Source organism: Triticum aestivum, chromosome 2D (assembly GCF_018294505.1).
Source record: "Triticum aestivum cultivar Chinese Spring chromosome 2D, IWGSC CS RefSeq v2.1, whole genome shotgun sequence".
NCBI lineage: Eukaryota > Viridiplantae > Streptophyta > Magnoliopsida > Poales > Poaceae > Triticum > Triticum aestivum.
Genome location: NC_057799.1, coordinates 307966743 through 308038831, shown reverse-complemented (window position 1 = coordinate 308038831; position 72089 = coordinate 307966743).

Here is a 72089-nt window from a genome sequence, read left to right as displayed (position 1 = left end):
TTGGTTGAACCTAGTGAATTCCTTTAATGCTAGGGTTTAGGCAATCCCCATTTCAAGTTGCTTTCAAAGTTTAAACATGATGCACACATGAAGTTAGCCTAGTGCAATGTCAGAAGCTAGGGATGTGACAACTCACCCCCACTAAACAAGAATCTCGTCCCGAGATTCAAGTCGTGAGGTAAGAAGACAGAGGGGATGCAAAGCTAACACGATCTTCACGATCCAGGTTGCACTTCATAAGAACGTTGATTCGATCATCATCTTTGTCTCGACGTCTTGCCTTGAGAACTCCATCCAACATGACAACGAGAAGAAAGGGAAAATCTAGAAGAATCGATCTTCTCAAAGATCGAGCAACTGACAAACAACTCATGGAATGAGACATAAACCACCTCTTGAGCTGAGACACAAAACACACATCAGGGTGATGGGAAGAGACAGATGGTGAAAGTTCAAGTTGGTAGGCAACAATTCCACGCTTGGGTAAGATGGGACAAGAGTTCAAAGTAGCGAGGAAATAATTGCTACGATTCCATAACGGGGCACCTTAGGGAAGGTGGCTCGTAGAATTATTCCCTTAAGTGGCAAAAAGAATTTCTTTTGATACAAAGATCGTTGAAACCCTTTATACCAGCCTAAGGCAATCACAAACGATCGTGTGAACGAATTCTAAAGAATGGCATACTCGGACCAGAATGGATGATGTGGACTACCTTGTTGAAGACAACACAAGGGGTGATTTGCTTATCACCGGAAATGGTCGGAACCCCTGGTGGGACCACTTTTGAAGATGGTCCTTATCAGTAATTACTGGGAAGGGTAATCCAGGGTAGGATGGCACAATGACGGTGCAAGCTGGGAACAAAAATGCAAATGCTAGGAATGATTCTAGTAACTGGGGAGAAGCTCAACAGTAGAGAGTGAATCTACTGTTTGAAAGGTTTAGCATAACCGAAGGAAACTGGGAGCAATCCCAGTTAGTGCCGATGATAACACCTAGTGCTTGTGCGTGCTCTCAAGAACTTGAGCATTTCCATATTCATCAAGGTTGTACCAATATCCGTGTCAAGGATCCTGGCAGCACAACTTACTACCATGATGAATAGTGATGGATGATGCAGCTGCAAAGGAAGATAACACCTTCTCGGATTTCACCTTAGCGAGGCCAAGGGGACGAAATCTGAATGATCGACCGAGAGACATTTAGCACTCCGCTTCTAATGTTCTCCTTGATGTGCTAGTGCAACCCATTTATTAAAATGGTTTGGTACGTAGAACATCAAGTAAAAGGTCGGACTTCGGGAGCACAAGAATCCATAAGGAATAACTACGGAAGTAGAATCCTACGAAATCCTTATGGGAAGGTGGCCAACTTTATCAATCAGGAGACTACAATAATAGGTCTTCCGGCTGGGTGTGTTGGCCACGACATCCACTTACCGAGTTACAGAGACCAATATTATAGTTCTTGGGAGGCGTTCCAACCATCATATCTGCCTGAGATTCAGATCTGGCTGGTAACAGGATATTTCAGACTGCATGTCCGGAAAAAGGAAGTTTGCAACACAAATCGACGAGAAGACGTTGCAAGATTCTCGGGAGATGGACTATGGTAGTAAGCTCCAAAACATGAGCTGGTTCTGCTACAAACATGTGAACACGTTGTCCCAGACAAGCATGCCCACATGGTAGTCTTACAATGAAACACTACCGAGTTCTGGTTGGGAACCATCATCGCGGATAACGAAGTTCTCAATTAAGCCCGGGTTAGCTCTTAAAAGGAACTCCTTCTCCTGGAACAAATCAGTCAGTGGCTTGGTGTGCTAGGGATACATATAGAATGAAGGTTGCAAGTCTCCAAACCACGGTATACTTCGCACATATGCATGACTGACTTGGGATGATTCCAGAGGAAGCAAAACGAACTTTCTCGAATTCACGGCGGCAACTTGCATCTAATGCACATGAATTAGAGTAAGTCACTTCTTTCATCCAACATATGCTTCATGAACGGAACACGAAGATAATGCTTATAAGGTTTCCAATACTAGCTGGATGTTCAATGCGAGTCATGAAGAAGGTAGCAGTGTTGCTGATGGGCTCAACAACAATTCATCCAGGTTTCCATGGAGATGGAATTCCATAATTATGTGAACAAGTGATAGCATTGGTCAGACCCAAAAGATATAATGGTGTATGCTCGAGGGATCAACCACGAGTAAGACAACATTACGAACATCATTGGTTCTGCTTTGATTTGATGATAGCCCATACTCAAATCAAAGTATTGATACGACAATAGGTCCAACAACTGATCACAGGGACCAATCGATGAAGATTTCATCTATCTTCAACACACGCAAATATATCCCTTGAAATGAACTAAGCTGGCAAGCTTTTATCTTCCAACTCTCCAAGTTGTTGTTTAGCTTGACCAACTAGCTCAGGGGTATGCAACACGGATTCTTGGAGAAGGGGTGGTTTACAGGAAACCAACTTGATCACGAATTCAACATAGCGGTCAGGTGACAACCTGGTGATACTTCCGAGAAGATATTCGGGAAATCACGTACCACCGATATGTTGCTAAGCTCGAGAACAATCTTGCTTTTCAGGGCAAGATGATATGACCGAATAAGCAAGGACTGACACTATCCTAACTCATTGATCGAAAAGTGCACCGGGAATAAGGACTGGGTAGCACGATCAACCTTAGGATGTGATTCAGTAACCAACACGCTAAGGATGAAATTATTGTCCTTTAACTACCAAGCAACGGAGTTGCTAGGAGTATTGATTTCACGCATCATGATTCACTTGTCGGTGTTCCGGTTACAATAACACGGGACCGAGAATGAATGATGATGGCGAGGAGTATCACTGCGTCAAGAATTCACAAAAGGTGGTGCAATTCCTACGATATTCTCGACATAAAGGGGGTAATACTCGAAGGTAGAACAGAACAAAAGCTGGTTAGGCATTTGATCTGCGGAATACAACTACTTTGACCCAATCCCAGAGATGGACGAGGTACTGGAGTTTGTTTCTCCTAGTCATTCTGGATTAGAATGGCTTAACAGACCACAAGAATAATAGGCATCGATAACACAAATGCACAATTACTCCTGACTATCAATTGATAGACGAGGGCCAGAAAATAACTAAGAGGGACAACCCAAAGGAACATATGTTTTTCTGAGTTGTGGATGCATGGATTAGTATGTCGAACAAATTCAACATATTTCTTCCGGATAACCCATGCAGAGGAGGAAGGACTGGCAGAGTCACAATATGAATGGAGTACTCCTCAAGAGCGCCCTGGTTGTGATCTTTTGGTTAAAAGAACTTCTGCCATGATGGTTCATGGTATTGGAAGAATGAAATACCACGGACCTCGAGGACTAATGCAAAGGTTACCAATATCCTAAAGGAACGAGCAAACACTATCAACGGGAGGTAAGTGGAGTGAATCTTGAGTTCAGAAACCCGGGAATAGAATGCCTACTAACTAAATGGCATCACGGGATGCTTTTGAGAATAATGGCCAGAATCATCACACTGGGGATGCAAGCATTGCTAGATTACTAAGTGGTCCTCTAAGACACCTAGGGTCATAATAATAACTCCAACATATATGTCAAGGCAACAGAGTACCTCAACTCAACGATTAGTGTGGTTAATCTGGCCCAAAGGAACATCGAGAACGGAAAGAAGGGATTTGCAAATGCATCAGATTATTTAGAAGCCTGGGATGACTCGGACAGCATAACGGCTGTAAGAGACATCCTACAAAATGGTGGCGTAACCACTCGATCATCACAATATCAAGAATTTGAGGCCAGCTATGGATACACGGAAGTAGTAGGAACTGAAATGAAGCTTAAATCCATCAATCCTATGAGTCTACGGATTAGTAACACGTGATCCTGATAGAAAGATGAGAAGCCTAATTCTTAATCCCCGTAGAAGAGAAGAGGGTGACTCAGATCAGAAGGGCATAAGGTAAAGGAGTAAAAAGAGCCTTACGTTCCCTCCCACAATCAATTCCCTTATATAACTAAAGCATTTCTAGACACAACTTTGACCAGTTTGGCTTGGTAATCCTACAGGCAGTCAGGCTCTGATACCAACGCTGTCAGGACCCCGATTCTAAGTCACACCGATCTAGCCTGTAACACCTCATATCACTTTGCGGCCTCACGCACGGTATTCCCACGGGTGTCGCCTTACCATGGCCCGGGACCGTTTGCGCCTTTTGGCTCACGTATATGATAATGTCGCTAGCATCCATATGACAGAGAACACGGGACGACATGACTAGTCGTGAACCCAAAGTGGCACTAACTTACGGGGACATGCATACATGAATCAAAATCGAGCATGTCGGTCAGCAGCGTGCGAATCCGGGCTGTAGCACTGGGCTAACAGGACTCCGGGAACCCGGGCTGTAGAAGGCTAGGCAGGACTCCGGATGTCACCGCGTGACATTTCCCCGAAGGGACATACACAGGAACGAAGTGAAACACATGCCGGCCAGTCAAGTGTTCCGGAGCAGTAGTGCTGGGCTAGCAGGACTCCGGTGAACCGGGCTGTAGTGGACTACTATGGCTCATGGAAGCACAAGACTACATTTCCCCATAAGAGAGGCTACCAAGGATAAACAACTAGGTTGTCGGATCCGACACATACCAAGCATTTCAATCATACACACAATATGCTCGATATGTGTAAATACAACATGGCATCACAACATAACTCTACGACTCAAGTATTTATTCGTTAGGCTCCGAGGAGCGAGATATTACAAACATGGGTCTTATGACCCAACATTCAGAGCATACAAGTCAAACACATGCGGAAGCTTAACATGTCTGAGTACAGACATCTACAAATGAAAAAGGCTGAGAAGCCTGACTATTTACTAGATCCTACCGAGGGCACAAAATCGTAGCTGAGGTATCAAGCTAAACGTCGAAGTCCACACAGCACTACTAGCGAGACTGACGTCTCTCTGCAAAACATAAAATAGGCAAACGTGAGTACAAATGTACCCAGCAAGACTTACATCAGAACTATCTACATATGCATCGGTATCAACAAAGGGGGTGGTGGAGTTTAACTGCAGCAAGCCAGCTTTGACTCAGTGGCTATCCTGAACTACGACTGCAAGTAACTCTTTTGAGGTGGCGCACACGAGTCCACATATTCACCATATCAATACACCACTATGGATCCGCTCCCGTCTCCCTACGAGAACGCCATCCTTAGCACTCACGCTTATCTTGCGCATTTTAGAGTATCCACTTTCACTTGTCTATGAACTGTTATAGGCAACCCAGAAGTCCTTTACCGCGGACACGACTATTCGAATAGATGATGTTAACCCTGCAGGGGTGTACTTCGTCACACACGCTCTCACCACTTACCACTGTTTACACGACATGTACTCGGCAACCTTCAAGCGGAAGCCCAGCGAGGGTGTCGGCCACAGCCTACCTAAACACTCAAGTCTCTAGTCCAGGTTTATCGCCTATTCAGGTTCCATCCGCAGGGAGTCCGGCCGAGGTTTCCACATACGGCCCCGAACGATGTGTGCAGGGTTCCCGAGACACCAAACGGGCGCCCGGTACACCGTGCCACGTGCCTACCGCATCACAGCCCACCCCTCCGGTCAGCGCTACCCTCGGCCTCCAGCATACTACAAACACCAGAAACTACTTGCAACTCCTGGACAGAGGACAAGGGTGATTAAGAAGCCGAGAGGGTCCATTGGTTTCAGGCCCAATGCGTGGTAGTAACTGTATCATGGATCACAAACATAGAACTCAGTTCCTGAGGACGGCTTCAATGAGACAACCCACCATGTACTCCTACATGGCCTCTCACCGCTACCTTTACCAAATCGTGTTCACGCACTTAGCTCACACACAGTAGGACATGTTCATCACCATTCCAATTCATCCCCGACGAATCAGACCTGACACAACTCTAAGCATAGCAGGCATGACAAACAATCATGAATGAGTAGGCACATCAGGTCTCAAACAACTCCTACTCATGCTAGTGGGTTTCATCTATTTACTGTGGCAATGACAGGTCATGCAGAGGATAAGGGGTTCAACTACCGCAGCATGAAACAGTTGCATCGTTGTTGTCCTAATGCAGTAAGATAGAGCAGAGCGAGAGAGTGGGATTGTATCGGAATGAACAAGGGGGTTTGTTGTCCTAATGCAGTAAGATATTATGCTCCCTTTGTGATTTGATGATGTGGTGTAGTACAGCGTGCCCGTATGCATCTTTGTTGTAGCGGGATGTTCCACTGCGCCAGCGTGGCAACTGCTTGATCCCATGCGTTTTTCATGATCTATAGTATCTTTCACATGGCGAAGATCGTCTTGTGCTATAGAAGGAGCAACATAGAGTCCAAAAACAAGATTAGTACCCCATCTATGAAGAAATATAAGATTGTTTAGATCATTACTTTACAGATACTATTGGGGAACGTTGCATGGGAAACAAAAAATGTCATACGCTCACCAAGATCCAATCTAGGAGATGAACATCTACGAGAGGAGAGATGGGGTCTACATACGCTCATTGTGATACTGTATTACCGAGTGGGCCCTGAGATACCTCTCCGTCATACGGAGTGACGAATCCCAGTCTTGATCCATGCCAACTCAATAGACACCCTCAGAGATACGTGTAGAGCACCTTTATAGTCATCCAGTTACATTGCGACGTTTGGTACACACAAGTTACTCCTCCGGTGTCAGTGAGTTTCATGATCTCATGGTCATTGGAACATATACTTGACATGCAGAAAACGATAGCAATAAACTTGCCACGATCATATGCTGCGTTCATAGTTTGGGTCTTGTCCATCACATCATTCTCCTAATGATGTGATCCCATCATCAAATGACAACTCATGTCTATGACTAGGAAACCATAGCCGTCTTTGATCAATGAGCTAGTCCGGTAGAGGCTCACTAGGGACATGTTGTTGCCTATGTACCCACACATGTATTTGAGTTTCCAATCAATACAATTATAGCATGGATAATAAACGATTATCATGAACAAGGAAATATAATAGTAACCACTTTATTATTGCCTCTAGGGCATATTTCCAACAGTCTCCCACTTGCACTAGAGTCAATAATCTAGCATTACATGGTAATGAATCTAACACCCATAGAGTTCTGGTGTTGATCATGCTTTGCCCGTGGAAGAGGCTTAGTTAATGGATTTTCAACATTCAGATCCGTATGTATCTTGCAAATCTTTATGTCTTCCTCCTTGACATAATCGCGGATGGAATTGAAGCGTCGCTTTATGTGTCTGGTCTTCTTGTGAAACCTTGGTTCCTTGGCTAGAGCAATGGCACCAGTGTTGTCACAGAACAGAGTCATTGGGTCCAGTGCACTGGGCACAACTCCAAGATCTGTCATGAACTGCTTCATCCAGACACCTTCCTTCGCTGCCTACGAGGCAGCTATGTACTCTGCTTTACATGTAGAATCAGCAACCACGCTCTGCTTGGAACTGCACCAGCTTACCGCTCCACCGTTCAGAACATATACGTATCCGGTTTGAGACTTAGAGTCATCCGGATCAGTGTCAAAGCTTGCATCGACGTAACCCTTTACGAAGAGCTCTTGATCACCTCCATAAACGAGAAACATTTCCTTAGTCCTTTTCAGGTACTTAAGGATATTCTTCACCGTTGTCCAGTGATCCACTCCTGGATTACTTTGAAACCTTCCGGTCATACTTATGGCAAGGAAGACATCCGGTCTTGTGCACATCATCGCATACATGATAGAGCCTATGGCAGAAGCATAGGGGATGGCACTCATCTTTTCTCTATCCTCTGTAGTCGCTGGGCATTGAGTCTGACTCAACTTCACACCTTGCAAAACAGGCAAGAACCCTTCTTGGACTGATCCATTTTGAACTTCTTCAAAATCTTATCAAGGTATGTGCTTTGTGAAAGTCCTATTAAGCATCTCGATCTATCTCTATAGATCTTGATGCCTAATATGAAAGCAGCTTCTCCTAGGTCCTTCATTGAAAAACTCTTGTTCAAATATCCCTTCACGTTTTCCAAAAGGTCTATATGGTTTCCAATCAGCAATATGTCAACCACATATAATATTAGAAACGCTATAGAGCTCCCACTCACTTTCTTGTAAATACAATATTCTCCAAAAACTTGTATAAACCCAAACGCTTTGATCACCTCATCAAAGCGAAGATTCCAACTCCGAGATGCTTGCACCAGTCCATAAATGGATCGCTGGAGTTTGCACACTTTGTCAGCATTCTCTGGATCGACAAAACCTTCTGGTTGCATCATATACAACTCTTCCTTAAGGAAACCGTTAAGGAACGCTTTTTTGTCATCCATCTGCAAGATTTCATAATTGAAAAATGCAGCTATTGTTAACATGATTCTGACGGACTTAAGCATCGCTACGGGTGAGAAAGTCCCATCATAGTCGAATCCTTGAACTTTTGAAAACCCCTTTGCCACAAGTTGAGCTTTATAGAAGGTGACATTACCGTCCGCGTCCGTCTTCTTCTTGAAGATCCATTTATTCTGAATGGCCTTTCGCCCTTCAAGTAATACTTCAAAGTCCATACTTTGTTTTCAGACATGGATCCCATCTCGGATTTCATGGCCTCTAACCATTTGTTGGAATCCGGGCCCACCACAGCTTCTCCATAGCTCGTAGGTTCATCATTGTCCAACAACATGACATCTAAGACAGGGTTGCCGTACCACTCGGGAGCTGTACGTACCCTTGTCGACCTACGAGGTTCGATAGTAACTTGATCCGAAACTTCATGATCACTATCATTGGTTTCCTCTTCAACTAACGTAGGTGTCACAGAAACATCTTTCTGTGCTGCACTACTCACTGGTTGAAGTAGAGGTTCAACAACCTCATCAAGTTCTATCTTCCTCCCACTCAATTCTTTCGAGAGAAACTCTTTCTCGAGAAAGGATCCATTTTTAGCGACAAACACTTTGTCTTCAGATCTGAGATAGAAGGTATACCCAACAGTCTCTTTTGGGTATCCTAGGAAGATGCATTTGTCCGCTTTGGGTTCGAGCTTTTCCGGCTGAAGCCTTTTGACATAAGCATCGCAACCCCAAACCGTAAGAAACGACAACTTAGGCTTCTTGCCAAACCACAGTTCATACGACGTCGTCTCCATAGACTTAGATGGTGCCCTATTTAAAGCGAATGCAGCTGCCTCTAACGCATAACCCCAAAACGATAGTGGCAGATCGGCAAGAGACATCATAGAACGCACCATATCCAATAAGGCATGATTACGATGTTCAGACACATCATTACACCGTGGTGTTCCAGGCGGCATCAATTGTGAAACAATTTCACATTGTCTTAAGTGATTGCCAAACTCATAACTCAGATATATCTCCCCTTCGATCGAATCATAGGAATTTAATCTTCTTGTTACGATGATTCTCAACTTCACTCTGAAATTGCTTGAACTTTTCAAACGTTTCAGACTTGTACTTCATCAAGTAAATATACCCATATCTACTCAAGTCATCGGTGAAGGTGAGAAAGTAACGATATCCACCGCGCGTGTCAACGCTCATCAGACCACACACATCAGTATGTATGATTTCCAACAAGTCATTTGCCCGTTCCATTGTTCCAGAAAACGGGGTCTTAGTCATCTTGCCCATGAGGCATGGTTCACATGTGTCAAGTGATTCAAAATCAAGTGACTCCAAAAGTCCATCAGCAAGGAGTTTATTCATGCGCTTTACACCAATATGACCTAAGCGGCAGTGCCACAAGAATGTGGTACTATCATTATCAACTCTACATCTTTTGGCATCAATGTTATGAACATGTGTATCATCACTATCGAGATTTAATAAGTATAAACCCCTCACAATGGGTGCATGACCATAAAAGATATTACCCATATAAATAGAACAACCATTATTCTTCGATTTAAATGAGTAAGCGTCTCGCATTATACAAGATCCAGATATAATGTTCATGCTCAACGCAGGCACTAAATAATAATTATTCAGGTTCATCACTAATCCCGATGGTAATCGATGAGCGAGCGTGCCGACAGCGATCACATCAACCTTGTAACAATTTCCCATGCGCATCGTCACTTTTTCCTTTGTCAGCCTCCTTCTATTCCGTAGTTCCTGCTTTGAGTTGCAAATGTGAGCAACCGAACCGGTATCAAATACCCAGGCACTACAACGAGAGTTGGTAAGGTACACATCAATAACATGTATATCATATATACTTTTGTTGACGTTGTCCCCCTTCTTGTCGGCCATATACTTGGGGCAGTTCCGCTTCCAGTGGCCAGTTCCCTTGCAATAGAAGCACCCAGTTTCCAGCTTGGGTCCAGCCTTGGGTTTCTTCATAGGAGGAGCAACTGCTTTTCCACCCTTCTTGAAGTTTCCCTTCTTTCCCTTGCTCTTCTTGAAACTAGTGGTTTTATTCACCATCAACACTTGATGCTCCTTCTGGATGTCTGACTCAGCGACTTTCAGCATTGCGAATAGCTCGGAGACCGACTTGTCCATCCCTTGCGTGTTATAGTTCAAAACAAAGCTCTTGTAGCTAGGTGGTAGGGATTGAAGAACTCTATTAGTGACAGCCTTTGGCGGGAGCTCAATTCCCAACTCAGCCAGACGATTGTAGTACCCAGACATTCTGAGTATGTGCTCACTGATAGACCCGTTCTCCTCCATCTTGCAGGCATAGAACTTATCGGAGGTCTCATACCTCTCGATCCGGGCATTCTTCTCAAAGATAAACTTCAACTCCTGGAACATCTTATATGCTCCATGACGTTCAAAACGCCTTTGAAGTCCCGGCTCTAAGCCATACAGCATGGCACACTGAACTATCGAGTAGTCATCAACACGCGACTGCCAGGAGTTCACAACGTCCACAGTCGCTGGAGGGGGTGGCGCACCAAGTGGTGCATCAAGGACATAAGACTTATGGGAAGCCATGAGGATAATCCTCAGATTACGGGACCAGTCCACAAAGTTACTTCCATCATTTTTCAGCTTAGCTTTCTCTAGGAACGCATTGAAATTCAGGGGAGCTACTGCGCGAGACATTGATCTACAACATAAGTTTGCCAAGATAACTTAATTAGACTACTGTTCATGATTAATGAGTTCAATTAATCATATTACCTAAGAACTCCCGCTCAAATCAACATCTCTCCGGTTGTCCGAGTGTAACACCTTCCAAATTCACCAACCCAAGTCCGATCATCACGTGAGATGAGGTGGTTTCAATGGTGAACATCTCCATGTTGATCATATCTACTATATGACTCGTGTTCGACCTTTCGGTCTCTTGTGTTACGAGGCCATGTCTGTAGCTAGGCTCGTCAAGTTTAACCCAAGTGTTCCGCATGTGCAAAACTGGCTTGCGCCCATTGTATGCGAACGTAGAGTCTGTCACACCCGATCATCACGTGGTGCTTCGAAACGACGAACTTTCGCAACGGTGCACACTTTGGGAGAACACAATTTTATCTTGAAATTTTAGTGAGGGATCACCTTATAATGCTACCGTCGTCCTAAGAAAACAAGATGCATAAAAGGATTAACATCACATGCAAATCATAAGTGACATGATATGGCCATCAACTTGTGCTTTTGATCTCCATCTCCAAAGCACCGGCATGATCTCCATGGTCACCGGATGACACCATGATCTCCATCATCATGTTGCCATCAGGGTTGTCACGCCAACCATGCTTCTACTACTATTGCTAGCACTTAGCGATAAAGTAAAGCATTACATAACGCTTAATGATTGACACGTAGGTCATACAATAATTAAAGACAACCCTATGGCTCCTGCCGGTTGCCGTATGCATCGACATGCAAGTCGATATAAACTATTCAAAACATGATCATCTCATACATCAAATATATTTCATCATGTCTTTGGCCGTATCATATCACAACATACCCTGCAAAAACAAGTTAGACGTCCTCTAATTGTCGTTGCATGTTTTACGTGGCTACTATGGGTATCTAGCAAGAACAATTCTTACCTACGCAAAGCCACAACGGTGATATGTAAGTTGCTATTTAACCTTCTACAATGACCGCCTTTGTCAAATCCGATTCAACTAAGGTGGGAGAGGCAGACACCCACCAGCCATATTTATGCAACAAAGTCACATGTCTGTCGGTGGAACGGGTCTGATGTACGTGGACATGTTAAGTTGGTCCGGGCCGCTTCATCCCACAATACCGCCGAATCAAGAAAAGACCAAGGAAGGAAGCAATCTGAATATCAACGCCCACAAACTCCTTTGTGTTCTACTCGTGATGTCATCTACGCATAGACTTAGCTCATGATGCCACTGTTGGGGAACGTTGCATGGGAAACAAAAAATTTCCTACGCTCACCAAGATCCAATCTAGGAGATGACCATCTACGAGAGGAGAGATTGGATCTACATACCCTTGTAGATCGCTAAGGGGAAGTGTTTAAGAAACGCGGTTGATCTAGTCGAACGTCTTCGCGATCCAATCACGATCCGTCCCGCAAACTCGCGATCCAAGTGCCGAACGGACGTCACCTCCGCGTTCAACACACATACGACTTGATGACGCCTTCACCTCCTCGATCTAGTGAGAAATGGTGAAGTAGTATCTCGAGTCCTCCGCCAGCACGGCGGCGTGGTGGCGGCGGCGGTGGCGACGGAATCTCATCAGAGCTTCGCTAAGCACTACGGAGAGGAAGAGGGATGCGAGGGAGAGGAGAGGCAGCGCCGTGGCATGGAGATGTGCTCTTGGGGTGGGGCTGCCGTCTCTCTACCTCCCTATATATAAGGGAAGGGAGGAGGGGGTGGCACCCCTAGGGTTTCCCCTAGGGGGGGCGGCGGCCAGGGCAGATTGGATCTCCCCTAGGGTGACTTGGCCCCCAAGCCGGGAGGTGGGAAGCCCTAGGGGCTGCCCCAACCCTCCTGGTTATGTGAGATGGGGTGAGGGGGGTGCTCAACCCCTTAGTGGGCTGGTTTGCCCCTCCCCTTGGCGCATGCCCCCCAACACTTGCCCCCCCCGAAACCCCTTTTGGTGACGCTGGTCATCACCCGGTACCCCTGGAAAAATTCTGGACTCCAATACCCTTCATCCAATATATCGATCTTCACCTCCGGACCATTTAGGAGTTCCTCTCCATGTCTGGGATCTCATCCGGGACTCCGAACAACCTTCGGTAACCACCATAATGACTCAACTGTACTTATATCGTCACCAAACGTTAAGTGTGTGGACCCTGCGGGTTCGAGAACTATGCAGACATGACCGAGACACCTCTACGTTCAATAACCAATAGCGGGACATGGATGCCCATATTGGTTCCCACATATTCTGCGAAGATCTTATCGGTCGAACCTTGATGTCAAGGATTCAGCTAATCCCGTATGTAGTTCCCTTTGTCTATCGGTATGTTACTTGCCCGAGATTCGATCGTCGGTATCCCCATACCTAGTTTAATCTCGTTATCGGCAAGTCTCTTTACTCGTTCCGTAATACAAGATCTTGTGGCTAACTCGTTAGTCACATTGCTTGCAAGCTCATTGTGATACTGTATTACCGAGTGGGCCCTGAGATACCTCTTCGTCATACGGAGTGACGAATCCCAGTCTTGATCCATGCCAACTCAACAGACACCCTCGGAGATACCTATAGAGCACCTTTATAGTCACCCAGTTACGTTGTGATGTTTGGTACACACAAGGTACTCCTCCGGTGTCAGTGAGTTGCATGATCTCATGGTCTTAGGAACATTTACTTGACATGCAGAAAACAATAGCAATAAACTTGACTCGATCATATGTGACGTTCATAGTTTGGTCTTGTCCATCACATCATTCTCCCAATGATGCGATCCCGTCATCAAATGACAACTCATGTCTATGACTAGGAAACCATAGCCATCTTTGATCAACGAGCTAGTCCGGTAGAGGCTCAGTAGGGACATGTTGTTGTCTATGCACCCACACATGTATTTGAGTTTCCAATCAATACAATTATAGCATGGATAATAAACGATTATCATGAACAAGGAAATATAATAATAACTACTTTATTATTGCCTCTAGGGCATATTTCCAACAGATACGCACCCTCTCTCGTGGCTCGAGGGAGAAACAAGCGGTTCTCTTCTTCCATGTACACCATGTAAACCCTAGACCTCCCCGTCTATATAAGGGGAGGTAACGGAGCCCCCTAGGGCATAGAATCCCATATAAGCGAACTCTCAATAGTAATCTCATACTTCATTGTAATCCTCTACACGAGGTATTCCTCCACCATGAATAACAAGGAGCAAGATGTAGGGTATTACTCTTCGGAGGCCCGAACCTAGTAATCTGTGGGTGCAGACTCCGTCTTGATACTTCTGACTTCGTCATGAACCCTATCGAGGGATTTGAACACATTTTGCGCTGTCAGTTGGCGCGCCAGGCACAAGGGACGTTGTCGAAGACCTAACCCGGTGCAGAGAATAAAAAGAAGCTAAAAAATTCTTGCCGGGCCAGACCCTCACGTTCGGCTCTTTCGAGCTGGCCTTCGACAATTCGGGGCGACTCTTCGACGTCTCCCCATGTGCTTCATCGACTACATGCGCTTAAGGATGATCAATTTCGTCTACAATGGATAGAGAAGGGTTGTTGGTACCTACCTCGGCTCAAACCAAATCGCATGGGAATATGAGCAGACCACCACATCGGAAGAAGGCTAGGGCTCCATCGACCCACCAGCCTTTCCACGAGACCTCCATAAATATGATATTCACTACGGTGGATACGCACCACAATCAGAAGCTTGCACATCACGCGATCTACATAGTAGAAAAAGCGACCAACGAGCCACTCGCATGGTCCAAAGAAATGGCGGCGTTCGACGTCAGCGACCATCTGGAGGACGTCATTCAACCGGGCAAACATGCCCTGGTTCTAGATCCAATCATAGGGGTTTGCCGCTTCTCACGCGTCCTGGTGGACATAGGCAGCGGCCTCAACATTATCTTCACCAGCACACTGGAAAAAGATGAAGATCTCACTCTTCGGCTTACAGCGGTCAGGTGCACTACAAAAAAAAAGACACATCCGTGACATTTTGGGCCGAACGAATTTTTTCTGTCATGCTTATGACACTTCTACGACGATAATTGTGACAAAACCCGGTATCATCATAGATGTGGTGGGCTCCTACTTCTATGAAAAAATCATGAAAAATGGGCTTTTCCTCCTAGACCGGCCGAAGGCGCAACTGCATGACATTCTTTGGGCCGTCCATGACGGAAAAAACCGTGGTAGAAGCGAGGGCGAGGAACAGATCGGGGAGTTCCCAGTTACAATAGGTGGTCGGGGCCGAGCGATGCGTGTTTCTCACATACACGTACGCGTGTGAGTGCGAGGCATTGGGCTCTAACTGAACCCGAGCGAGGTGTTTGCCTACTGAACCCAAGCGATTGCACTGCAGGCTACGCGTTACTGAACCCAAGCAATCGATCGGTCTGGCTGTTAACCGAACCCGATCGAGCGATTCCTTCGCTACTGCTGCTAACTGAAGCTGACCAAACCTGCTGCCTCTTGATGAACAGTGATCGTTGTTGGGGGCTTGGATGAACAGTTCCTGGTGGGGGTTGGATGAACAGGACCCCGTGGTAGTAGAGGTCATTGCCGCTAGATGAACAGGACCCCGATCGATCGAGCCGGTTCGGGTGGATGTACAGCACCACGTGGAGGGCTGGATGAACAAGACCCCATGGAGGGCTGGTTGAATAGTAGCCGGTGGAGGGCTGGATGAACAGTAGCCCGTGGAGGGGTGGTTGAACAGGACCCCGTGGAGAGGGCTGGTTGAACAGTAGCCAGTGGAGGATGGATGAACAAGAGCCCGCAGATGAACAGTAGCTGGTGGAGGCAGGAGGGAGACGCCGTGGATGAACAGTCACAGGTGGAGGCTGGAGGAGGTTAATGGTGGAGATGAACAGTAGCCCGTGGAGTCCGGTTTTGCGGTACGCCACACCCCTCCCGATGAACAGGACCCCCATTTCGACCGTAGCGCTCCAACACAAGTCCGTTTCCTTCATTTTGCAGTAAGCCACACCCCTCCCGATCAACAGGACCCTGTTTCGACTGTAGGAGGTCGAAGAGAAGTCTGTTTCCTCTGTTTTGCGGTACGCCACACCCCTCCTGGTAAATAGGATCCCATTTCGATCGTAGGCGGTCGAACACAAGGCCGTTTCCTCCGTTCTACGGTATGCCAGGCCTCGTTTTGATCGGCTGTTCCGTCCAAGCCGGTTGGCTCCTGATGAACACGACGCATTCCGTTGCCTCCCGATGAACACGACGACGCAGTTTCTTCGTTCTGACCCATCCGGTTGGCTGCCGATGAACAGGACGCCATCGCTGCCTCTCCATGTACACGAGCCCTGGCCGTACATATGCGCGAGTAGGCATTCGAGACCCCGCCCGTATGTACGTACGTGTACACGATATAGATGGGACTGCCTGAACAGCTACCGCTCCTTACTAGGCCACAGTTCATCGTGGCAAAAAGACCAATGGACCAGTATGTACGTACACGTTTGCGACTAGAATGACAACGCTATGTAGCTTCGAGCGGGTGGGTCCCGGCTGTCAGGGAGGATAAGGAGGCACTTCCTCGCGTGCGAAGATGTAGCTAGTGGGTCTGAGCTGACAGGGGGAGGATTCTCTTTTTTTGCACGTAATATGGAGGCACTTCCTTGCGTGCGAAGATGCAGCTGGTGGGTCCATCTGTCAGCCTCACCGCGTACAGTCCTCTTTCGATGGCCGTTGTTCATTGACCACGTTGACCACACCGTGTGGATAGCACTAGGCGGTGGATGACGGTGAGGCAGGGAACGACGCGGAGCCTGGGAACATGCGGAGGGTAGTACGAGGGTTGACTGGTTCGGCTGCGGTGTGACGCTGCCGTCGCCGCAGAATAACAGGGGGTGTGGGTGAGTAGAGGGATGGCCTGGCCAGCGGTGGGAGTAGTAGGGGGCGGTGAGGCCTCCGCGGCAGCACAACCGGCCATGGGAGGCAGGAGCACGCGGTGGTTTGGACGGCTGGAGCAAGAAAATCAGAGGTTGAAGAAGCAGGACGACTGTTGGATGTTAACAATCCAACGGTCACTGGTGATAGAATCGTTTGTTGACTAAGTTGACAAATCCTTCGTACGCGTCAACTTAGTAGGGCCACAAGTCAGCCTCCAAATCTGGTGGGCCCCAGCTGTCATGGGGAGCACTCATTATTTTTCGCTTAATAAGGAGGCACTTTCTTCCGTGCCAAGATATAGCTGGTGGGTCCCAGCTGTCATTGGGAGTATTCATTATTTTTGGTGTAATAAGGAGGTACTTGCTTGCGTGTGGACATGGACCATGTGGGTCCCAACTGTCAGCCTCTCCATGTACATCCCTCTTCGATGTTGTTGTTTGTTGACAACGTTGACCTCGCCGTGCCGAGAACACCAGCGCGATGGACGACGGAGAGACCCAGGAGGGGAATGACCTGGAGGTGGTGAAGCCACACCAGTGGAGGGATGTGGGTGAGTAGAGGGATGGCTTGGCCAGAGGTGAGAGCAGTAGGGGGCGGTGAGGCCTGCGCAGCAGCACATCCGGCCACGGGAGGCGGGAGCAGGCGGTCCCGCCGGTGCTGGAATTGGCGGCTGGAGCAAGAAGATCAGAGATTGAAGAAGCACGACGGCCGTTGGATTGACATCCAATGGTTACGTCTGCTAGAATCGTTTGTTGACATATATAATAAGTAAAAAAAATCTTGCATACGTGTCAACTTAATAGGCCCACAAGTCAGACCATTCCCTATTTTTTTTAATAATTTACAGCTCATTGCAACTTCTTATGCAATTTATTGCAGTCCTTTTTTTGTTGGCCAGTGCCAGGGTTAAAAATTTAAATGAAATTTCACATATTTCTGTGGGGTCCAAACTATTTTTAGTACCGAAATGTCGAGCCAGATTTAAAGTACTTTGAAGATATATTTAAATTAGGTTAAAGCCCGATGAAATTGGAATATGAAAATGTGAAAAAATTCAGAAATTATAAAGTAATTGCCAATTTGTCGTCTGTTTTTTATATTTACAGCCCATTTCATATTACTTTCAAGATTTGCAGCCGTCTTGAAAGAGTTGCAGCCCATCAGGGCGTAGAAAAATAAGTAGGCCTGGATTGGGTATTCTTCAGAAAAAATAAACTGGGCTCATTTTCACAAAGAAAAAATAGCTGGGCTGGTCATGTGGTGAACGTAAAATATAAGCCTGGGCTAGATGGGCCACAGCCCATTTGAAACCCTGCTCCGTCTCAACAATAACAAGAAAAATACTGCTCGAGCAGCTACGTCCCAGGTGTCAGCCGATCTTGTGCTATTCTCTTGTCTATTGACTATATACGCTGACAATGTCGTGGGTCCCAGATGTCAGGAAACCACTAGGAGGAAGCATTTTCTTTTTCTATACGCTGACAATGGAGTATATATAACAAAAAAATGAGGAACTTCCTTGCGTACGGCCATGGACATGGTGGGCCCCTACTGTCATGCTCTCCATGTACAGTCCTCTCCCGATTCCTCTTGTTTGTTGACCATGTTGACATCGCAAGAGGGCGGCGCCGCAGCGAGCGCACCAAAGCGCGCGGAGGATGACGACAAGGCCTCAGACATCGGCGTTAACGATTTAGGAGATGATGGGGCGGCGATGCGTGCGCTGAGGCGCAGCCAGCCATGGGAGGCGAAAGAAGGCGGCCCCGCCGGCGCTAGTTTGGTTTTGGCGGCTGGAGGAAGACATGACTGAAGAAACACGACAGACTGTAAAAGCACCAGGAGTACTTAACAACCTTAACTGAAACCAGCAGGGGCACTTAACAACCATAGCTGAAAGAAGTATGAGTACTTATACAGGTTCAACCGTACAAAGCACGCCTTGAACAATGCTACTTTTCCTACAGTTAACAAGGGTGAGGCCATCAAGCCCCAGGACAAGGCCCAGGTGCCACCCCGCGCATCCACAACCTTCTGAAAGCAGCTTCATCTCGCCATGTGGTCAATAAATAGGATACTCACTTTAGAGCCATGGAAAAGCATGAACATAACCTTCTGTCCTATTCTTCAAGATGGACGGGCCTTCATTATTTGAGACCACCCATGAATAAGTATCTTTTCACCTCCAAGGGGAATGGAGTAGGTCAACATAAACATCATGTGGTGACCAAGCGCAAGTCTGGCCCGACCATGGTCAGGCATCTGTATAGGAACAATAGAACTGGGCAGTTTCTGTTTCAAGAAGATCACAGCTGTAAAACTGTGTATAAGCAAGAGTTTATGAACAACATATATAACAGAAAACAGCTCATACCATAAGTTTCTCGACACAGTTGGACCTGTTCAACGTGTGCAGCAGTGGCACACATATCCCACGTGGCCTTCCACCATTGAAACGCCCCACAAGGACTTCAAGACGATCAATAAAGTGTAGGAACTTGTGGATGTCGTCCCATTCAACTTCAGTGCCATCAGTAACAGTCGAGTTCTTATAGAATAACAAACAAGTAGGCTGCTTAACTTTGAAATAACCTACACGTGCCACCAATTATAAGAAATATTAGTTAGAAGTAGCATCTTCGTGAGAGATTCATTGCTACTTCTAAAGTTAAATTCTGATTAGTTAGACAAAATAGGTGGATTATGAAGTAATCGAGGCAACAAGCAAGAACCAGATACAAAACTAACATGGATGAACAATTGGAACGACGTCGGGGTGGAAGATCATAGTGAAGATGAGACCAGGTTCTGCTATTTCCATCAACATTCGTGCACCAACTTTCAGCCCGTAACACTTGAGAAAGTTTATCCAAGTTCGGCCGTAAAAAAGCAGCGATCTTCTTGGTTCATGAACCCAAATCGGAACTTATATCCATGGCTTGTCTTCAAGGTGACCATTAAACTGGTGTATTCAGTTATGGCAAGGCCGACCATCTTGAGTACATGTGTTCTGGCAGAGCAAGGAATGCACTGCAGGAAAAATAATATGAGAACACAATGTATTCCCTATCCAAATCTAGAAATAATTCCCCCCTTCACGTTAGTGTTGACCATGGTACTAGTACCTTTTATCCAAATATAGCAATCCAAATTTCCAAATTAGTTGACAACATGTTCAAAAAACCCCACCCTCCTGGATAGAAAAGAGGATTCTAGGAACATACTGTGCGGGTTTTAAAATCCTGTGTTAGGATGAGAAGGAACAAGTATGGCATCTCGCCGAGGGCACAGAAACCTGTAGGGTCCTCGCACTTTGGGAACTGCAAATGAAACACACTAGATTCAGTAGGAAGAAAATGCATCAACGGCGGTGGCTGCCATCCTAGGATTACCCGCGACCAAGGGAGTTGGATTTATCGGGGATGGATGAAGAATTTGTACCTGGTTCTCCATGAGAAAACCCTATGCAATCGCCGAGAGGGGGTTTTGTCTAAACAAGCAGACGAGGGAGAAGGGGATTCAGGCCCAGTGAAATATTGCTGCTTCGTCCGTCCAGCTTACTGCTAAAGCTGGAAAGGTGGGGTTTTTTGTGATTTGAGGGCTCATTGGGCATTACTAAGGCGCTACGACCGGGGTTATTCTACCGTGCAATTGTGCACTCTAATTTGGTGCATGACACGTGGACCTTGTTGCTGGATGCCCCACATATCAGCGGAAGGAAGTTGAAAGGAAGGAGTAACTAGTTACACATAAATATATTTTTGATAGACAGATACTCCCTCTGTAAAGAAATATAAAAATCTTTTATATCACAACTATATACATAGAAAAATCAAGGGGAATATACATAACATAATATGGGGGTTCAGCTGAGAATATAATACTCAAACAGGCTCACGGTTCAGGACTTTGGGCCACAGGCCGGTGGGCCTGCATGTTTGGGGGCCCATGTGTTCTACCTCAACGCTTTTCATATTGCAAGGGATCGGTACGGCGCTGGTTTTAGATGCTGTCGCAAGGCGAATACAGAAAATTGAATAAAGCACGGCAACTATTAGAATGAAATTGAACGACAGTTCCTAACCGACAATCAGAGTTGCAATTCTATCAACGATATCCTACGTGATAAATAATACTGTCGTACTACATATACACACATGACACTTGTTTCACCATGCCAGATTATTAAATCAAAATCTCTCGGAGGATAGATCAGTTCGACAGTTGCGTGCTGCTACTGAAGAATTTCAAAGTTGATTTGGACCAGATCTCCTTGCCGAGAAAGTTCGATTTTGACATCATGCCCTACCACAAGATTTGATTTAGATTTGAACCTTGAACATCCTTTAGCATCAATCATCATGCGAGCATCCTTTGTACTTACGGTATATTGAGCAGGTTCATTCACACCAAGGTTGCGCATGGTAAGAGAAACTTGGCCATGGTCGTTCGGATTATTGAACGACTCCCTCGTTGCTCTAGGAAGTCTCTGTTTGCAAACAAGAAGACATACACAAACAGTTAGATCAACACAGTGAATCATGTGAAACAACATGGAAATAAAAAAGAACAAAGTACTTGGGCGGCCAATGCTTACCAAGAAGGTGGAGATGTCGGTTTTTGTAAGGACTTTGGTATAGTGCGAACTGTAGCCCAGTCTGTTGCCGGTGCAACTGCTGGTGCCGTTGCCGCTGCACGGGCCAGAGCAAACGCAAGTGCAAGTGTTGGAGCATGTGCCGGAGCCGTTGCTGGTGCATGTGCCGGTGCAACTGGTAGTGCCGCTGCTGCTGCCGGAGATGGTGCTCCTTGTGGTGCCGGTGTCGGAGCAGGTGTCGGTGTCGATGCCCGATCCACCGGTAGATCAGCCTGATCCGCTAACGCGGTCGGTGCCCAATCCTCAGGTGGATCAGACTGAGCTGCTGCCGCTATCAGTGCTAGAGCAAGTGCCGTCGGAGAAGGTGCCGGTGCTTGATCAGTTGCTGAAGGTGGTACCGATGTGCGAGATAGCAGCAATCGTGTCTGGTCTGCTATGATCAACTTTCTAACTTGAATAGGCTCGGTGATTGTGATCCAGTCTTTTTCTTCATTTCTTTTAAACACGAGAAGGACTAATTGTGGCGTCTTTGTTAAACCAAACTGCAGTTCATCATAGGGCTTCAAATTGTACTGAGACAATAGACTTATCCAATTGTGTCCAGTAATGTAAGTGATGGACATTGCCTTCATTACTGACACGACATAAGAAGTGAAACCGGCCAAAATAACCATCGTAGAGCAAACCAAACGGTTTATTCTGTGATGAATGTCACATGGCAAAACCTGCATCATAAAATTGCAAAAAAAGTAAGAAAACATGACATTAAATCAATAATATTTAGACAGTAAATCAATAAGATTTACTTGATGTGACACGAGTGAATCCTTACTAGGAAATCACTATGTTCAAGTTCTAAACAGAAGATTGATCGTGCAACTACACGTGGCATGCAGGGTGTCGGTGTCAAAGCCGGCAGATCTCCAGTAGGGGGTTCCAAACTGTGCGTCTGAGGATCAATGGTGACAAGAGATGATGGGGACACAATGTTTACCCAGGTTTGGGCCCTCTTAAAGGAGCTAAAACCCTACGTCCTGCTTGATTGTATTCAATGAGTATAGGGGTTACAAGAGTTGATCTAGCTCAAGATCGTAATGGCTAAACCCTAGCTGTCTAGCCTATGAGAATTTTGATAGCCTCTATGGACTAAACCCTCCGGTTTATATACACACCGGAGGGGCCTAGGGTTGTACAAAGTATGTTTGCAGAGGAAGGAAATAATACATCCGGACACCAAAACTTGCCGTTCATGCATATAGGAGTCCTACCCGGACATAGGGGATAATCTTCGGCTCTTATCTTCACGGCCCATCAGTCCGGCCCATATTGAATAATCCGGGCTCCCGAGGTCCCCCTAATCCAGCACTCCCTCAGTAGCCCCCGAACTTTTCTTCAATGTCGATGTAGTATCCGTCTTATGTCTTCGGCTTTGCAAGGCAGGTTCTTCATCATACCTCGGACGGATAACAGACCGGCCCTGACCTTTGCGTTCTGCCTTTATGATTCCTCCCTGGCATCACCTCGATTTCCACACGTCGGGTGAATGCGAACGGTCCATAATGATTTTTTTACAAATAAGCCCCTGACCACGCAGGGGTGGCGTCTATATAAAGAGGTTAGATCCCCAAATGCCATCCACATCGCGTAGAGATCATCAGAACCAGCCACCGAAAACTTCAAAACATGGACAACGCTCCTAGCTCTTCTTCGGACCCTTATGGCCCTCAAGAGGGTGATTGGCGAAGCTGCTCAGTGTCTCACCTTCAGTTGAGTCAACTTCAGACGCAGGGATATCTCCCTCTCGTAGATCTAGTCTCTGTGCGAGCGGGATTGGCTCTATTGGCAATGATGCGCTAGTAGAGAATTTCCCCAACCCCAACAAGGAGGAGAGGGTGTGCTTCGTTTTGTTCCTTTTGCGGGGCTTAGGATTTCCGGTCCATCCCTTTCTCAGGGGTCTGTTGGAGTTCTACGGGATCCAGCAGCACAACCTCACCACAAGTTCTATTATGCACATCTCGGGCTTTGTCGCTCTCTGCGAACTGTTTCTGGGCTGCGAGGCTCATTTTGAGCTATGGAGAAAGTTCTTTTGCCTCGTCCCTCGTCATCGAGGGGGTTCCATATTTGAAGTCGGCGGCGCCGAAGTATGGCGCATAGCCGGATCAGGTTACCCTATCGGAACTCCCAAGGAGGTATCCTAGGAATGGTCTTCGGAATGGTTTTACATTGAGGAAATTCCCCTTCTGGACCTAGTTCTGCGCAGCCTCCCCGAATTCTCCAGTGCTGCTTTGAAGAAACACCTCAATTGGCGCCCCCGGAGTCCCAAGGAAGAAGACAGTGCGGAAGTGAAGAGGTTGTTCAGCAAGGCCAGATTACTTGCTCATTCCGAGCTCTCGATAATCGAAGTCATGGCCATCATGATAAAGTGATGTATTCAGCCCCTCCAGTCTAGAGTGACCCCTCTATTGTGTTACAACGGAGAGGACGACACATCTCGTTACAGATGCAAGGGCCCGGATACCCCAACCAAACTGGCCATAATCCTGGCTGGTCTTTATAAGGGGGAGAAAGAAGATTTCCTCCGTTTAAATTGCCGGGAAGGTTTTTCCATGTACAACCCCATAGAATGGGCAAGTTTCTGATTATCAGCACTGTTTTACCACGTTATCGAGGCATGCTAATCACATTGTTCTTGTTATCTTAAAACATTCATGGCGGAAGGTGGTCGAGAAGATTCATTGCCCCACCCCACAGCCAGAGGATTACACTCACAATGAAGACCCCGGTTTCTGCGAGGATCCGGATATATACATAGAGTTTGATGATGGAGTATTTTATCAAGTGAGCCTTGACGGCTCAGAAGTGGCTATTACGGTCCACTATCCCCGCCTTCACCCTTTCTCCATTGTAAGTTTTCAGAAAGCTTCCTCAAAAAGGACCCCTGTTTGCACCTTATCCATCACACTAAACTGTGCTTCATAGGATCAGCGCTCAGCAAGCCGCACTCCATCGAGAGCGGCCTCTAAGAAGGCAGCCTCTATGCAGGCCGATCATTCAAAATGAAAGGAAACCGGGAGCACTGTCGAGCCCCCTCCTTCTTCAAAGAGGTATGTCCTTTGATATGTGCCTTAGCATGAGATCAGATTGTTAACTTTCCCCTCCACCTTTATTTTAGGAGGAGCACACGGAAAACCGTGGGTAAACGCCCTGCTAGCTGAGTATCAGCTAATCCGACTCCGGGCTCGTCAACCAGGATGAGAGCTGATATAGTGCCAGACTCGCCCCCTCATGAGGATTCGGATGACGTATGCATCATGAATTCTGAAGTGGAGAGCGTGATGAATCATCGTCGACTAAAAGAGGACATGCGTGCTCCAGTTTTCACTGAACAGGAATTTACCGCGCTCAGCTCCGTGGATGCGTATATCCAAGCCGCCCGGGACGGACTTGCCGGAGTTACTCAACTGTTTTCAAAGGATATGCATGTAATAGTTTGTGCAAATTTAATAGATATATGCCAGTAGCCCCCGAGACTTGAAGCAGTTAGGCCAACCGATTTAAGGATCGTTATGACCTACAGGTTCTCAGGGAGAAGAACAACACACTGTCCCAGGAGCTGGAAACAAACCAGACAAAGCTGAATGACGCCACCACAGAGCTTGCAGAGATGAAAAAAAGCCACAATGACCATTGATCATAAGAACAAACTCGAGGAGGAAAAGGATAAACAAGCAGAAGAGATAAAGAGCTTAAAGGCTCAGTTATCGATCACGCAAAAAGAGAATAAGAAGTTGAAAGGCGGCATATTCGGTATGACCTTTTGAACCATCCAAGGGACTCATAGTGTCGGTGCAACAAACCCTGGGTCTGTTGCCCAACGATGCACAGGCACATGATGAAGAGTAAAGCACTAGGACAAGCCAGAGGTTGAAGGACCAAGAGATTTGAAGAACCAACATACAGCTCAGAGAGACCAAGTCCGAGCCAGAGAAGCAAGGCATCGGCAAGAGAAAGGCCTCCCTTGCCGGACAGCCGAGCCCGGCAAGGGGCGAGGCCACCACAAGAAGCAAGTGACCAAGGCTCCCCGGCAGAGCCTCCCGGGGCTCGCGGGGGTAGAACCACCCCGCCAGCCACTCAACCATGACTCACGTCGTCAATCAGTGCGGTGTCAAGCCGCGAGATTACTAAGTGGCAACCATTCCATTTGGACTCCGTTTGGTATTCATTTTCTGCGAAACACTAAAATAGGCAAAAAAACAGAAACTGCCACTGGGCCTCCGGTTAATAGGTTAGTCCCAAAAATAATATAAAAGATCATTTTAAAGCCCATTGAACATCCAAAATAGATAATATAATAGCATGGAACAATAAAAAATTATAGATACGTTGGAGACGTATCAAGCATCCCCAAGCTTAATTCCTGCTCGTCCTCGAGTAGGTAAATGATAAAAACATAATTTTTGATGTGGAATGCTACCTATCATAATTATCAATGTAATTTTCTTTATTATGGCATGAATGTTCAGATCCGAAAGATTCAAAACAAAAGTTTAATATTGACATAAAAATAATAGTACTTCAAGCATACTAATAAAGCAATCATGTCTTCTCAAAATAACATGGCCAAAGAAAGCTATCCCTACAAAATCATATAGTCTGGCTATGCTCTATCTTCATCACACAAAGTATTTAAATCATGCACAACCCCGATGACAAGCCAAGAAATTGTTTCATACTTTTGATGTTCTCAAACTTTTTCAATCTTCACGCAATACATGAGTGTGAGCCATGGACATAGCACTATAGGTGGAATAGATTGGTGGTTGTGGAGAAGACAAAAAGGAGAAGATAGTCTCACATCAACTAGGCGTATCAACAGGCTATGGAGATGCCCATCAATAGATATGAATGTGAGTGAGTAGGGATTGCCATGCAACAGATGCACTAGAGCTATAAGTGTATGAAAGACCAAAAAGAAACTAAGTGGGTGTGCATCCAACTCGCTTGCTCACGAAGACCTAGGGCATTTTGAGGAAGCCCATCATTGGAATATACAAGCCAAGTTCTATAATTAAAGATTCCCACTATTATATGAAAGTGACAACATAGGAGACTCTCTATCATGAAGATCATGGTGCTACTTTGAAGCCCAAGTGTGGAAAAAAGGATAGTAGCATTGCCCCTTCTCTATTTTTATCTCATTTTTTTATTTGGGCCTTTCTCTCTTTTTTTATGGCCTCTTTTTTTCTTTATTTTTCGTCCGGAGTCTCATCCCGACTTGTGGGGGAATCATAGTCTCCATCATCCTTTCCTCACGGGGACAATGCTCTAATAATGAAGATCATCACACTTTTATTTACTTACAACTCAAGAATTACAACTCAATACTTAGAAACAAAAAAGAATCTATGTGAATGCCTCCGGCGGTGTACCGGGATGTGCAATGAATCAAGAGTGACATGTATGAAAAATTTATGAAGGTGGCCTTGCCACAAATACTATGTCAACTACATGATCATGCAAAGCAATATGACAATGATGAAGCATGTCATAATAAACAGAACGATGGAAAGTTGCATGGAAATATATCTTGGAATGGCTATGGAAATGCCATAATAGGTAGGTATGGTGGCTGTTTTGAGGAAGGTAAATGGTGGGTTTATGGTACCGGCGAAAGTTGTGGGGTACTAGAGAGGCTAGCAACGGTGGAAGTGTGAGAGCGCGTATAATCCATGGACTCAACATTAGTCATAAAGAACTGACATACTTATTGCGAAAATCTATTAGTTATCGAAATCAAGTACTATGTGCATGCTCCTAGGGGGATAGATTGGTAGGAAAAGAGCATCGCTCGTCACCGACCGCCACTCATAAGGAAGACAATCAAAAAATAAATCATGCTCCGATTTCATCACATAACGGTTCACCATACGTGCATGTTACGGGAATCACAAACTTTAACACAAGTATCTCTCAAATTTACAACTACTCAACTAGCATGACTCTAATATCACCATCTTCACATCTCAAAAAAATCATAAGGAATCAAACTTCTCATAGTATTCAATGCACTTTATATGAAAGTTTTTATTATACCCATCTTGGATGCCCATCATATGAGGACTAATTTTATAGCCAAAGCAAATTACCATGCTGTTCTAAAATACTCTCAAAATAATATAAGTGAATCATGAGAGATCAATAATTTCTATAAAATAAAACTACCACCGTGCTCTAAAAAATATAAGTGAAGCACTAGAGCAAAATTATCTAGCTCAAAAGATATAAGTGAAGCACATAGAGTATTCTAATAAATTCCGATTCATGCGTGTCTCTCCCAAAAGGTGTGTACAGCAAGGATGATTGTGGTAAACTAAAAAGCAAATACTCAAATCATACAAGGTTCTCCAAGCAAAACACATATCATGTGGTGAATAAAAATATAGCCTCAAGTAAAGTTACCGATAGACGAAGACGAAAGAGGGAATGCCTTCCGGGGCATCCCCAAGCTTAGGCTTTTAGTTGTCCTTGAATTTTACCTTGGGGTGCCTTGGGAATCCCCAATCTTAGGCTCTTGCCACTCCTTATTCCAAAATCCATCAAATCTTTACCCAAAAACTTCAAAACTTCACAACACAAAACTTCAACAGAAAATCTCATGAGCTCCGTTAGTATAAGAAAATAAAACACCACTTTAAGGTACTGTAATGAACTCATTATTTATTTATATTGGTGTTAAACCTACTTTATTACAACTTCTCTATGGTTCATACGCCCCGATACTACTCATAGATTCATCGAAATAAGCAAACAACACACGAAAAACAGAATCTGTCAAAAACAGAACAGTCTGTAGTAATCTGACTTGTTCGAATACTTATGGAACTCCAAAAATTCTGAAATAAATTGTTGGACGTGAGTAATTTGTCTATTAATAATCTGCAAAAAGAATCAACCTAAAATCACTCTCCAGTAAAAAAGTGCAGCTAATCACGTGAGCGCAAAAGTTTCTGTTTTTTACAGCAAGATCGCAAAGACTTCACCCATGTCTTCCAGAAGGTTCTACTTGGCACAAACACTAATTAAAACATAAAAACACATCTAAACAGAGGCTATATTAATTATTTATTACTAAACAGGAAAAAAAAGCAAAGAACAAAAATAAAATTGGGTTGCCTCCCAACAAGCGCTATCGTTTAACGCTCCTAGCTAGGCATTGATAATTTCGATGATGCTCACATGAAAGACAAGAATTGAAGCACAAAGAGAGCATCATATAGCATATGAAAAACACATCTAAGTCTAACATACTTCCTATGCATAGGCATCTTATAGTCAAATAAATTATCAAGACAAGCAAAAACTAGCATATGCAAGAAAGAAGTGAGAAACAATAACAATCTCAACATAACGAGAGGTAATTTAGTAACATGAAAATTTCTACAACCATATTTTCCTCTTTCATAATAATTACATGTGGGATCATATTAAAATTCAACAATATAGCTCTAACATAAAATTTTCTCTACATGATCCACATGCATGCAAAGTTGACACTCTTCCAAAATAGTGGGAATATCATTAACTAAAGTCATGACCTCTCCAAACCCACTTTTATCAAAAACTTCATAAGATTGAAAATTATCCAAATATGTGGGATCTAAAGTTGACACTCTTCCAAACCCACTTTCAGTATTATTGCAAACATTATTATCAATCTCATATTCATCATGGGGCTTAAATAAAATTTCAAGATTGTAAGAAGAATCACCCCAATCATGATCATTGCAACAAGTAGTGGACATAGCAAAACTAGCATCCCCAAGTTTAGGGTTTTGCATATTATTAGCACAGTTGACATTAACACAATTTATAATAATATCATTGCAATCATGCTTTTTCATTCAAGGAGCTATCGTGAATCACTTCATAAATTTCTTCTTTCAACACTTCATCACAAATTTCAGATTCATGAATTTCAAGCAAAACCTCATGAAGATAATCTAGTGCACTCAACTCAATAGCAATTGGTTCTTCATAATTGGATCTTTTAAAAAGATTAGCAAAGGGATGAGGATCCATAACAATTAATTTTTAGCAAGCAAAGATGCAAGCAAATAGCAGGCACATGGCAACACAAGCAAACATAAGATCAAACGGAAGAAGGGCGAAGAAAAGGGCAAATCTTTGTGAAGTGGGGAAGAGGAAAACAAGAGGCGAATGGAGAATAATGTAATGCGAGGGAGAAGAGTTTATGATGGGTAATTGGTATGTCTTGACTTGGCGTAGATCTCCCCGGCAACGGCGCCAGAAATCCTTCTTGCTACCTCTTGAGCATGCGTTGGTTTTCCCTTGGAGAGGAAAGGGTGATGCAACAAAGTAGTGTAAGTATTTCCCTCAATTTTGAGAACCAAGGTATCAATCCAGTAGGAGACAATGCACAAGTCACCTAGTACCTGCACAAACAATCAAGAACCTTGCAACCAACGCGATAAAGGGGTTGTCAATCCCTTCACGGTCACTCGCAAAAGTGAGATCTAATAAAGATAGTAAAGTAAATATTTTTGGTATTTTCGTTGTATAGATTGGAAAGTAAAGATTGCAAAATGGTAAACGAGATGCGATGTAAATAAAAGAGATGCAATATAATAAGAAAGAGACCCGGGGGCCATAGGTTTCACTAGTGGCTTCTCTCAAGATAGCATGTATTACGATGGGTGAACAAATTACTGCCGAGCAATTGACAGAAAAGCGCATAGTTATGAAGATATCTAAGGCAATGATCATGAATATAGGCATCACGTCCGTGTCAAGTAGAGCGAAACAATTCTGCATCTACTACTATTACTCCACACATCGACCGCTATCCAGCATGCATCTAGAGTATTAAGTTCATAAGAACAGAGTAACGCATTAAGCAAGATGACATGATGTAGAGGGATAAACTCAAGCAAAAATGATATAAAACCCATCTTTTTATCCTCGATTGCTGCCCCTACTGTCACTGGGAAAGGACACCGCAAGATTGGACCCAAAGCTAAGCACTTCTCCCATTGCAAGAAAGATCAATCTAGTAGGCCAAACTAAACCAATAATTCGAAGAGACTTGCAAAGATATCAAATCATGCATATAAGAATTCAGAGAAGAACCAATTAATATTCATAGATAATCTTGTTCATAAATCCACAATTCATCGGATCTCGGCAAACACACCGCAAAAGAGTATTACATAGAATAGATCTCCAAGAACATCGAGGAGAACTTTGTATTGAGAATCAAAGGGAGAGAAGAAGCCATGTAGCTAATAACTATGGACCCGAAGGTCTGTGGTAAACTACTCACGCTTCATCGGAGAGGCAATGGTGTTGATGTAGAAGCCCTCTGTGTTCGATTCCCCCTCCGGTAGATCACCGGAAAAGGCTCCAAGATGGGATCTCACGGGTACAGAAGGTTGCGGCGGTGGAAAAGTGGTTTCGTGGCTCTCCCCGATCGATCTAGGGTATAAGAGTATATATAGGCGAAAGAAGTACGTCGGTGGAGCTACAAGGGGCCCACGAGGGTGGGGGGGTGCCCTCCTGCCTCGTGGCCGCCTCGTGGCGTTCCAGACTTCAACTCCAAGTCTTCTGGATTGCTTTCGGTCCAAGAAAGATCATCGCAAAGGTTTCATTCCGTTTGGACTCTGTTTGTTATTCATTTTCTGCGAAACACTAAAATAGGCAAAAAAACACAAACTGGCACTGGGCCTCCGATTAATAGGTTAGTCCCAAAAATAATATAAAATAGCATATTAAATCCCATTAAACATCCAAAACAGATAATATAATAGCATGGAACAATAAAAAATTATAGATACATTGGAGACGTATCACCCACAGACGACACCCGTCCTGCGACGTGTCAAGAGAACAGGTGCGGAGCTGGCAAGATAGCCCGGCAGGCCTTGCCGGGCAACCAGTGATGTGACACTAAGTGGCGCATTTAATGCCCCCTGTCAGCCCGCAGAGTTTGGTATGAGAGAACTGTTTGCTATCATATCAGTGGATAATGACCACTTTGCCACTATGGTGACCCCTTAATCTATAAAAGCCCATGGCACTCGTAGGAGGGGTTAGAGGGTTGGAAAGTTGACAAACCCAAGCCACCACACACGCGTAGTCGCTGCGGCCCTGTGCCAAACCTTGCCTGGCAATTGTACTACGCACCACCACACTCATTCCATCATCAATCCACCAACGCAGGAGTAGGGTCTTACGCCTCGCGGTGGCCTGAACCTGGGTAAATCGCTCGTGTGCTCTCTGCCGTGCTGCCGTGCGCTGATCTGCTCTTTGTGCAACGTGACGTCCCCTCACCGAACTAGCAACGGGCCACTCGGTCCCACAGGTGGCCGCGGATATCCCGCTACATCTTTGGCACGCCAGGTAGGGGGCTCGCTTGCGCGAACCTGAAAGCGTATGTAGCGCGTCATCTTCATCGCCATCTTCATCTTCGACGACGCCAGCAACCATGGCACCTAAGAAGAAGAAGTCAGGCCCTTCAGCCCATCCGTCCACCTCGAAGGCTCCACCGCCCGCGGCCTCGGGTGCCTCGGAGGCCATGGAGGCGAGCGAGGATGTGAACGCCGCTGGGGGCATGACTGGGGCAGGTGGCACCATCGCCGCTCCCCACGGCCGACACGGGGGCTGGAGACGCCAGAAGAGAACAGCATCAACAACGCCCTGGCGGTCACGCTCCACAAGGTGCGGACGAGGGGGTCACTCCATCTACACCCTCTCCTCCCACTGACGGGCACAGCCGCAGCCATGGCGCTCGGTCCGGGGCGAACCATCGCCCTGCCGCCGCCCTTGCCGCGGGGGCGACCACGACCCATGTGTCTCCACCCGGACGAGCCGACCAAGCTACTGCGCTTGACGGAGCCGCTGGTCCCCGAGCACCACCATCGCGCGACCCCGCAGCCCAGGTGGTCATTCCACAGCTGTGTGGACGCGGCACTACCGCCGACGCAGCCGCTGGCACCATTAGGAGCCAGGCGACGGTGCGGTCGACATCATCCACTGCTATGCCAAGCACAACCACAGAGGCTATGGTGCGAGCTCAGCTCCTACTGAGGTTTCCGCCCGCGGCCAAGCAGATGGACGAATGGCGTGCCACCATCCAGAGCCTGCTCGGCTTCGCTGAGGCTGGGGGCTCGTGACGAGTTGGCCCGCCACGACCTCCCCAAGCGACGGCAACTGCCTACACTGCTGGCCGAACGGAGGGAGCTGTCCCTACAGTGCAGTCCCCACCACGGCAGCTGGCGCGGACGCAACAGAATGAAGACCCCGATGACGTCTCGATGGCCTCTTCTAACCCTCGAGCATGCCCAGGCCAACGTCGAACCCCCGAGGATAGGCGGCGGGGAGACGCGCGTGTCGCCTTAGATCGGCGCCACGACGACCTCCGCCAGACCGACGGGTGCGGCGGCCTCAACGTCGACGAGCCTGCGCTTGGTGTTGGCAGGTGCCTACCTTTTGAGGTTGCTTACCCTGCCTTTACACGAGAGATGCGGCAAGTCTGTTGGCCGTCCGTTCGCTAGTTCAAGCCAGAGATACCTGAGAAGTACGATGGGAGGCTGAACCCGGCAGAGTTCCTGAGCATCTACACCATCGCTGTTCAGGCTGTCGGGGGAAGAGACGAGAAGGTGTTCGCCAACTACTTCCCTTTAGCCCTCAAGTCCAATGTGAGGTCTTGGCTGATGCACCTGCCAGAGAACTCCATTTCGTCATGGGCAGATCCGTGCCACAAGTTCATCGGTGCCTTCACCGATGGCCACCAAGAACCCGGCAGGCCCAGTGACCTGCAGCTTCTCCAGCAGAAGGAAGGAGAAACCCTCCGTAAGTATTTACAGAGATTCAGTAAAGTTCATAGGAATATTCCAAATATCCATCCAGCAACCGTTATAGCAGCCTTCCAGTCTAATGTGCGCAACCGTCGCATTCATTCTAAGATGAATGTGTGGCTGCCCAAGACTATGAAGGAGCACCACACTCTAGTGGATAAGTGTGCTCGGATGGAGGAAGGAAGGAAGTTGCCCGGAGAGGAGGATTGCATCAATGTTGATTCTGAGGATGATGATGAATCAACCAGTCAGACAAAGGGCAAGAAGTGCAGCAAGAAGCCAAGGGATATGGCGGGTATGACTGTCGAAGGTTCGGGCACACCTAGTACCAGCAAGGAAGCCAAGGCTGATGCCCCCGGCAAGGAAGCTGCCGCGTGCCCTGCCTGCCGAGAAGCTGCTGCAAGATCCACCGGACCAAAGGCCACGACCTTCAGGAGTGTTATCAGGTGGAACAACTCGTCAAGAAACAGAGGGCAGAGTATGATAAGCGTGGTAAGGAGAAAGGTCAGAACGCTCCTGGCAGTAAGGGCCAAGGTGGTGAAGCAAACCGCCTCGGCAAACACTTTTGGAACCAAGGAAAGCCCACCAGGGGCCAAGGGAAGGGAACATGTGATGATATGAGTGATGGAGGGAATGAAGAGGAAACCAGTGAGCAGGAATTTCAGAAGGCCACTGACTCCCTATGCATTGATGGAGGTGCATCTTTGCACACCTCTCATCGCCAACTCAAGCAATGGTAACGGGAGGTCAATGCCGTGGAACCAGCGCCAGAGGCCCGGAAGCCACTCAAGTGGTCCCGCACGCCCATCATCTTTGATGAGGAGGATCATCCTGGCCGCACCTCAGCGGTGGGGTGTTTGCCATTGTTGGTCTCCCCAACAATCCGCAACCTCAAGGTCACAAAGATCTTAGTGGATGGCAGGGCCGGGTTGAATCTAATTTCCCCGACAGTCATCAACAAGCTTCAGATAGGAGAAGAAGAGCTAGAGGTTACCGGCACGTTTCAAGGAGTCAATCCCGGCAGGAGCGATCCTAAGGGGAAGATTATGTTGCCGGTGACATTTGGGGGAGAACTGAACTATCGGACTGAGAAGATTGTGTTTGATGTGGTTGATCTCCCCCTGCTGTACAATGGGATTCTGGGGTGCCCGGCCCTGGCTAAGTTCATGGCAGCATCTCATTATGCTTATAACACTTTGAAGATGCCTGGGCCACTCGGAGTCATCACTATCCCATCAGATGAGAAGGATGCAACTATCTGTGTAGACAAGATGTACCGGGACACAGTCGCGGCAGAGGCTGCGGCAGCGACAGCTCCCGTCAAGGAAAGCAAAGGAAAGTTGTAGGGCCTCCGGCAAGGAGTCCGGGAAGCGTGCCCCCTTCGAGCGCACAACACCCATTGACGACGTGCTGGAATGTTCCAACATCAAGAGATCCAAGGTTGCTGCACCCCAAGTGAAGAAGGTCCTGACAGGGCTGGCTGGTGTTGATGGAACTTTCACCATCATCGCCACCCTTGATGAAAAATAGGAAAGCACACTCATTGCCTTCCTGCGGGCGAATATCGATGTGTTTGCTTGGCAACCATCTGATATCCTCGGTGTTCCCAAGGAGGTAATCAAGCACCACCTTGTTGTCTGCCCACCGCCCGACCCGTCAAGCAGAAAGTCCGGAAGTAGGCCTTGGAGTGGCAGCAGTTCATTGCAGAAGAGATCAAGAAGTTAGAGGCATCTGGTTTGGTCAGAGGAGTACTACACCCTACGTGGTTGGCAAATCCAGTGGTGGTCCGGAAGGCGAATGGGAAATGGAGGCTCTGCATTGATTTCACCAGATCTCAACAAGGCTTGCCCGAAGGACCCATTCCCCTTGCCGCGCATCGACCAGATCATGGATTCCACTTCAGGTTGTGATCTGCTCTCCTTCTTGGACGCATACTTCGGATATCACCAGATCTTCATGTCTAAGGAAGATGAGGAGAAGACATCGTTCATCACTCCTTGTGGTACGTACTGTTTTGTCTGCATGCCTTTCGGATTAAAGAGTACCGGGTCCACTTTTGCAAGAGCAGTCCAGATTGGTTTTGAGCCACAGTTGCATAGAAATATAGAAGCCTATATGGATGATATCGTGGTCAAAACCAAGGATAAGGCCACCCTTATCAGGATTTGGAAGAGACATTTGCTAATCTGCGCAAGATCAACTTGAAGCTCAATCTGGAGAAGTGTGTATTCGGTGTCTGTCAGTGTCAAAACCGGCGGATCTCGGGTAGGGGGTCCCGAACTGTGCGTCTAGGATCGATGGTAATAGGAGACAGGGGACATGATGTTTACCCCAGGTTTGGGCCCTCTCTATGGAGGTAATACCCTACTTTCTGCTTGATTGATCTTGATGAATATGTGTGTTACAAGAGTTGATCTACCACGAGATCGTAATGGCTAAACCCTAGAAGTCTAGCCTATATGACTATGGTAATGTGTATATATATCCGGACTACGCTCTCCGGTTTATATAGACACCGGAGAGATCTAGGGTTACATGGAGTCGGTTACATAAGAAAGAATCTTCATAGTTGGTCGCCTAGCTTGTCTTCCACGCCAAGGAGAGTCCAATCCGGACACGGGTATAGTCTTCGGCCTTCATGCCTTCACAGCCCATCAGTCCGGCCCAATAGATAATAGACCGGACGCCCGAGGACCCCTTAGTCCAGGACTCCCTCAGTAGCCCCTGAACCTGGCTTCAATGACGAGGAGTCCGGCGCATAGATTGTCTTCGGCATTGCAAGGCGGGTTCCCCTTTTTCCGAGCTCCAAGATAGTCTTCGAATGCGTAGATAGTATCTTGGCCTGTCACACACCATACACAACCGCAGAGAGAATATATATTTTTACACGAGTTCCATCCGCTGACAGCTTTTTACAACGTAACATCATGTCCGTCCGGTCATAATTTTCGAACCGTTTTCTGTCTGCCGCTCCATGTTTCGAGGCGTGGTTGCCATTGGCACGTCCCGTCGAAGCAGAGATCGTGTCCCCTTATTGCGGGATTCTCATCAATGCGGGTGCGGGTATTCCAACCGTGCTGTTTACACGTCCTTTAGGAATAGGCGAATTCTAAGGCGAGTGGGGAGGCATTCAACATTTACTGCCTTTATAAGGGGATAAGGACTCGCCCCTCTTCTCCCACACCTTCTCTCCATCTTCACTGTTTCGATCTCAAGCTCCAGCGCCCAAGTTCTCATCTCCCTTCCACTCAAGCTAGCTCCCAACCATGTCAGGATCCGGAGGTCAGGGCAAGTGGATGGTCTCCTCCGTCAAGGAGGAGGACATTACTGAGCTCCGGGCGGCCGGATATTTGGCGAAGGGAATCGCCCACCGCTTGCCGGCCGAGGGACAAATCGTCCCCACGCCGGAGCCCAATGAGAGGGTAGTATTCCTCCCTCATTTCTTCTGCGAATTAGGGTTACCACTCAGCCTTTTGTTCGCGGGCTGATATGTTATTACGGGATTGATTTCTATGATCTATCCCCGAACTCCTTCCTCAACATCTCGGCGTTTATCGTCGTGTGCGAGGCCTTCCTCCGAATCCACCCCCACTTCGGGCTATGGCTCAAAGTCTTCAATGTGAAGCCAAAGGTGGTGGATGGCCAGCACGCGGAGTGCGGGGGAGCCATGGTGAGTGAGCTGTCAAACGTCTCCTGGCCGAAGGGCACTTTCGTGGAGACAGTAAAGGAGTGGCAGAAACAGTGTTCTACATCACAGAACCCCGCGGCGCCACCTGGGCCGCAGCTGCCGAATTCTGCTTCGGTGCTCCCATGCGACTGACCTCCTGGGTCGAGAAGAGTCCGAACTGGTGTTCGCCCGATGAGCTGATAGCGCTGCAGACACGCGTTCAAAGTATGATAGCCAAGAGCGTCAAGCTTGTCGATGTAATCCAAGTGATGCTAGTCCACTGGATCCTTCCGTGCCAGCGCAGAAGTCGCCCTCTGTGGGAGTTTAATCCGAAGAAACACCAAACCCTGGAGAGGCTCTCCGAAACTACTCACGAAGGTGCCTGGAGGTTGCTCTTTAAGGGCAACGAGAAACCGCCGGCCACGGATTCCGACCGTGGTCACGATTGCAAACACCCCACCAGCGAGGTATGTTATTTTTGATGTATCCCCAACTTGATTGTTCCGAGGATGACGTCTGAGTTTTATCATTGCTTTTTTAGGAGTGGATGGAGAGGGCGAAGCGGATCCAGTGTCCAGCCCCGCTGCCTGAAGAACCAGTCATCCCGCGCCTGGCGAAGATGCTGGTGCCGACGCCGTATAAGGCACCGGAGAAGAAGGCCAAGAAGAAGACCAAGGGGCCAAAAGTGGCCCCCGTCGCAAGGGCACTTCGGGCGCGACGTCCGAAGACGACGAAGCTCATTCCTCTGTCCCTGAGGACAATGACAAGGAAGAGGAGCAGGAGGAGGAGAACAACCCTCCCCCTGAGGAGATGAATAAGAAGAGGGCGGCTTCGGCACATCTGGAGGCAGAAACGCCCAAGAAGGGGAAGGGCGTCCCAGCGGTCAACACCGCGTGGGACATTGACAGTAGTCCAGAACGAAGCCCCCGCATTAAGCCCCAGGCCGCATCGTAAGTGACATAGCTCGCCCGTGCGCACATCCGGCCCTTTCTCTCCATTATCTTGACACAGCTAACTGTACTATTGCAGTCCGGCCCGCGACCTTGTCCAGCGATCTTCATCTGAAGGTTCGTTGGCTCCATCGGAGATGGCGAGCATGTCGCCACCGCCTGCTTATTCCCCTGGGGCCAGGGATGACATCGAAGTGTTGTCCCCGGGGGCCACTTCGAACCGGGGAGGAGCCCAGGACGTTGTCCGGGAGGCGCCACAAGGCGAGACCTCCACTGCCGGACACATGGGGGAGCCGATCCCCATGGAGGCTGGCGAAGGGGGCCGCATCCAGTGCGGCCCTCAGCCGAATAAGGTTCCGGAGACCCATATGGCTCCGGAGTCGGGCGAGCAGCCCCCTTTGAAGGAGGGGGGTGCGCCGCTTCCGCCGGTGGCCCCTGTCCATCCAGGGGCGCCGAATAACCTGATGGAGGCGCTACGAGGCACCTCTGTCGTGGACGAGCACCGTGTTCTTATGGGTGCGGTGATCGAGAAGGTTCAGTCCACCAAGAGTGGACTGAATGAAGCCTGCAGCAACCTGTTGATAGGTTTCAAGGTAAGAAAGAGAAAAACCCCGTGTAGACAGTAGCCCCTGAGACACTGTCTGGTATTCGGCGAGAAGAACCGGACAGAGGATCGATTCTTTGTTATAGGACACTAACTTAATATATACCAATAAGCAGGCGTCACTGTTGGCCGCAACCTCACATGCGGCCAAAGTCTCTGAACTGAAGCAGAGGCTGGAGCGGACCGAGAACGAGCTCGGCGAGGTTAAGATTCAGCTCCAGGGGAAGCAAGGTGAATGACGACTTGCTGTGTGTTCCGAAAGAACAAACGTTGTATACTGACTATAGTGTCGTAATATATGCAGGAGCCGCGGCCGAGGTCGAGGCCCTAAAAAAGGCCCTGGGTGAAGCCGAGGAGAAGGCTGTCCAGTAGCAAGCCGCCTGAAAAAAGCTCGAGGCCCGGGTTAAGGAGGTCCAGCAGGAGCTCCAGTATGCGGTGAAGAAATGCGAGACCTTGGAGCAGGATGCGTCGGTTCAAGAGGCCGAACTCGCCAAGGCTCGTCAGAGCGCGGAGACCGCACAGAACAAGGCCCAGGTCGCCCTCCAGGAGATCTAGGAGGCCGAGAAGATCACGGCGGGTAAGGCATTTAAGCTGCAAAGCAAGTATGCGAAGAAGCAGTACCTTTTACTAACCCGGGTTCGGAGTTCCCCAGGGGCTTTTGCGGATTTACCACGCAGTGTATCAGATGCCGCAGAGTTCTACCGGGCCGAAGGAGGGGGTTCTATGGAGAAGCTATTCTGGTCGCAGTATGCGATGCCAGAGCATCTCGTGTCCTTCACCGATCAGCTAAAACAGCTGGTGGAGCTGCACAGGGTGGCCGAACTAGCCATGAAGGATTTGATGATCCGGCTATGGCCAGCCGAAGCTATGCCCGACAGCTACTTCGGACTCGTGAGGCGGCTAGTGGAAGGATGTCCGCGGCTCGACACCGTCAAGCGATTAGCCTGCATCGAAGGTGCTCGCATGGCCTTTGCCCGTTGCAAGATGTGGTGGGCGAAGATGAACGCCGTCGACGTGGCTAGAGGGCCGCCTGAGGGCAAGGAGCACCGCACACCCGAGCGATATTCTGCGGATGTCTTAGAAGGGTCTCGACTTGCAGCAGCACAGTGCGGGCACGACATTATTTTCGAATGAATACATTCGTGTTGTCCGTTTGCCTTGTATTATAAAAACAAAGCCTGTTTTGTAATGTAATTCCGTTATGCTTTAATTGTTTCCTCCTGTGCGGCCGTGTTGTATGCAATCTGAGGGTTGGCCAGTCGCCGGCTTCTGCCCTCGCGTAGGTAGTACGGAGGTGTTCGGGATGGGATCTAAACAATATTGATCCAATTATATGGTCCTTGAAGGAGTAGTTTAGCGCAACGAACAAGGCAATCAGACTATTCGGCTTAAACGCCCTCACTTAGCCATAGGAGTTTTATAATAAAGCATGGGCGCAGCCCCTGGTCCAAGCCAGGGTGCTGTCAGCATCTAATCAGGAAGTGCCGATCCTTCGCGTAACGCGGAAAAATCTCCAACAATTTTGTAACCCTCGAAAAGCTGACCGGCTCTCGCCGTATCATGATAGTCAGTTTTTGGCTTTCTCTACTGAAGTGCTCATCCGATCAAGGCCACAGCACAATCGCAGTAGTTCTCCCTTTACTACCCTAGCCGATAGAGCGGAACGTAGGGTAGCAAGCACAGGAGCCGGGCAACCCAACCATTGACCAAAGACATGATTCAGAGCCAATGCATATAATGCTAAATTCGGGGTGCCGAACTTATCTATAAGAAGTGTTCGGACTTTGCTGCCGTATTATGGGGCGATGGGGAGCCCCTGGCGAATATGAAACGTACCAAAGTGTACGGATGCAGTCGATAAGCAGATCGGAATAAAATGGAGTAAGAAGCAAAAAAGCACAGAAACTGGGTCGCAAACCCTTTTTATTATAACTGGATGGATATGTCAAAGCGTATCTTATACAAATAGTGCGATAAGCATCCGGGCTATTTACATGTCGGAATCAATAAGGCGCAGCGTGCGGGTCCTGAGAAATAAGTAAAAATACCGTCAAGAAGAACGTATAGAGGTTACCCTACACACCTATGCTGCTTGCCTCCTTGGTATGCTGATCCTTCGAAAGGACTGGTGATCAGGCTCGAGGGAAAAGGGACCTGAAACAAAAAGGAAAAAGGTGGAAGTATGTGTGTGTCCGGGGTCGGTCTAGCCGAACTGTAGATCCCGGGTTAGCTTGTGCCTCCGTCGATGTCCATGGAATTTTGAGTGCATAATTATGTACGCGTGGTACGAATGCCACTACTTCGTCGGGACTGGGACGGGGGCCGAATTGCTAATCGAGCTCTTGATGAGCTACGCTGTCCTATTGCAGTGCGGTCCGGAACCTCTTAATGATGTCTAGGGGCTCGACAGCCGTACTATGGTGCTGCTTGAGAAGGCGCTCTGTACCTCTGCTACTAGGGCGGCGGTGTGCTCCTCTGCTCGGAGGGAGCGTTCCGTATTGCCATTGACTGTGATGACGCCGCGTGGACCCGGCATCTTGAGCTTGAGATAAGCATAGTGTGGCACTACGTTGAATCTAGCAAACACAGTTCGTCCGAGCAGTGCGTGATAGCCACTGCGAAAGGGGACGATATCAAAGATTAACTCTTCGCTTCGGAAGTTGTCCGGAGAATCGAAGACCACTTCCAGCGTGATTGAGCCCGTACAACGGGCCTCTACGCCTGGTATGACTCCTTTGAAGGTAGTCTTTGTTGGTTTGATTCGTGAGGGGTTAATGTCCATCTTCCGCACTGTTTCCTGATAAAGTAGGTTGAGGCTGCTACCACCGTCCATCAGGACTCGTGTTAGGTGAAACCCGTCAATAATTGGGTCGAGGACTAGTGCGTCTGAACCGCCATGGCGGATGCTAGTCGAGTGATCTTGACGATCGAAGGTGATCGGGAACGACGACCACGGATTGAATTTTGGGGCGACTGGCTCTACCGCATAGACGTCCCTAAGTGCTCACTTGCGCTCCTTTTTGGGGATGTGTGTAGCATATATCATGTTCACCATTTTGACCTGAGGGGGAAACTTCTTCTGTCCCTCTGTATTCGGTTGCCGGGGCTCTTCGTCATCGTCCTCACTTTGTGATCCCTTTTCCTTGTTTCCGGCATTTAACTTGCCAGCCTGTTTGAAAACCCAACAGTCTCTATTGGTGTGGTTGGCTTGTTTGTCTGGGGTGCCGTGTATCTGGCACGGACGGTCGAGTATGCGGTCCAGGCTGGAAGGTCCTTCATTGTTTCTTTTGTAGGGCTTCTTCCGTTGGCCGGACTTGGAGCCACTGAATCCGGCGTTAACTGTAGTGTCATCGGTGTTGTCGCCATTTCTTCGACGTTTGTGTCTATTGCGCCGGAGCTTGCCGGTGCTATTCTTGGCCTCGGAGGGGCCTGCCTCACTGGCTGTGTTCTTGCTACGAGCGAGCCAGCTGTCCTCACCCGCGCAAAAGCGGGTCATGAGTGCCGTAAGGGCTGCCATAGACTTCGACTTTTCTTGGCCGAGGTGGCGTGCTAGCCATTCATCACAGATGCTATGTTTGAAGGCTGCTAAGGCCTCGGCATCCAGATAGTCAACGATCTAGTTCTTTTTAGTTAGGAACCTAGTCCAGAATTTTCTGGCTGATTCTCTAGGTTGTTGAACTATGTGGCTTAAGTCATCGGCGTCTGGTGGCCGGACATAAGTTCCTTGGAAGTTGTCTAGGAAGGCTTCTTCCAAGTCCTCCCAGCTGCAAATAGAATTTTCAGGCAGGCCGTTAAGCCAGTGTCGAGCTGGCCCTTTAAGGTTTACTGGGAGGTATTTAATGGCGTGGAGGTCATCTTCTCGAGCCATATGGATATGGAGAATAAAATCCTCGATCCATACTGCGGGATCGGTTGTGCCGTCGTATGATTCGATATTGATGGGCTTGAACCCCTCGGGGAATTCATGATCCAGTACTCCGTCTGTGAAGCAGAGAGGGTGTGCGACGCCTCTATATCGGGCCGCATCGCGGCGTAGCTCTGATGGAGTCCGTCTGCGGCATTCGGCCCGGGCGTGATTAGGTTTGTCACGTCCGAATAGGTAACTGTCATCGTGCCTCGAGGCACGTCCTCGCGATCCGTAGATCGATCTTGTATGTCCTGCTCTACTGTCCAGGGTCTGCCGGAGGTCGTACGTGTGACCCCGAACTCTTCCGTCTTTATTTTTTGGGGCGGTGGGGCAGGCTGCTGTTCGGCTTGAGTTGCCGCTTTATCCTGACCGCGAGGTGCCGGTCGGCCGCCCTGTATCGACCACGTGGTGGTCGTTCCGCATTACGCGTGGGAGATATGTGTTCTGGCGCCTCCTCATCGAATTGAGGTAGCAGTCTGCATTTCGGGTAGCTCTTGGCTGGGTGCTTGAGGTTGCATTCTTTGGCTATCAGGACATCAGTCCATCTGTCGACGAGCAGATCTTGTTCAGCTTGAAGCTGCTGCTGTTTCTTTTTCAGGCTCCTCGAAGTGGCTATGAGCTGAAGCTTAAAGCGCTCCTGCTCCAGAGGATCCTCAGGCACGATGAAGTCTTCGTTGCCGAGGCTCGTCTCCTCCTTGGAGGGTGGACGGTAACTATCGTCTTCCAAGTCATCGGGTGTGGCCTGTTTATCAGGGTTATCTTGCTCGTTGTCATGTTCCTCCTGTTCGGATGCAGCACCGACAGGGTCTTCATTGTTTTCGGCGTCGCCCGGAGTGCTATTTTCTCCGGTGCCAGTGTTGCCATCTTTTGAGCGGCGAGGCTTAGAACGGCGTTTGGGGCGCCGGCGCTTGGGCTGCGTCTCGAAGGGTTTATTCGCATCTGGCACTTCTTTGTCGTCGCCAGATCCTTTAGGTGTATCAACCATGTACACGTTGTACGAAGAGGTGGTCGTCCAATGTCCAGTGAATGGCGGGTCTTGGCCTTGCTCCTTGTCGGCATCGTCGTCCATACCGTCGATGTCTTCGGAGCCATAGTCAAGCACGTCGCTTAAGTCATCGACAGTGGCTATGAAGGGGTGGCGGGTGGGAAGCAAAATTCCTCGTCGTCTGCCTCTAGCTCGAACCGAACATAGTTCGGCTGTGAGTCCTTCTCCAACGACAAATTCTTAAAAGAGTTTAGCACGTCACCCGAAGGTGAATGCTGGAAGACGTCTGCGGTGCTGAATTTGAAAATCGATAACTGATCCAGCTCGGTGTCCGCTGGCGTACATGGTCTGGAACTTATAGACGGAGACGAGTCCGGAGTTCCATTGACGCAAGTATTGCGGGATGTCGAGTCCATGTGTGGCTCCAACACCGCGGACTCTGTGGCCTTGGATGGCACGATCTGCTTCGGTTCTAAGGCCATTGCAGCAACAGGAACCATCTCCTGGATGTGAACCGATGACAAATTTAAGTCATGTTCATCGGGGCGAGGGGGAGCGATCGCTGCGGTCTCAAACCCATTGAAGATCAAGTCTCCACGGGTATCCGCGATGTAGTTCAAGCTTCCAAATCTGACCTGATGGCCAGGGGCATAGCTGTCGATCTGCTCCAGATGGCCAAGCGAGTTGGCCCGCGGTACGAAGCCACCGAACACAAAAATCTGTCCGGGGAGGAAGGTTTCTCCCTGGACAATGTCATTATAGACGATCAGAGGGGCCATCGAGCCCTTTGCCGACGGCACAGTGGAACTCTCAATGAAAGCACCAATGTCGGTGTCAAAACCGGCGGATCTCGGGTAGGGGGTCCCGAACTGTGCGTCTAGGATCGATGGTAACAGGAGACGGGGGACACGATGTTTACCCAGGTTCGGGCCCTCTCTATGGAGGTAATACCCTACTTCCTGCTTGATTGATCTTGATGAATATGTGTGTTACAAGAGTTGATCTACTACGAGATGGTAATGGCTAAACCCTAGAAGTCTAGCCTATATGACTATAGTAATGTGTATATATATCCGGACTACGCTCTCTGGTTTATATAGACACCGGAGAGATCTAGGGTTACATGGAGTCGGTTACATAAGAAAGAATCTTCATAGTTGGTCGCCTAGCTTGTCTTCCACGCCAAGGAGAGTCCAATCCGGACACGGGTATAGTCTTCGGCCTTCATGCCTTCACTGCCCATCAGTCCGGCCCAATAGATAATAGACCGGACGCCTGAGGACCCCTTAGTCCAGGACTCCCTCAGTGTCCCCTCTGGCAAGCTACTTGGATTCTTCGTGTATCATGGGGGGATCGAAGCCAACCCCGACAAGGTCAAGGCCATTGAGAAGATCCAAGCGCCAAGGATAGTTAAGGATGTAAGGTGCTTGACGGGATGCGTTTCCGTGCTAAGCAGATTCATTTCCAAGTCTGCTGAGCGTGCCCTGCCGTTCTTCAAAATTTTGAAGAAAGCAGGGCCTATGAAGTGGACCCAGAAGCAGATTCATCTCTGCAAGAATTGAAGGCTTACCTTTCGTCTGTGCCTACACTACAAAAAATGACACTTCCACGATGATACGTGTTTGTCATAGTAGGTCACATTTTCTGTAATGCATGTACATCGATGACAAATTTATGACAGAATCAAGATAGTCATACCTGTGCTGTCGTAGAAGTCTTCCATGACATTACCAAAATTATCATCACGGAAGTGTCCACTTCCATGATGATAAATCGCGCGTCATAGAAGTGCTTTCGTCAAGGGTGACCGACACGTGGCATCCACCGTAACGGGACACCGTTAAGCTACCGGGTCCGGTTTTGGATCCGATAACCCGCTAATAGCCACGACCAATGCCGATTTTCCACGTGCAAAATTCTCATTGGCTGACGGAACCACGTGTCAGCTCCGCGTTGGCACAGGTGTCACTCATCCAACGGGCGAGATGCGCCTATGATACATTGACACGTGGACCGGCCCAAAAGTGGCCCATAAAGATTAAATGGGCCGGCCCAACTAAAGGCCCAAAAGATTTAGCGGGCCATAACAGGCTGGCCCAACTAAAGGCCCACAAGATTTTGCAGACCATAACAGGCCGGCCCAGCTAAAGGCCCACAAGATTTTGCAGACCATAATGGGCCGGCCCAGCTAAAGGCCCACAAGATTTTGAGGACACTAATGGGCCGGCCCGTTAATAGGCTGCCATGTTTTGGGCCAAATGCCGGCCCATATTTGATCCGGTCCATAAATAGCCTGCCACGTTCTGGGCCCAATAAAGGCCCATATGAGATCCGACCTGTTAAAAGCCTACCCCGTTCTGGGCCAAATTACGGCCCAGATCAGATCCGGCCCTTTAAGAGGCTTTGGGCTAAATTATGGCCCATATCAGATTCGGCCCGTCAACTCGACTCTATGCTTTTGGGCCCACTTGCTAAAGGCCCATTTAGTAATTCGGCCTGATATTAGTTGCAGCCTATTAAAGGCCTGTTTAACATTTCGGCCCTATATTTATTTCGGCCTGTTAAAAGCCTGTCATATAGTTGGGCCTAACTACGGCCCGGTTTGCATCCGGCCTGCTCACAGCCGATAATATGATTGGGCCAAACAAGGACCGAGACAATTTTGTCCTATTAACGGCCCGTGATATGATTGGCACAATCATGGGCCAGGGTCTATTTCGGCCTACTGCCGGCTGATACGTCTCCGTCGTACCTATAATTTTTGATTGTTCCATGCCAATATTATTCAACTTTCATATACTTTTTGGCAACTTTTTATACTATTTTTGGGACTAACATATTGATCCAGTGCCCAGTGCCAGTTCCTGTCTGTTGCATGTTTTATGTTTCGCAGAATATCCATATCAAACGGAATCCAAACGGGATAAAAACGAACGGAGAATATTTTTGGAATATTTGAAGAATTCCGGAAGAAGAATCAACGCGAGATGGTGGCCGAGGTGGCCACGAGGCAGGGGGGCGCGCCCCTGACCCTCATGGTCCACCCGTAAGGCGGTTGCTGCCCTTCTTCGGCCGCAAGAAAGCTAATTTTTGGTAAAAAATCACGGCGAAGGTTTCAGTCCAATCGGAGTTACGGATCTCCATATATATACGAAACGGTGAAAGGGCAGCATCCGAGAACGCAGAAACAGAGAGAGACAGATCCAATCTCGGAGGGGCTCTCGCCCCTCCCACGCCATGGAGACCATGGACCAGAGGGGAAACCCTTCTCCCATCTAGGGAGAAGGTCAAGGAAGAAGAAGAAGGAGGGGGCTCTCCCCCCTCGCTTCCGGTGGCGCCGGAACGCCGCCGGGGGCCATCATCATCACCGCGATCTTCACCAACATCTCCATCACCTTCCCCCCTCTATCTACAGCGGTCCACTCTCCCGCAACCCGCTGTACCCTCTACTTGAACATGGTGCTTTATGCTTCATATTATTATCCAATGATGTGTTGCCATCCTATGATGTCTGAGTAGATTTTCGTTGTCCTATCGGTGGTTGATGAATTGCTATGATTGATTTAATTTGCTTGTGGTTATGTTGCTGTCCTTTGGTGCCCATCATATGAGCGCGCACATGGATCACACCATAGGGTTAGTTGTATGTTGATAGGACTATGTATTGGAGGGAAAGAGTGACAGAAGCTTCAGCCTAGCATAGAAATTGATGCATACGGGATTGAAGGGGGACCAATATATCTTAATGCTATGGTTGGGTTTTACCTTAATGAATGTTAGTAGTTGCGGATGCTTGCTAATAGTTCCAATCATAAGTGCATAGAATTCCAAGTCAGGGATGACATGCTAGCAGTGGCCTCTCCTGCATAAAACTTGCTATTGGTCTACTAAAGTAGTCAATTGCTTAGGGACAATTTGGCAACTCCTACCACCACTTTTCCACACTCGCTATATTTACTTTATTGCTTCTTTACTTAAAATAGCCCCTAGCTTTTATTTACGTCCTCTTTATATTCTTGCAAACCTATCCAACAACACCTACAAAGTACTTCTAGTTTCATACTTGTTCTAGGTAAAGCGAACGTCAAGCGTGCGTAGAGTTGTATCGGTGGTCGATATAACTTTAGGGAATATTTGTTCTACCTTTAGCTCCTCGTTGGGTTCGACACTCTTACTTATCGAAAGAGGCTACAATTGATCACCTATACTTGTGGGTTATCAAGACCTTTTTCTAGCGCCGTTGCCGGGGAGCAATAGCGTGGGGTGAATATTCTCGTGTGTGCTTGTTTGATTTATCACTAAGTAATTTTTATTTGCTGTTCTGAGTTGTTTTCTATCTTTAGTTATGGGTAGGAAACGCAAAATACCCAAAAAATTAGTTCTACCTACCGAACCAATGGTTGAAGAACCACTCAAAATCTATCACACTCCTGAAGCTTATTACTTGGATCATCTTCGATCCCTTGTGCTCGTGCTGAAACCCCAACTAGCTTAGTTGAGGGCAAATCTTTAGATGAGCATGCCTGTTATGTGCGACACCGTATATCTGAAAAAGGGAAACTTTTGCTGGGTCAAATTCATCGTTTGAAATGCTATGCTTGGAATTTATGTTATATATATATATATGGTTTTACTTGTTGTTCTGAAAACCCTAAGAAACACCTTCCCTACCAATGTGAGTTTATTGATAATGGAATCTTATCTTCGTATGCTAAAGGTGTTTATAGTTACTATGATGTTCAACAAATTGAATAATTTGTTGCTTTTAAGGGTGCTTACGAAATTGCTTCTTTAATTGAAAAGTATGATGCTACTCTTTACAAGTCTGAAAATATTGCCATACTTAAATATTGCTATGATAATTATGCTTCTAATGCCTATGTTGAACCATATATTGAGGACTACTCCGCTGTCCAAGAAGAGACTAATATTTTGCAGGAGTCTATGGAAGAAGAAATTGATGAAACTGTGAGCTCATTGGATGAAAAAGATGATGAGGAGAGCGAAGAACAAAAGGAGTAAGAGCGGATTAGCTACCCGTGCCCACCTTCTAATGAGAGTAACTCTTCAACTCATACATTGTTTAATTTCCCTTCGTGCTTACCGAAGGATGATTGTTATGATGAATGTTATGATCCCGTTGATTCTCTTGAAATATCCCTTTTTGATGAACTTGATGCTTGCTATGCTTGTGGCCAAGATGCCAATATGAATGATGCTTATGGAGATGAACTTGCTATAGTTCCTTATGTTAAACATGAAATTGTTGCTATTGCACCCACGCATGATAGTCCTATTATCTTTTTGAATTCTCCCAACTACACTATATCGGAGAAGTTTGCACTTATTAAGGATTATATTGATGGGTTGCCTTTTACAGTTGCACATGATGATTTTGATGAATATAATATGCATGTGCTTGCTGCTCCTACTTGCAATTATTATGAGAGAGGAACTATATCTCCACCTCTCTATGTTTCCCACATGACAAAATTGCAAGAAACTGTTTATACTATGCATTGGCCTTTACTAGGTGTGCATGAATTGTTCTTTTATGACATGCCGATGCATAGGAAGAGAGTTAGACTTCGTCATTACATGATATATGTTGCTTTGTGCTCACTACTAAATGCCAAATCATTGCTAATTAAAATTGGCTTTGATATACCTTGGGATCCGGGTGGATCCATTACTTGAGCACTATATGCCTAGCTTAATGGCTTTAAGAAAGCGCTGCCAGGGAGACAACCCGGAAGTTTTAGAGAGTCATTTATTTATGTTGTGTGCTTTTATAAAGTTTAGAAATAAAAATAATGTGCCAAGGTTTGCCTTTAGGATGTTTACAATGCTTGTTGGTTTGTACGGTGCAGGACAGAAACTTTGGCTGTAGTGCCCGATTTTTATTTTTTTACTGGAACGTTAAATGGTTCTGACTCTTTTTTCACTGTCTTTGTATACAAATTGTTAATTTTTCCTAATTTTTTCAGAATTTTGCAAGTATCATAAGTATGGTGAATGTTCAGATTGCTACAGACTGTTCTGTTTTTGACAGATTCTGTTTTTGATGCATAGTTTGCTTGTTTTGATGAAACTATCGATTTATATCAGTGGATTAAGCCATGAAAAAGTTATATTACAGTAGACATAATGCAAAAACAAAATATGAATTGGTTTGCAACAGTACTTAGAGTAGTGATTTGCTTTATTATACTAACGGAGCTTACCGAGTTTTCTGTTGAAGTTTTGTGTGGATGAAGTGTTCGATGATCGAGAAGGTCTCGATATGAGAAGAAGGAAGAGAGGCAAGAGCTCAAGCTTGGGGATTCCCAAGGCACCCCAAGTAAATATTCAAGGATACTCAAGCATCTAAGCTTGGGGATGCCCCGGAAGGCATCCCCTCTTTCTTCAACAAGTATCGGTATGTTTTCGGATTCGTTTCGTTCATGCGATATGTGCAAATCTTGGAGCGTCTTTTGCATTTAGTTTTCACTTTTATTTTATGCACCATGCTGGTATGAGATAGTCCTTGGTCTATTTATAGAATGCTCAATGCACTTCACTTATATTCTTTGAGTATGGCTTTATAGAATGCTTCATGTGCTTCACTTATATCATTTGAAGTTTGGATTGCCTGTTTCTCTTTACATAGAAAACCGCCATTTGTAGAATGCTCTTTTGCTTCACTTATATTTGTTAGAGTGTGGGGTCTTTTGTAGAAAGAATTAAACTCTCTTGCTTCACTTATATCTATTTAGAGAGATGACAGGAACTGTTCATTCACATGGTCAGTCATAAAATCCTACATAAAACTTGTGGATCACTGAATATGATATGTTTGATTCCTTGCAATAGTTTTGCGATATAAAGATGGTGATATTAGAGTCATGCTAGTGGGTAGTTGTGGATTGTAGAAATACTTGTGTTGAGGTTTGTGATTCCCGTAGCATGCACGTATGGTGAACCGTTATGTAACGAAGTCGGAGCATGAGGTATTTATTGATTGTCTTCCTTATGAGTGGCGGCCGGGGACGAGCGCTGGTATTTTCCTACAAATCTATCCCCCTAGGGGCATGCGTAGTAGTACTTTGCTTCAAGGGCTAATAAACTTTTGCAATAAGTATATGAGTTCTTTATGACTAATGTTGAGTCCATGGATTATACGCACTCTCACCCTTCCATTATTGCTAGCCTCTTCGGTACCGTGCATTGCCCTTTCTCACCTCGAGAGTTGGTGCAAACTTCGCCGGTGCATCCAAACCCCGTGATATGATATGCTCTGTCACACATAAGCCTCATTATATCTTCCTCAAAACAGCCACCATACCTACCTATCATGGCATTTCCATAGCCATTCCGAGATATATTGCCATGCAACTTCCATCATCATCATATACATGACTTGAGCATTTATTGTCATATTGCTTTGCATGATCATAAGATAGCTAGCATATTGTTTTCATGGCTTGTCCGTTTTTTTGATGTCATTGCTGCGCTAGATCATTGCACATCCCGGTACACCGCCGGAGGCATTCATATAGAGTCATATCTTTGTTCTAGTATCGAGTTGTAATATTGAGTTGTAAGTAAATAAAAGTGTGATGATCATCATTATTAGAGCATTGCTCCAGTGAGGAAAGGATGATGGAGACTATGATTCCCCCACAAGTCGGGATGAGACTCCGGACGAAAATAATAATAATAATAATAATAATAATAATAATAATAATAATAATAAAGAGAAAGGCCAAAAAAAGAGAAGGCCCAAAAAAAGAAAACAAAAAAAATGAGAGGAAAAGAGAGAAGGGGCAATGTTACTATCCTTTTACCACACTTGTGCTTCAAAGTAGCACCATGTTCTTCATATAGAGAGTCTCTTGAGTTATCACTTTCATATACTAGTGGGAATTTTCATTATAGAACTTGGCTTGTATATTCCAACGATGGGCTTCCTCAAATGCCCTAGGTCTTCATGAGCAAGCAAGTTGGATGCACACCCAGTTAGTTTCAGTTTAAGCTTTCATATACTTATAGCTCTAGTGCATCCGTTGCATGGCAATCCCTACTCCTCGCATTGACATCAATTGATGGGCATCTCCATAGCCCGTTGATTAGCCGTGTCGATGTGAGACTTTCTACTTTTTTGTCTTCTCCACATAACCCCCACCATCATATTCTATTCCACCCATAGTGCTATGTCCAAGGCTCACGCCACTACAAAAAAATACACTTCCGTGATGATACGTGTTTGTCACAGTAGGTCGCGTTTTTTGTCATGCATGTACATCCATGAAAAATTTATGACAGAATCAAGATATTCATACCTGTGCTGTCGTAGAAGTGTTCCATGACATTACCAAAATTATCATCACGGAAGTGTCCACTTCCATGACGATAAATCGCGCGTCACAGAAGTGCTTTCATCAAGGGTGACCGACACGTAGCATCCACCGTAACGGAACACCGTTAAGCTATCGGGTCGGGTTTTGGATCCGATAACCCGTTAACAGCCCCGACCAATGGGGATTTTCCACGTGTAAAATCATCATTGGCTGGAGGAAACACGTGTCGGCTCACCGTTGGGACAGATGTCATCCACTCATTGGACCGAAGGCGCCTATGATACGGCGACACGTGGCACGGCCCAACAGAGGCCCATTCCTGTGAAAAGGCCGGCCCGTTTGACTTGGTCAAAAGGTGGCGGGCCGGCCCACGGAAAGCCTGTTAACGGCCTGTTCGCATATAGCCCATTTACAACCCGCTAACCCAGGGCCCGTTACGCCCTATCCGAATTAGGCCCAGTAGCGTCATCTGGGCCGTCCAATATGATTTAGCCCGTTTTAACTTCCGGCCCATGTGTGGCCCATGACTTCTTTCGGCCCATATGAGGACCTTTGTAACTCTTGGCCCATTAACGGCCCGTGGTGAAACTGGCCCGTAATGAACAGTGTATCACTTTATACCCATTAACGGCCCGTTATTCCATTAGGCCGTTTCCAGCCCAAGTTATCTTTCGGCCTTCTCAGGGCCCATTGATTCTTGGGCTCATTTGCAGCATTCGGTTACATACGGCCCGTTACTGTCATTTTCTGCTTGTGGGCCAAATTCAACCCGTCGTTACAGTTGGCCCGTTTGCGGACCGTTAATACGTTGGGCCGTTTTCATGTCAAAAAAAAAACCGTTGGGCTGTTTTCATAGAGTTATCAAATACGGCCTATTAACGGCCCGTTATGGTCCATGAATAGTACGGCCCATGATTGGCGAAATGATGATACGCCCCATAGAAGGCCCATGGATCCTACGGCCCGTATGAGGCCCATGGATAGTACGGCCCGTAGAAGGCCCATGGATCGTACGGCCCGTAGAAGGCCCATGGACACTACGGCCCGTAGAAGGCCCATGGACCCTAAGGCCCGTATAGAAGGCCGATGGATCCTACGGCCGGACGAAGGCCCATGGATCATATGGCCTGCAGGAGGCCCATGGTTACAACAGTCCGTGTGTTGCCATGATTATTTTGGCCTAGTTACCAAAAATAGGCTATTGTGGCCACTAGAAAAAAACAGAAAAAGAACTACAGTGACTACAAGCAAACAACTAAACAAGACAATAAGGAAATAAATAAGCAAGCAATTAACGCTAGCCTATTACCGCTATTACACGTATTACATCCACTAGGCATCAAAGTTCGCCACCAGTGCAAATATAGGGAACAAAGCAGCACATTACATACATTGGCCGTCAAAATTGGCCACCAGTGTAAATAAACGCGGCAGCAAAACAAGAGCATAACTGAAACAACTTCAGAAGAGCTCAAGAAACATTATCCTGGGTATCCACCATGCTGGCAATAAGCTTAGCAAGCTGATTAGCTTTGTCCTGTTTGGCGCTAAAATCCTCCAACGCTTGCTGTTGCACCAGAAAGTATGCATCTGAATGCTCCAGGGACTTCCGTAGTCCTTCCGCTTCTTGTCGCAGCACAGCTGATCGATGTCTTTCAGCTTGTAGTTGAGACTCAAGAAACCGAACTGATTCAGACAGTGAGTTTGAATAGCTTGTGCAAGCGGTAGTGGCCAGTAACTCGAACACTAAACCAAGACAGGACTTTGGGGTTATCTCGCTGTCTTCAAGATAGTCTTCCTTAGCTGTTTTATCAGCTTTGTTGGAGACCAACAAGGATGTGTCACTATCCTGAACCTTATCTGCATTACTTCCTTTACCATTGCTTAATAAGGCACTCTTCCCCAATATTCTGTCAGCATTCTAAAAGAAGAAACAAGCAGACACATAACAAGTTTAGCATGTACTAGTATATGAAACTCATTTCGGTGAACCAGTTCATTAGTAAGGTGGACAGGATTAAACTACCAAGTTTTCTATTGCCAAGTACTAGTACATAATAAAAGCATCAAACAAACATATATCTATGTCCTATGGTCACTGCATTGTCTTGCCAAATCAAAATAGAGACACGGTTCAAATCATATCAGTTCAAGACAAAGCAGCAGTGAAAGAATACAAAGTGTGGGAAACTACACGGCACAACAAGATTTCAGATGGGTACCACGGGTCTACATGTACAACAACACTATTGGCTCTATTGTGATGCTAGTAATGTGCATGATATGAAAGTCAACTGTATACACACTTGAAATTGAAATCAACAGAGCTATTGATAAGAGCAAACCTGTTAAAGAAACATGCGTGAACATACCTGCTGTGCCATTGGAGTTTCGATTGGATCCTTCAACTTAAAAATAAGTTTGTATGAGTAAATACAGTGATACAAGAGCAAAGCAATCATAGTTAAAAAAGGCGCGCCTAAGCGAGCGCTTAAGCGCGCCTAGGCTCTAGGCGTTGGCAAAATGCATTGCGCATAACTACGCATAATCTGTGCATAACTGCACATAAGCATGCGCTTTGGTCAGTAAAGCGCAAGGCGGTGGCAAAACGCAGAATTAACACCTAGCGCTTTTTTGAACTATGATAGCAATGGAATCTTAAATTAGAACAGTTGTTCTTCAGGTTTAGGCACTTGTTCTACATGAACAGAGTACAGTAAGACGCAAGAATATAATACTTAAAAATAGAAAATGAGCTCATAGACCTTACCACATTCTTGGTTCGGGGCCAGTACAGAACAAGGCGTTCCCAGTCATCGTCCAGTAAATGTGTCTTAGGAGAACGTAAGGGAATTTGATGAGTTTCTTTGCCGGTGAAGTACGTTTTCTTCAGGTAATTCCGATAGCAGAGGTATTAGCACAGGTTACCTCATCCTGAGTTTCCAAATCGGTCCTTCTCTATAGAGAAAAATGGGAAAATTTGCTGTATTATAACCATCATGGAGGTAGGATGTATGGGACGAAGCAAAGTAATTGCCATGAATAACATTACGTACACATAACTCCTCGACAAACACCTGCAACTGGCATTTTCCTTCATCTTCAGTATAATATTTCCAAGATGGGAAGATACGCACATATGATTTAACAACATCAAATGCGATAGATGCTAAACTACGACTAGCTGGTTGTGCTTCCTCCACAGGAATAGGCGTACTAACTGGTGGAGTTGGGGTACGCCGTGATAGTACTGGCCCTTTGGGCACTGGGGCTGCCTTACTAACTACTCTTGTTTGGGAGCTCTGTGGTGGAGATGGTGCTGTGTCAATAGGAACTGGGTTACTATCGGCTGGGGTTGGGGTTAGATTGGGTGAAGCTGGTTCTCTGTCCATCGCAGTAGGGGTACAATCTGCGAGAGTTTGGGTTATGTGTGGTAGGGCTGGTTCTTGTGCATGTACAACCGGGGTGCTATCTCCACCAAGAGGTAGCACTGTTTTATTTGAAGACTGTGTTTTTAGTCCACTAGATACTGGCATCACCCGCTCCAATTGAAATGGCTGATAAACAGGAAACATAGTTGAATGTACAGACATTGTATGAGAGACAGATGCAATAGATAGTGTGGAAAAAAGAGGGCATGAAATAGTTGACATGTATATTGTTTAACTAAAACGGATAGCATGACATAATTTCACATATATGATGTCTATCTAAACTGGATAGCATAGCATAACATAATTCAAAGATATGATGAATAACTAAACAGGATCGCATGACATAATTCACCTACATGTTATCTAAGTAATCAGGATTGCATCATTTAGTTCACATATGTGATTTATATGCTAAACAGAGGGCATTCGATATGATGTCTGAACTAAGAACATGGTGTTGAATATTGTGTATATGATGTCTAAACTATGCAATGCAAGACACCGTATGCATGATATGAGCAGTATAACCGTGCCAAGTTAGAGCATACACCTCAGTGGGGGAATAGGACTGGTCATCTGTCTTTGAATCCATCTCTGAGGAGCTATCGGGACCCAACAAGAGATCTGCTTCGACAGGTAGCACTGTCTGCTCTGAAGGCCTTGTTTTAACTCCAGATTTTTCCATCTCCCACCCAAATGGCTGATTAACAGGAAGAGTAGTTTAATGCAAACATTATGGACAAATGGAAATGTAATGAAGAAAAGGATGGGCAAGATATCATTCAAATATATGATGCGTGGTTAAACAGGATGGCATTGCACATTTCACATATATTATGGCTGGCTAAAAGACATGAGACTGCATAATTCCCATATATGATATAGAAACTAAACAGGTGGCATTACAGAACATGTCTAAACTAAGCAGATGACATATATGATGTCAAAAGTAGGCACTGCAAGGCAACATATGCATGATATGACTAACATCATCATGCCAAGGTAGACCAAACACCTTGGGGGGTAAATAGGAGTGGTCAGCGGCGTCTGAATCTGCCTCAGAACATATATCTTCTTCTAGATTACAATATGGAGAGGGGTGGGGAGGGTTTGCCATTGAACCCACCATGGAGCGATATCTGCATGACATTGTATTGCTGCACAAAACTCTTCTCTTTTTCTCTACATGTTCAGCATGACTGTGTACAATATCTGACATGCATACGAAAAAAATATGGTGAGATTATGTAAGGAGAGCATGCAGAAATTTAGAGTGATGGTAACAACCAGTGGATCGACGTTTTTCCGTAGAACCAAAATAGCCCTAATGGATCGACGTGAATGTATAGTAATAAGTGATGCAACAAGTGTACAACCTCTTTGCCGTAGCCGTGTCGACCTCAGCATCAGTGGGTTGGTTGCTGAAGCAGTTGAGGCAGAGGTGGCTGTCGGAGGTGTGGAGGAAGATCTGAGGAATCTGTAGACGGCGTCCATGGCACTGCTCTATTGTGATGGATCGTTCTATCGTTGGAGCAGCTCCGGTGAGCCGTAAGACGTCAAGGCTGAAGCAGCACAAGACAGACATCGTCAATCTCAAGTGGGATTCTAATAGCATCTCCAATAGATGATGTAAAATGGATGTAAAATTAACATCACCAAAAACCACCTGACTACAACAGATGAGGTAAAAACTGTTGACTCTGAACTTAACTGTCGAAACTGAAATTTACTGTGGAATCTGAATGCTACTGTCGAAACTGAACGCAATGGTAGCAGAGAGGCACTTGACATGTAGTTTAGGGAGGGCCTGCAGTTCATCTTCAACCTGCACCCCCCTGAGCCGCCAGCCACCACCGGCCCCAGCGCCGCCTTGCCGCCCCGAAACAACTCGCTACCGCCGCCCCGGCCAGCCCTCTAGGCCCCCCGCCCCCACCCTGAACCCTAAGATAGATAGTGGGGTACCTCTCCGGCGAGCCCACGTCCCCGCTGCGGGTGGTTCTTCCTTAACTCCGGCGAGCCCCCCCAACCCCTGAAAATCGACTGACCCAAAAGTCGATTCAGTCGACTGAAGTGTGGCTTAATCGGAGCAGAGAAGCAGCACGAGCGAGGGCGAGAGCAGCAGCAGCAGCTGGGCGAGCGAGCGATCGAGCGAGAGCCGGAGCAGCAGCGCGAGCGAGCGAGAGCCGGAGCAGCAGCAGCAGATCCGGCTGGTATGGACGCCGCCGCCGAAGGGGCCTCGCACTGGGGGAGAGCCGCCGTGGAGATGTCGCGCGCGGCGCCGGCTTCAAGGTAGCCGCTCCATGGGGGTGCGGGATGGAGCACCGTCGGCGCCGGGAGGTCGAGTTAAGGAGAAGGTGCGATGTGATGAGTGTACAACCTCTTTGGTGGCCGAGTAGGCCTCGGCTTCGTCTGAGGAGTCGGTGAGGATGCTGCGGTTCCGGTGGAGCAGGTTTAAGGCGGCGTTGTGGGGATAGAGCAGCCGCAATAGACGAGGCGATCCTCGGAGAAGCTCCTTGGAGGTGGAGGACGGGGCGGCTGAACCGGCGGGACGACGAGATGGACGACGGATCCTCATCCGGGGAGGTGGACGAGGGACGTCGAGCTGTTGCGGTGGACGAAGTCGTCGGGGAAGAGGCTCCGGCTGGGCAGTAGTGACATGGTAGACGGAGGAGGGTGGGGTTTCGCGGCTGGAGCGGAGAGGTTATGGCGGCCTGGGATTTCGAATGGCGAAAAGGGGGCGATGGGAGGGGGTGAAGCATGACTTAGGGACGCGCTTGTCCAAAATGTAGGGTGTGTTACAAAAGTACCCCCCACCGATTTGAACTAGCGGCCCTTTCGGCTCAGGGTTAGAAGGGGGATTTCATGTGTCGGGATTTGGCAGCTGGAGGGAGTTTTCGCGCGCGTTGTAATTTCGGGATAGCAAGGCGCGGGTTGTGAAGGCGCCAGTTTTGGGAGCACGATATCTGAATTTTCGGGATATAACAAGACGCGGGTTGAATTTTAGGGACAAGCCTAACGTGTAGTAATATTGTACTTGTACGTACCAAATCAATTCGCACTTCCCTCAACCAAAAAGAAAACAAAAAACATAAAACTATTCACACCACACAAAGAGAGAGTCTTGCCCCGTTTTACTATACAAATGCTATTCAAAGCTACTCCCTCCTTCCATCTATATAGGGCCTAATGCGTTTTTCGATGCTAACTTTGACCAAATATTAGAGCAATGATATATGACATGCAACTTACACAAAGCACACCGTTAAATTCGTCTATGAAAGGTTCTTTCAATGATATAATTTTCACATTGTGCATGTCATGTACTATTAATCTTGTCAATAGTCAAAGGCGGTCTTAAAAATCTCATTACGCCCTATATAGATGGAAGGAGGGAGTATGAATCCATGTTATGTCCGATTAAATTTTTTCGCTTGCTATATAATGCATGTAACCTACTCATACCAACATTTTAGTGCATTCCAAATGTCTATACTACCGCTGCAATTCAAAGTAAATTTGAATTTGTTTCTCTATTTCAATAAGAATCTACAATCATGATTGTTGCCAACTTCAACCATCATAGTTTCCTTGCTATCCGCCAGATATAAATCGGACGGCCTATAATGCAGGATGGCAGGCACACCATCATCAACAACTCCGTTTTTTATAAGAGTAGAGATAAAATATATTAAATGTAGTATAACATGTTCATAACCACACCATGTGTATCACCGTTATATATATTCACACATGCGTCGGTTTGAAACACTATGATAAATTCTTCAAATATCCGAATTCGCTTTTTATAATGAAGTATATATGATCTCTATTCGTCTTTTACACCCACACAACCCTCTTATCTTTGTAGCTAGCGCTAACTTTCTCTTGTGCATGCACACGCCCGCATCCCTCTCACCCTCCCTCAGCATTCTCTAGCTCCATCACGCAAATTCGTCTTTTCACTTTAGGTTGTTCACCCACGGTGTGTGTAGGCCCCCCAGCTCCTTCTTTACGGCACACATCGATCGATATGCCTCTCTAGCCAGGTGTGCCTAGCACAAACACAAGCTTCCCCTCTTCTCTTGTCACCGTCCATGCCTCACTCCCACCACTCTTTTCATCGTTCTCGTACTCGCACACTCCTCCCCCCTCGATATAGTATGCCTCTCGTACCACTTCCTGCATGCATCCCTCTCTCTCTATCCTTCTCCGCGTGCCTCATTTGCTTCTAACACACACATGCATGTATACCGATCGATCTCCCAACATATACCTAGATCGACTTTAACTACCCCCCCTCGATCGACGGACCTCACAAGCTATGTCTCTCCTTTATCTAACAAAGGGCGATTGATCTTCCTATGTAGTTACGTCTGCTTACCACAGCCACATCGTCCCCCCTCATCATTTGTGCATGCCTCCAGACCTGTCTCTCACACGCACGTGCACAAACAACAAGTAGCCATCTCCTCTCTTATTGATATTGCGGGCGTGCCCTCCGTTTGTCTAGCAAGCCTATCCCACCATTTGTTAGAAGCAACTCCCTACCACCCCCTCCAACACTCTAGCTCTGTCTCTCTCCCAACCTTATTCCTCTCCTGCACATATGCATGGATGCCGATCGATCTCCCTTAATACATGAGGCAGATCGATCTCCTTAATACATGGTAGGCCTCTCTCCTCCTCCACACATATACCAGCCATTGTACCTCTATAGTTAATTGGGCCTCCCTCTTCCCCCACCACACACCGATAGTCGAGCGCTGCAGGTAGGTATCCATGCCACAGAGACAAACTGCACATGTCCCATCTCACGTTCCAGTAGGCCAGCCACTCTATATCTTTGACGTGGGCACACACAAATTCGATGGCACTCTTTATCGATCGCGTGCGCACACACACACACATCATCCCTCTCTTCGATTCTATGGACACCTCAAGCCGATGATACCTCCACTCTCTTCTCGTGGATCGCCCCCTCTATATATATGTTATATCCAGGACTCTATTTCACACACATTGCATATATTACATTTTTTGATTGACCCCCCCCCCCCCGCCCAAAAAAAACTCTCAAGAACCCACACACTATATCTCTCTAGGTTTGTATCTCTCTCAGACAACCCCACGTAGGTGGTGTACGTATATAAGAAGAGAATAGGTGCACCGTGCACGTACTCACGCTTCGTGCCCAGCCACACCCGCGTGGGTACACGGTGGAGCTCATTTCTTTACGAAATGGCAGCCCACGTGCTAATTTGAACGCCTTTAGTGGTTGTTTACCTAGGGAGGTCGTGTACCATGCGTGCACGAAACAAAGTTCGACTTGACGCGTTGCCGCGTTATTTTTAAATAAAGTTATAGCACTCAATGGCACGTACACAGAATATAAAATGATTTTTATGGAGAAAAAGGTAGTCCGCTCATTATATACAATGGAGCCTCCCTGCCTGGTTTGTCGCTCTTCAGAGTATCTCACACAAGGCTGCGGTGGCCTCTCTCTCTCTCTCACCGTTGGTCACTGGTCCGGCCGCATCCCGTCCGCTGGGGGAAAGGGAGTGCGGTGGCCTCTCTCTCCCTCACCATTGGTCACTGATCTGGCCGCATCCCGTCCGCCGGGGGAAAGGGAGGAAGTGCATCGTTTCTCCGTTTGACGGCGCCGAGGCAGCACGTCCCGATCTGCGGTACACGCCGTTCTCTCTGACCAAGCTCCGCGCGGCAGGGCCTACGCCACCTGCTCGCAGATTCCTCCCGCCGCCGCTCACCTAGTTACATCCCGACGACCTCCAGGTATCCCCTCCGGCCTTGCTCCACTGCCCGTCTTCCCACATCGCTGCATGTGGATCTTCCATAGTTCTTTGCCCAAAACGTAGCTCGTCCGGCGTACTTTCCATATTGCATTCTCGTCCTCACACCGTTTTAGACAAACACAACCGTGTTGTTATCTTCCCTTAGGACAAGGAATATGCTTTATTTTTGTCGTCGCATGTGTCATCAACTGTTATTAGCCAGTAATTGTTTCCTTTCTACTCGTTGCTATTGCGACCTTTTGGTGAACTGCACAAATCACTTTTTTCTTAAGAGTGTTTTGTGCAGTTGTACTAAAATGTCACACGGGCAATGTCTCTACATTTCAGTGCGACTGCACAAAGGGAGATTGGTTTTGCTCTATCCTCCTCATCCAACTCCGAGCCTAATCTTCTCCAACTAGTTAGTCTTAAGAGAGACTCCAAAGGTGATCGGCTTCTATTTGTGTGTTTATTGTTTCATCAGCAGTCCTTTATTATCGTAATCACACTTAATATCTTTGGAACAGGGACGCTCAGCTCTATTTTAGTGGAACTGCACAAAATGATCGGAATGTTGCATGCTCCAGACAGCTACTTTTTTTCCCAACATGCCTTGTTGATTTAGACAGAGCTGGGGGGACGTTGCTGCCAATGAAAGCATGGATCAATTTTAATTTAACACCTTCTCACAACTCTGTCTTCAGTTGTGATGTAATTATTAGCTCTGATCTGCTAATAATTGACATGCATTAGCAAGGAAGTTAGTTTTTTATTGTTTCCGAAAGAGCATCGATGGCAAGACACGCGAAACAAAAGCTAAAAGCTCACACCATTGTACAATTTCATGTCGCTGGAAAATTATTTGTATAGTACGTCAATTATGTAAACAAATGATGGAAGCTTGATAGCATTGCTAGAAGCCTCTTCATCATCCGGGTCCATGTGCCATGCACAAAATTATACTCCTTCGTTCCTAAATATTTGTCTTTTTACAAATTTCAAACGGGCATATTTTAGAGTGTAGATTCACTCATTTTGCTTCGTATGTGTACTCCCTCCGTTCCTAAATATTCTATTCGTCTTTCTAGAGATTTCAAGAAGTGACTACATACGGAGCAAAATGAGTGAATCTACACTCTAAAATATGTCTATATACATCCGTATGTGCCAGTCCATTTGAAATCTCTAAAAAGACAAATATTTGAGTAGTCACTCGTTGAAATCTCTAGAAAGACAAATACTCCGGAGTATATTTAAGAATCGAGGGGGTAGGGCACAACCGCATGGGAGACTCAGCCCGGCCGTTGCGCCGCATTAATAGTGAGTAATGAGCAGTCAAATCATAAGCCCCACATTTCCCACTGTAAGTTGCTCTGAAGAAGCAACCATCAATACGCTCTTCTTTGAATCCGCTCATACTACTCCATCCATCACTGTTTATACAGCGCGCTTCAGAAAAAAGAAAAAAATATGTGGGACCAAGGCGACTAGGGATCGGCCTGAAAAATAGCATTGGTAGTTATAGCACGGCGTCTATTACTAGAGGGAATAATGCGTACACACATGCATGCAGTGCTTGCACCCCGGGTACACACATGCATGCACTTACTCCACTCCGTAGTAGTACAGTACATGGAGAGAAAATTGTGGACTTGATTGCGGTTACCACGCCCTAATTAATTGAGCATTAAACCAAACGCGTCTAAAGTCTCTCTGGTGGTGGAAATGCATTGAGAGAAATGCATCATAATGAAGCGCGCCCTGTAAACTGTGACGGAGGGAGGAGTAGTATGAAGGTGCAAAACCAAGTACGCGTATGGCCAGTCGGTCAACGCACCTCCTCTTGGCATATCACTGACATGTGGGACAGGAGTGTGAGCAAATCGATCTCAATTGACGGCAAAGCGCCAACCCGCCGTTCCTTGAGAGAGACGAGGAGCGAGAACACACAGACGGGCTCGCACGGAGGCCAAGATATATTCGAGCATGGTTGGTTGATCGATATCATTCATTACATGTTGGGCTGCCGTTTTCCGCCCTTCTCCGGAATAAACGTGTACTTTATCAAAGATAAAAAAATAGGAGTACAGACGCTCCACCATGCGGTTCTAGTAGTAGTACTACTCGTACTACTGCGCTTGGCTCTCCGCCTCTTCGTGAAGTCGAACAATGATGGTACTCCGCATGTTGGGTACTACAGTGTATGCCTCTGACAATCTAACACTGAATGGACTGATGCATGTCCACCGAGGGTAGGTTGCATTAGTCAAAAGGCGTAAGCGAGCTTCACCTTGTCCTGCAAGCTTCTCCTCGTTCTGCGAGTTGACGGGACACACCCAAAAGTAGTGCTAGTCCATACTCCCTCCTTTCTGGTAAATATGGCTTAATCTTTTTTGTGGGTAAATGAGAGAGCTTTATTCATATATAAGCATTCTTAGGACGATCAGCTAAGACACTGGTCACTAGGAAGCGAGGTACCCCGCAAAAAAAGAAGTAGGAAGCGACGTGTTTCATCAAGCCAGCTCTCGGCCACATTCAGAGTGCAGCAAGCACGGTTTGCACGAAGATGCGCCGCAAGGTTTGCTGACCTGTTTACATGCTGAATAACAAAAAAAGAGGAAATATTACCGAGTGCTACTATTTGTAACAGGATATGAGCCAGAATTAAGTGAGAATTGTGGCGAGTGTTCCATGCAATCAACTTCCATTATCACATGCGAGAACCCTCGAAGAGAACCAAATGTGTTGAAGATTGCTTTATCACATTTTAGAATTATAATAAGAGTGCAGACGCTCCTCCATCCGGTTCCTCGTACTAGTATAGTACGTACCTTTATAGACTATAGTAGTAGTACTAGTAAACTTTGCGCTTGGCTGTTCGCCTATTCGGGAAGTCGAAAAATAATAGCACTAGTAGTATAGTGTATGCTTCTGGCAATCTGACACCGAATTAACTGTTGCACGTCCACCGCCTGAGCGAGGGAGAGCTTGGATTAGTCAAAAGTTTCTCCTTGTCCTGCGAGCCACTGTGCGCAAGCTTCTCCCGTCCTACAACCTTCTCCTCGTTCGACAAGTTGACGGGACACAGCAAAGTAATGCTAGTCCATACTGCCTCCTCTCCGGTTAATATGGCTTAATTTCAAACGAGATAAATACACTGTCTATCACTGTATATTTGTAAAAATACGGTCAGTGGACTTCATAATACGCTCATTGCGCTCAATATATATATATATTTTCTGGTGTTTATACGGTCACTAGCTCACCCTGACTGAGTATGTGTGTGCATGCACGTGTAAGTTGAGCACTTGAGCGTGACCGTGTGTGTTCCGTCGTGTGCTCGGACATGCATGCATTAGGGCGTCGCGCGCGTTTTTGCGTCCATGTGTACGTGTGACTGTTGCATACACGTAGGGGGAGTACGTGTAGGGGCCACTAAGGAGCAGTCAAATCACACAGTAAGTTAGTCGGAAGAAGCAACCATCATTTCACTCTTGAATGACACGTACGCAATATAAAATGGTTGATATGGAGAGAAAAAGAAAACCACTATATATACACTAGCAGGAGCCTAAGCTACAAGCCTGCTTGCTTAGGTTGCTCTCTTCACAAGCATTGAACGACGGGCCTGATCCCGCAGCTGGGGGAAGGGAACAATGTTCTGCGTAGACGCGGTCGACATCGGCGAGGGAGAAAACCCACAGTCGGTGCGTCCCAATCGGGGGTCACCGCAGTATGGGCCGATGCTGCGTCCCAACCACCCTTCTAGCTACAGCCCGACGTCCCAGGTAGTCCATCTTCCTTTTGGAGCCGGCTTGCTCCACTGCCGTAGCTCCATCTCCATGTCGATCTTTCTCTACTTCTACCGGCTTCTACTTGTGATGAGTTTATGTCTCATGAACTAGTGCCAGTACTATTATTCTAATCACACTGCACAAAAGGAGCCAATGTGTCCAAGGCAAACTGCTGCATTACTGGGTCCGGTTGGTCGCTCCACTTTGCAGAAAGAAGCAGTCACTGTTTGCGCTACATTACAGAAGGAATGACCGAGAAGCTTTACAGAGTATTATTAGACACCGGTGACATGACTAGTCTGCAGAGACCATTGGGAATTTAGCACACGTGGAGTGCCCTGGGCAAAAAGTGCCCAAACAAGTACAAGAAGCTACGACTAGACTCCACGATCATAGGCATTACATATTTTGAATGGGAAAAGCTTGTCAAAGTTTAATCATTGATGTTAGCAAGAAGACGTTAGTTTAATATATTGGAATTGGAAAACCTTGTCAAAATTTGCTCACTGATGTTAGCCAGAAGACATGCATTTGATATTTTTGAGTGGGACGCCCTTGCTGTGAGCAGCGTCGAGTGTTTTTTCCTATTCCTGTGTTCAGTTTAGAAGTAAATAGTTACTCTGCTGAGATATTCCTGTGTTAAGAGTTTGTTCTGAATATTGTCTATGTAATGCCAGGCCTTGTGTTTGATTGCAAAGTTGAGCTTGGAATGTTGTGGCATGCGGCATCACGAGCTGTTCACCGTGCCTCCTGAGAATAATGCTTCGCATTGTTTTGCATGTCGATCTACTGCCAGTGATTTGCTTGTTAAGAAGATCATCCTCTTCTGTTATTTCCGTGCTTAAGAAGTTCATCGTCTGATGTTTCATTCATAGCCTATACGACAAGTCGGGTAGGTTAGACGTGCAACCATATGATCTTTTGACCAACTCATGATATTAGGCCGTGATTGGATCGTCGTTTTCCAACCAAAATCGCTTGTAAAACTGACGCTTGTAAATTAAAGCAGATGGTCTCGGGCGAAGGCGCTTGGTTGGTTGATTTCGACTAATAAAATATCGGAAGTACTTCACACACGATAAAAACACTGAACGACACTTGGACGATTGCTAATCCAGCCGTTAGCTGTTGTTTCAGCCTTGCCCATGGATGGCATGATACGCACGTCGTGCATGTATCGTCTGGTAATGTCGTCCATATAGCAGTGCTCGTAAAATATACACTGGTCTCTCAAATTACACGCGTAACCCGCCAGTTTTACTTACAGACCTCGGGCCCTCGGTTTCATTACGCCTGTATTTTACGCGTTGTTTCCGATGACGAGTAAATTACACTTGTATGTTAATACAGGTTTGAAATAAACCAGAGCTCCCAAGCGCGGCCTTACCGTTTCATGCCGTCTCAGTTTCTCGAAGGTGCTCATAGGTGTCCGATGATCCTGGCTTCCTGAATGAGCAGCGGGCGCTGTATCAGACCATCCGTAGGGCCCGCGAGGCCCTCTCCATTGTCCTTCAAGTTGTTGCGCTCGCCGTGGTGCCGAGCATTGTTAACATCGTCAACGAACATGAGGATTCAGGAGATGACTTTATTTTGACTGGATGACACTAGGGACCCACTAGGGCCATAGCCGTACGTACGCAAGTGCCTCCTTATTATGTACAACTATATTTTTTTTGCTTCTCCTGGTTTCCTGACATCACGGTCCCACACCATTGTCAACCTATGTAGTCAATATAAACGAGAGAATTGCACAAGGTGTGGCCGACAACTGGGACCAAGCAGCTCGAGCAGTATTTGTGTTTTTGAGGCATGAGGACTGCAGAGTTTTTCTTGGCGATGATTTCGTTATTGTTTAGAGGAGAGCAGGGTATTAACTGGGCGGGCTGTGGCCCGTCTAGCTCAGGCCAGATATCCAGCCCAGATACTAATTTTTTGAAGATGAAAATGGCTAGCCCAGCTATACGTCTTTTTGAGGAATACCCAGGCAAGGTCAACTTGTTATTCTCCGCCCCGCTGGGCTGCAAATCTTTCCTAGGAGGGATGCATTAGGCTTAATAGGAAAATGGGCTTTAAAAAATAATAAATTAGATGTAATTATAAAAACTGGGCAGTAACTATAAAAAAATGCACCAAACACGAAATTAGTTTATAAAATATTATTTATGGATTTTGAAAATCTTAAATTTTCATTGTTGCGCGCGCAATGTTACGTTGGATTTTTACGTAATACAAATTTATATTTAATCTGACTAGAAATTTCGGGATAAAAATATTTCGGATCCCATCAAAATGTGGGAAATTTTATTGAATTCTGTCTTCAACGGTTGGTTGAAATTATTAATCGTTGTCCTAGCTAGAAAATGGGATGTACTTTTAACAAACTGTAAATGGCCTATTGTAAATTCCATTAGAATTCAAAAATGGGCTGTACATTCTTACAAAACGCAAATGGGCTATAAGTTCTCTGCCACACACTTGTGGGCCTACTAAGTGACGCGTCCCCTAAAAAAATAAGTTGACGCGTATGCAAGGCTTTGTCAACTTATTATAGTCAACACACAGTTCTAGCAGCAGTGGCCGTTGGATGTCTATCCAACGGATGTCGTGCTTTTTCTTCAATCTCAGATATTCTTAGCTTCGGCCGCCCAAAAAATGATTCCTCCCCCTGACATCTGGGGCGCACCGTTTCGGAGGCTGACCTGTGGGCCTACTAAGTTGGAGCGTACCAAGGGCTTTGTCAACTTAGTCAATATAAACGATTCTAGCTTCAGTGACCGTACGATGTCCATCCAACGGCCGTAGTGCTTCTTCAACCTCTTGTCTTCTTGGTCCAGCCGCCCAAAGCAGCGCCGGTCGTGCCGCTTGCTCCTGCCTCCCGTGGCCGGCTGTGCTGCCGCGGAGGCCTCACCGCCCCAATACTACTCCCACCGCTGGCCAGGCCATCCCTTCACTCACCCACACCCCCTGTTATTCCGCGGCGACGGCAGCCTCACACCGCAGCCGAACCAGTGAACCCTCGTACTCCTCTCCGCGCGGGCTTCCACTGCTGCGTCTTCCTCAGCTCCGCGTCGTCCCCTTCCTAGGCCTCGCCGTCGTCCACCTCCCTGGTGCTCTCGGCGCGGCGTGGTCAACGTGGTCAACGACCGACTTCCATTGGAAGAGTACTGTACGTGGAGAGGCTGACAGCTGGGTCCACGGCGGCCGCAAGGAAGTGTCTCCTTATTACGCGCAAAATAATTATTCCTCCACCTGACAGCGGGGACCCACCGGACGGGCCACCATATTTTGCGAAAAAACGTTTCCCCCTGACTGCTGGGACCCACCGGATGGGCCACCGTATTTCGCGAAAAAAACGTTCCCCCCGCTGTCAGCTCGGATGTAACATCCCAAAATTTCAATTTGGAATGTTATACATTAGATCATCATTGCATAGCATATTTTATTGCATTTTGGCAAAATCCTCGAAAATCCTAAGCAACTCAAGGACCCTCGGAGAGAGTTGGGGAATTTTTCGCGGTTTTCATATTTGATTTTTATCAAATAATGAAACGAGGATTTTGGTTTTAATTATTTTTCTCTCCGAAAAATATTTCGTATTAAAAATAAATGAGAGGAGAAAATATGACTTCTCCAAAATAATTGAAATATTAGAGGAAAAATATTAAAATCAAATATTTGATTTTATTCGGATTTTATTTGCAATTTTAATTGCATTAGAAAAAAATTGCACATTTTCAAAACTGCATTTGCGGGCCAAGAAAATGTTCATCTCGTTCTAATTATTTTAATTAGACGGTGAAAATTTGTTTTGGCATTTTTGGGTTTTCATTTATTTTTCTACGATTTTTCTTAGGTTCGGCGAAATTATTTAAATAAAAAATCCCGAGCGCGCCGACTGGGCCGAAGCCCAGCCGACGGTCCAGCCCACCGCCCGAGCCGTCTCCCTCCCGGAGACCTAGCTCCCGCCGCCGCCCGAGTCCCGGTCAGGGACGACGCCGCCGCCGCCTTGCCCGCTCCCCCACGGCACCCCCCTCCTTATATACTCCCCGACCCCGCCGCCCTCACCTCATCCCGACCCCGCCCCGCACCCGACGCCGCCCGGAGGAGCCGCGCCGGAGCCACCTATCGCCGCCGCCTCGGGAAGCCTCGCCGCCGCCGCCAGCCGCCCCTCGCCGTCGCCCGTCGCCTCCCCGAGCCCCGCCGCCCCTCGCCGCACCCCCCGAAGACCCCGCCGGAGTCCCGTTCCGCTCGCCGGAGGTATAGCCGCAGCCGCCGCCGACCGTCCGGTTTTTTTAAAAAAAACCACCTCGGTTTATTTTTTTCGAAACCCTAGGTTTATTTTTTTAGATCGGTTTTTTTGGTTTAGTTAGTTAGTGAACGTTCACCGATCCGTTCGTTTTAAAGAACGTGTTCACCGGTTAGCCGCAGTTAACGAACGTCCGTTCGTTTGACTGTTCGTCAGTTTTCTTTTTCGTCGGATTTTCCACGATTTCCCAGATCGCGATTTCTGATGTGTTTTTGTTTTAGTTTATCTTTTAGCTCGTTTATCGGAATCAGGCGATTCAAGCGCCTAGAGTTTCGTCTCGAAATTCTCTTTCCATTTAATCTATTCAAACAAGTTTTTGCTACTATAAAATTTGACTTAGATCCAGATTAGTAAATGAAGCTTGTTTCTTTCGCCGTTTGACTTTTGTTGCTTCGTTTGATTCGATTCTTTTTGCAAACCGGAGTTCTTAAGTTGAACTTTCTGGTTAGATCTTTATTTGAGTTTTACCTGTGCATTAGATGAGTGCTTATTGTTTGCTTGTTTGTTTGCGATAGAGTACCCGGAGTGCGCCGCTTGCTACTTCGAATCTCTAGGTTTCACGGATCATCAGCAAGGCAAGTAACACTTTGATCATACCTCTTTTACTACCCAGTTTTATTGCATTAGACCAATCCTCAAACAATTGCATGATTAGGATCTAATTAAATTGTGGGTATTGGGAAGTAGTTGTGGTAGTACCTATTACCTGTTTTGTTATCAAACCTTGGGAGTTACTTCTACGTTTGCTCATATTGCTATGCTATGCTAGTAGACGTGGATTGGGTTTGAGTGTTACCATGACAGATGTGAGATTGTTAATTAATGGTCAACCCTAAGGTGGTAACTAAAACTCACATCTGCGTGGATTGGGTATTCCAGGATTGCCTGTTTTTCTTTTGGACCGCCACCCAGGTTCAAAGGGATCATGAGATTATTCATGCTAGAAACTTCCGTGTGCAGCCAGAAGCTATTATGGGCTCTAGCATAGTTGATTAAGTTGTGTGAACTCTTACAGTGGTAGACTAGCAGATGTATGGGAAAGTAGGTGTAACGGTCTACCCGTTCGTAAGGTGCAAACACTTCTGAAAGACTGTGTCTCGGTCATCCGTTTCTCAAACATCATGTAGTGCGAGAATCAAGCGGAGGCGATCGAGTCTTGTGGGGAAAAGTGCGCAAACCTCTGCAGAGTGTACAAACTAATCATGATTAGCCGTGTCCCCGGTTATGGATATCTTGAGTATCTAGTACTTGGATTATCATGTGAATCTCATCATGTTACTTTACTTAATTTTGTTGGGTTAATGATGATACTTAATTGGGATTGAGATGTTGTCAACCATCTCAATGTTTAACAACCACCATGATAGTTAAATAAAATTTATTCCTTTGCAGTAGGGAAAAATTGGCTTTTCGCAAAACTGTAACCATAGAGCCTTCTACCAGCCATATATGCATGTAGTATAGCATTATTATATTCATTACTCTCTATGTGTTACATTGCCAGCATATTCCATGTGCTGACCCGTTTTCGGGCTGCAACGTTTCATGTTGCAGACTTTTTAGCCGACGAGTAAGGTGCCTTAGGTCGTGGTCTTATACTCAGTGATGCCATTGGAGTTGATGGACTCACTTATCTTCCAAGTCTTTCACTGTTATCGTTTTTAGATGGCCTTAAGCCATATTTGTCATACTTATTTCTCTCTTGAGATACTCGTTGTAATAAGTGTGTGATTGCTACTCTGTTATAAATCCTCCATTTGTACTGTGCGTGTCAGCATTATTGATCCAGGGATGACACTGGTGCACAGCAGCACAGACTGTTTGAGGTCTGGTCGCTACAAAGGTGGTATCAGAGCACACGCTGACTGTAGGACACGACCACTAAGCTTACACCCTAGAACACTACTCTCTTCTCATTTTTGACTCCTCTCCACTTTCTACTCTTTTAGGAATGGCGGATGCAAGGAACAAGTTCATGCAACCGGATGAAGATACACCTTTTGGATGACACTTGAAGGAAGTCACTAAGTACCTGAACATTGGAATACCAAGCTTCACCGGGACTTACAAAGCCACACTACCAGAAGAGGAGCGCTGGAAGATTCAAGTTCAAGTTCCAGGAAGGACGTTTACGCCAGTCACTGAACCTATAGAGTTTTCCTTTGATGCACCAACCTGGAGTTTAGGCAAGAGCATGGCAGCCCACATCTCTATGGGACGCATTGGAGAAGTCTACCACATGGAGCTTAAGGATACTATTTATCAGATTTGTGGACGCCGAGATGAGCAATGGGAGATGATCAGCACCAAGAAGGATGGATCAATTGCAGCTTTCATCCAGGAGCAAAACCAACACATTCGTCGCCAGGAAAACCAGATGTGCGCAGACATGATAGATCTGAAGAAGGCATTGACCAAGATCACGGAGTTGGAGGAAGAACTCAAGTCTACGCGCGATGGATATGAGGAGGAGATCGCCACGTTGTTGGAAAAGAATGACGACCTGATAAAGAAGATCGGAGTATTCATGGGAGACCCAGCACCAGGAGGAGAAGATGACGATTCTACTTGCCTGGATAAGTACATCATCATCGACGACACCAACTCGGACCCCAGTGAAGATTACTTTGTTGATGAAGCTGGAGCAGATATCATGGAGTCTTCGACCGATCAAAATTTCTAGTAGACCCCCATAATCAGTAGTAGTATTTCCCCCATGTATATAGTATAGTCCGAGCACTTTGTAACGATAGTTAGATCGA